At 38.8% G+C, this 72,089-nt stretch overlaps 3 protein-coding genes across 6 annotated transcripts; all 3 read right to left on the bottom strand.

The window, feature by feature from the left end:
- Positions 1-10,998: 10,998 nt before the first annotated feature.
- On the bottom strand, positions 10,999-21,674 carry znf296 (zinc finger protein 296). Its single transcript, XM_053499710.1, has 3 exons — positions 21,447-21,674; positions 18,226-18,543; positions 10,999-14,166 (listed from the first exon to the last, which is right to left on the bottom strand). Exons 1-3 carry the CDS (start codon positions 21,496-21,498, stop codon positions 12,623-12,625), a joined length of 1,914 nt encoding a protein of 637 aa, XP_053355685.1. The 5' UTR covers positions 21,499-21,674; the 3' UTR covers positions 10,999-12,622.
- A 1,000-nt stretch (positions 21,675-22,674) lies between these two features.
- On the bottom strand, positions 22,675-39,151 carry clasrp (CLK4-associating serine/arginine rich protein). Of its 4 annotated transcripts, none has more exons than XM_053500314.1 (22): positions 39,007-39,151; positions 36,994-37,133; positions 36,358-36,455; positions 35,700-35,801; positions 35,541-35,620; positions 35,372-35,456; positions 35,133-35,272; positions 32,132-32,228; positions 31,794-31,872; positions 31,588-31,661; positions 31,452-31,493; positions 31,169-31,351; positions 30,135-30,425; positions 27,484-27,663; positions 27,265-27,304; positions 26,375-26,446; positions 25,403-25,463; positions 24,445-24,503; positions 24,309-24,355; positions 23,573-23,661; positions 23,413-23,437; positions 22,675-23,308 (listed from the first exon to the last, which is right to left on the bottom strand). In XM_053500314.1, the coding sequence occupies exons 2-22, from the start codon at positions 37,090-37,092 to the stop codon at positions 23,266-23,268; spliced, it is 1,986 nt and encodes a 661-aa protein (XP_053356289.1). In that variant the 5' UTR covers positions 37,093-37,133; positions 39,007-39,151; the 3' UTR covers positions 22,675-23,265. The 4 variants fall into 4 exon arrangements, 3 of the variants coding, with proteins under 3 accessions (XP_053356289.1, XP_053356288.1, XP_053356290.1); XM_053500313.1 differs by having other exon boundaries at positions 36,994-37,136; XM_053500315.1 differs by lacking the exon at positions 26,375-26,446 and having other exon boundaries at positions 36,994-37,136.
- Positions 39,152-43,950: 4,799 nt separating this feature from the next.
- Positions 43,951-58,030, bottom strand: siae (sialic acid acetylesterase). The gene is made up of 10 exons (XM_053501181.1): positions 57,902-58,030; positions 55,229-55,390; positions 54,941-55,095; positions 54,705-54,843; positions 51,742-51,925; positions 50,862-50,959; positions 50,652-50,785; positions 47,189-47,340; positions 45,048-45,234; positions 43,951-44,925 (listed from the first exon to the last, which is right to left on the bottom strand). Exons 1-10 carry the CDS (start codon positions 57,957-57,959, stop codon positions 44,680-44,682), a joined length of 1,515 nt encoding a protein of 504 aa, XP_053357156.1. The 5' UTR covers positions 57,960-58,030; the 3' UTR covers positions 43,951-44,679.
- Positions 58,031-72,089: the final 14,059 nt, after the last annotated feature.

Genomic DNA, 72,089 nt, shown 5'->3' on the forward strand with positions numbered 1-72,089 from the left:
GTGTCAGATACTTAGGGGACACTGATGGGTCTGCAAGATCGACCACAATTAATTGGATTTAATTAATTGGATTGATTGACGAGAGTTTGACCTGGCAGCTTGAGTCTTCAAGGACAAACGTGTGTAATTGGGAGACAGATCTAATGCCGCGTAATTGTCCCAACTGAACTCTATTATTGCTCTCTCTATTACCCCTGTATGGCCTTTTGAATTAAGGGATTACTCAGGGAATTGTGCAGCATGACGACAAAGGTCGTTGAACCGCCCCTGACACTCCTTCAGGACTCCACTACTCCAATGACCTCATGACCTTTAGGCTGGGGCCACTAAACCAGCATCAATTAGCATCTGCAGGTTCCCAGGCCAGGAAAGGGTGAATGGAGGTCAGATACTAAATGCAGACTTACTGGTCTTGTTTGTTTGACCATCACAACACATTCTCATCATGTTTGTCTAATGTGATTTCACTGTCGCTCAGAAAGGAATGATTAAACGTCTTCACAAATCTAACGATTATAATGTAAATAAGGTCAGACGACTAAAATTGCTATTCCTAGTCTATTTCACACATTCTCTAAGGACTTGCGTAGTATTGTTTGCCATTGAAAACTGCACAGTTTAGACTTTCACTGCGTAGTTTAGACTTTAACTTGAGCTTTTATGGTTCATTCAGGTTATCAGTCACAATCTAGAGCCATTCAACAAGCTCACCTGCAGGAACTGGTATTTTTTTCTTAAAGCAATAACCAATTCTTTTGTAGCAGTTATATCATTATTTACTCAATTTCTCTACACAAAATGCAGCTGTTGAGATACACGGACCAGATATGAAAATATTGTTCAGTATGAATAGATCTAAACAGATACAGATACAAATCAAAAGCTTGCATCGGTTTAAGATAGGGACTCAGATCCTACTGTATCAGATACAATAACAACAACAACAACAACAACAACAACAACCCCCTTAAACTCACAGGTGCCAGTGGGCATCCAGATATGAACCATGAATGACTGTAGGCCATATTTACACTGATCAGCCATAACATTAAAAACATCAATACTACCTAGGTTTTGGGTTCCCCTTTGACCCCTCTGGTTTGCTGTGGAATCTGGCACCAGAACATTGGCAGTAGATCCTTTGGGTGCTATGGATTGACTTGTTTGTCTGGTGAATCTCATGAGTGCTTGATCGGATTGGGATCTGGAGATTTTGGATGCTGGGTTGGCTGTCTTCAGTTCTTTGCCTGCTTTGCCCCGTATGCGGCAGGCTGTGGTGCACTGGGTGTTCTGGTGCCTTTCTATCAAGTCCACCATTTACTTTATTACCTAAAATTTCTCTCCAGCATTAACTTTTCTGTGGGATCGGACCAGACAGGCTAGCCTTTGTTCCGTGCAGGCATGAGCGAGCCCTGATGGCTCATAATCCTTGTTGATGTATAGACAGTAATCAACATTGTTAAGTTTACCTGGTGGTGGTGCTACTGTTACATAGATTCATCCTTAGTAACTGCCGGGTCAGGGTTATAGTGGATTAAATTAGATTACTGGCTTAATTTGAAAATTGTATTCAATTCCAATTAATGTATATACCACTTATAAAGGTGGACATTGGCGCAAAGCTTTAGAGCTCAGCTTCGGAGGAATTAGATGTAATGTAAGGTCATCTATAAACGTACTACTAATATGTTACTAGGCAACAAGAGTGATGTAGCTGAGATTAAGGAACTGATGCCACCAGACTTCACGTACCATGTGTTGTCACGTGTTACACCTGCAGCAGTTGAGAAATAATGAAAGCATGTTTCACCGAATTTTTTTTTCTTAATAAATTCCAGTAATAACTATTACATCATGAATAATGTGAGTGATACCAGTGATGTCTTCGCCGTAAAAAAAATCACTGAGGTTTACCAGGGTTTCGGTATGATACTACACCAGTTTGACTGTTGTGTTTTATGTTAATTTTAGCTGGTACTGTATATGTTTAAGAACATTACTACTATGGTTTTATTATTATGTTTCATGAACTTATTATTAGATTGAACTATTACAATATTGCTGCGGTATCACAGGTTACAGTAACTGGTTGTTCTAAACATAACATGGGGTTCACGGTTCTGCCAAGCTGCGTATGTTAACTTATAACTCTTAGGCAGTCTTATGACACTATCATAGTTACTATACTTTGTGCTTAAACTGTATGCACTGTGGCCAAATGGTGATGTAATCCTGATTACACCTATATGGGATCCTTTCACAAAATGTTGGAAAGAAGTTCAAAGCAAATAATTCTATCTAAGGTCTTTTGTGTTCTGCAGGATTATCACTTCCCTACGCCGGAACCCAAACATGTTCCAGCATGACAATGCCCTTATGCACAAAGTGAGCTTCATGATGACATGGCGTACTAACACACAGTCAAGACAGTCAGACGGATCAATGGATAGATGGACAGACAAACAGACCGACAGGCAGATCACCCCAAATCAGTGCCTGATTTAAATAATGGTTTTGTATCTGAATACACTCAGCTATAAAAATCTAGGAAGAAAGGAGATTGTTGGACTATGGTCAGGTGTCCACATACTTTTGGTCATACACTATAGTATTTGCATAATATTTTAGTACTAAAATAAGCACATAAAGTTTATAAAACTACAATTCAATATATAGAAGCATCCACTTTATATAACAACAAAGGTAAGATATACAACTCTGACTTGGTTCAAAAAACTTTTCAGTGGGAGCAGACCCAATGCCCAGCGGTAAGCTGTTTCATAGCCTCGGGGCAGTGACCTCAAAGGTACGGTCGCTTTACAGGCTTCAGACCAAATCTCGCAGACCTGTGAGCAGAATGCAGACTGAGTAATTCAGTGATATAGGGAGGTACAAGCTCCTGGTGGGTTTTTACTAACAAACGAAAATAATCTGATTTGTCAGCTTTTTGTCCGTTTTAATCCATTTAAACCATTTATATAGTGCTTTAAACAATGACAATTGTTGCCAAGCAGCTTTACAGAACCAAAAGAAAATGAGGGAAGTGAGTATGAAAATATGCATACAGCAAAATGATCAGATTGCTGATGTCCCTGATGCTTTCTTAGTGATGCCTTTGCTTTGTACCGTTAATCTGTCTAGTGGTAACTGTTTTTATACTAAAGATAAAATATTAACCTGTATACAAAGATGACATATGAGTTATCAAGACGAGATGAGTTTAATGTGCTGTGTTTAATGTTTCTGAACAAATCATGTTTAATTCCATAATCATTTATTCATCTGCTTAACAATAGCACCAACAACAATTAAACACTTTTTAAATAAAGCTCTATCTATCTATCTATCTATCTATCTATCTATCTATCTATCTATCTATCTATCTAATGCTAATTGTGATATATTTTGATATCATTTATTTAATTAGTTATTCAGTGCTAATTGTAATATATTCGGATATTATCTATTGATATTTATTCATTTAATGCTAATTATACCATTTTATCTGTTTATTGCTAATTATGATGTACGATTGATTGATTAATTTGTTTGTTTTATTAATTGCTAGTTGCAATATGACATTATCTATTTATTTATTTATTTAATTACATGCGCTTAACTGTGATATATTTATTTAATTAGTGAATTGATTTAAGAATACGTATGATATGCTTTATTAAATAATGAATTTATTTTATGTTAATTATGAAATACAATATGAAATTATTTATAAAATATCTATAGAACCTCAACGGGTTTTCCACAGAGACAAACGAAGAACCGTAAGATTTCTAGATCTATCCCTATGATGTAACATCTTATAATAAATAATACTTTTATCATGAAACTTTGATCCAAGTAGTAATAAAAAATGAATATATAGAAAAACTACTGCTATGCCAATATGACATCTGAAAGAACTTTAATGCCAGTGTAACCAGTTGTGTTGTCCCACATGAGCGAGGCCCCTGCTAAAAAGGCTGTTTCCTTCCTGCAACGTGGAGAGCTATAACTCACCAGTGCCGGTTAGTGCTATAGGGCAGGTCATGGCATGTGGGCATAGCTGCGGTCTGCGTGCTTTATTGAGACAAGGCCAGTTGAACCAGTCTGTCCATCCATTGCTGGGAACCTGGAGTGAATTATGTGCAAGGGTGTTTGCACGTGCGTGTGTGTGCCTGTGTGTGTGTGATGATAGATTTGGAAGCCACCTTATGCTGTGTGAACATATTTTGTTGTTTTTGTCACTTCCCCTCTGCAGGTTTATGGCTGTACAGGAGTGACACTAAAGGTGTACACGTTTTATTTAGACAGTTTGTGTTGGCTTGGCTGTTTGCCATGGCTTAAGTCTTTTTTTTAGTCGTGGCAACCTCGCAAAACGTGCAGCAATAGATCTGGCAGCACAAATAGCCAATGAAATGAGTTTAGATGATGAGAAGTCGGTGTGGATCTAAAAGCAGGGTGCGTGTCCTGGACTTCATGAATATAAAAAAAATATATCAAAACAATAATCACAAATTTCACAAATGATTATGCCGTTGTTTAAAGGTATAGCTCCGTTTCCAAATGCATGTTGCGTTACGAGGTCCACATGGAGATCTCCATGAAGCAGCGGGGCGTTTGACCACACCATGTGCAGCCCCCTAGGAATGCAAGCATCTTGTTGTGCAAGCCACAACAGGTTTAACCCACATCGCCCTGTCATCTGTGGTAAGAATGAATCATTGTATAAACCCAGATCTGCCTTCATCTCTACACCTCAGTGGCATGGTTGTCTATGTGTAGTCCGGCATTAAGCAGCTGGACCGTTGTGTTTCGCTCCCGTGGGGAGAGAGGGGGGTAATTTCAGTCCTTAGATTTCTCTCTGTGGTCTCGGTAAAGAACCAGGGTGGGATTTCAGGGTTTAAGATGAAGGATAGAAAAAGCATTAGAGAATCTTTCTGTGGTTTAGCCCTTTTAACATGTCCTCTCTTCGGCGTTCCCTCTTCCCTTTCTGTTGTCTCGCTTCATCCGTAGCCTCTGTCGCAGGACAACAAGGAGGGATGACAAAACCAACAATGGACGTCCGTGCGTCTTTAGGAAATGCAATTAGGAATGTTTAATTTCTCTTTTTTTTTCAGTCTGATGTACGCACATAAACCTTGGCGTGAATTTCAGCCTGCGTTAAAGATCATCCGTCATTGTTGTTTAGCCACATGGAAGTGCTGTGCGTGCAGATCTGAGCACAAGCGTTTTGGTAATTTAATAATTTCCAGCTCTTAATTGCACACAAATACTGATCTGATGGAACCCGATGTCACTGTGTGCGTCGTTTGTTATCGAAATGGCTCAAGCGAGTTGAGCTCAGCAGGAGGTCAGCGAGGTTTAATTATAGTATGAATTATAATCAGCATTACGATTCTTTTATCTAGTGCACTGACCATATCGAATACTTTATAGGTGTAGTACTTCTAGGCCATCTGTTATGTACAGTTCGTCAGCCTGGGTTGACATGACGATGGCATGGCGTTTTGTGGAACCCTGGTACGAGTAAACCCACTGGTAACATTTTAACATAGTGGCTGTAGGATTTATACACTTGCCTGTCAATTTATTAGGTACACCTGTTCAATTGCTTGTTAATGCAAATATTTAATCAGCTAATCACTTGGCAGCAACTCAGTGCATGTAGAAATGGTCAAGGCGAACTGCTGAAGCTCAGAATGGGAAAGATAGATGTTTTAAGTGACTTTGAACGTGGCATTGCTGTTGGTGCCAGACGATCAGGAAATGCAAATCTATTAAGATTTTCATGCACATCTCTAGGGTTTATAGGGAATGTCCGTAAAAGAGAAAAGATCCAGTGAGAGATAGTACTCTGGGTGAAAATGGCTTGATGAAGCCTGAGGTCAGAAGAGTATGGCCAGACTGGTTTGAGCTGATAGAAAGCTCACAGTTATTCAAATTACATCTTGTTACAACCATCCAACCTTGAAGCAAGCAGATGGGCTACAGCAGCGGAAGACCACACCGGGTGGCTTACCAAAACTGGACAATATAAGATTAGAAAAAACATTGCCTGTTCTGTTGAGTCTCGCATGGATGCATCCTGCCTCCTATCAATGGTTCAGCTTGATGGTGGTGACGTACAGTATAGTATTGGTGTTCATCTCTTAATGACCACAGAATAACACACCGTGTCACAAAACTCAAATCATCGCAAACTGGTTTCTTGAACATGACAATACGTTTACTGTACTGAAACAGCCTCCACAGTCAGCAGACCTCAATCCAATAAAGTACCTTTGCAGTGTGGTGGAACGAGAGATTCAGATCACGGATGTGCAGCCAACAAATCTGCAGCAACTGCATGATGTTATCATGGTAATACGGACCAAAATATCTTCAGAATGTTATCAGCACCTCGTTGAATCCTCGCCATGAAGAATTGAGGCGGTTCTGAAGGCCAAAGTGGGTGTAACCCAGTAGTAGCAAGGTGTACCTAATGAAGTGGCCAGGGAGTGTATATTATAGTTAGTATAGTTTTCGAAATCAACATTTTAAAATGCGTGGTTCTAACTGTCTGAGATGAACACATTTATATGTAAGTAAATATTCTCAGCCATCCTATTTGGTCATGAATGTTGAAGTCTGTTGTGCGTTACTACCTGACTGAGCAGGGCATGTTGTTGACCTTTAGTCTTGTTTTTAGCTAACTGATAAGAAAGGACCGGACCGGATAAAAAAAAAAGTAAAAATATCTACAATAATATAAATATTTCCTATTATATACTATAATAAAATTAACATATTAATTTTAATATCTAATATCACAATTAGATATTTATTTTAATATTGTTAAACATATTTTTGTGGACATGAAATTAATGTTATGTTTGTTTTAATTGGCAAATTTAAGTATTTATTTTTTAGAAAGAAGCTGAATTATTTGCCAGTTATAAGATTAAGAACTTTGAAAACTGTTTTGTAAAAATAAATAAATAAATAAATAATTATGATTTCATGTTACGTTTCTGGTAATCTTGTAATAAACACTGAAAAAAATGTTTTTGACTGAATACAACATATTTACACTTGATAAAATGCCATTTTTTTGGAATGTGTGTTTTTTTTTCAAGCACTATGTAAAATAAAAATTGTACAGTCTATCACTATTACAGTAGATATTGAACTTCATGACCAGTCTATTTCCCAACCTCAACTCCTTCTTAACAGAATGCATGCACTTAAGGAAGTGAAACTTCCTTTATAACAAACACAGTGACCAGAATTTCAGGGGACGTTATATCCTATAAAAACAAAACATTGCTTTTAAATTCATGTGCGTATATAATCATATATTTTCCCGAAGAAAATAATGAACATGTCTTGAAATAAAAATGTATTTTGACATTTAGTGTTTAAGGAAATTAAGCTTTTGTGCGAAGACTTGGACTGTTTTTTGGTTCAGAAAACTAGACGGAAGAACAGTGGCTTATTCAAACATAACTGCCTTCCAGACATTCTCTTGACAGGCAGACGACAACAATGTGTGTGTGAGTGTGACCTGTACACCTGCGGAGGCCTCACCCGCTGGATCAAACAAAAGGCCCGTGGACTGTGCAGTCACTCGCAGACATGTTGCTCAAAGTCCACACACACACACACACACCTGTAGGTAAGTCAGGGAAGCTCAGGGTTTAAAGGTGTGGCCTTCAGATTAGACGAAATGAGACGAGTGCTGGCCGGTCTCAATGCAGCCCGGTCTTGCCGCCTCGGTGACGGTGTGGAGATGTGGCCCAGCTGAGACAAAGGGCACCTGGTAAGGTTTGGAAGCCCCACCAGGGGCAATCTCCATTCTCACATTCTCACATTACATTATGTAATTAGGTCTGTGTGGTCACCAACTGGTGTTGTATGAACTGCTGTGCAGCTTTCAATGAACTGTCTATGAGTGTGTGTGGCTCTGTCTGTGTGTGCACATGGGGCTGGAGGGTGTTGATGGGGAAGCAGAAGTGGTGCAGGTCCCAGGATGCTCACCTGTAATTCTCCCTCCCCTAAAGAGAGCCGGTGAATGGAATTTGGCTAAACTGGAGAGGTATAAATGATACGGTTTGGTGCTTGCCCGCACCCCTCCACCCCCCACCACCACCACCTCCCCTTTCTGTAGTTCATCTGACGCAGTGATAATTGGGCATCGGGGTGAGAGCTACATATGGTCCCTGCTACTCAGCCTCCCCCAGTCCATGCTGAAAGCTCATTAAAAAGCCTGCTTGTTAATGAGCTATAGGGATCATAGAGCACCACTATCATTATATAGAGAATGGGGTGGGGTGGGGTGGTGTGTAGTGTAGTGTGTGTATGTTGGGTGTGGGTGTGTGTGTGGGGGGGATTGGTCTGAAGATGCTGTGGTGGTGGTTTTGTCCCATTACAAAGGAGATGGCCATTATCGTAACTCGCACCAGCAGGATGTCCAGAAGTCCGCTCTCACAATCCTGGGATTCTGGTTTAGTCCCACCATAGTAACCTCCCAGCATGTCCTGTAAATGAATTAACACCCATTTCACTCAGGCATTGCATCTCATTCTATTCTCTGAACACGGTAAAATTCAATTAGATTGTTTTCATTTTATAAATACTAATGCATGCCGATCTCTTTATTTTCCGCCAAATGGCCGTATATACAGTACTGTACGCCCAGTATATAGTTCACTTGGCGCACCGTTCGCTGGAAAGGAGCCAGCACGAAAAGACCATTTTTATCATTCCCGGCAGACATGTTAGTGCATCTGGAGCTGGTAGGAGTGTATCTAGTGCAGGAGCACTTTTGGGATTCAAAGTCACTCTTGAGGTGAAGAATGGACCACCAACCAAAAACAACAGTGGGCTTGCGATCGCAAATTGACACTAATGAAGTCCTAGAAGTACCATTAATACACTTTGCACGGTTTGTCTAATAAAGCAGCCAGTAAGAACCAGGAGGTCACCCTGCTGGAACTCCAGAGGTTACTTGAGATTAGGTTATGTTATAACAAACCGAGCTAGCAAATGAGTTAATACAGACTAAAGGGAAGGAACAAGTGCATTAATGGTGTCCTTGGATAAAACGTTATTTAATAAAAGTTCTGTGATTCCAGGCGAGTTTGAGCTCTTTGTTTGAATGCAAAATGGTCCATGAACTGATTCTACCGCAGGGGAAAATAATCAGAACCTCAGAACTTAGGCCCAAACTTTTTCAAGTTAACCTTTGCAGAAGTGGCTTCATGAAGTGTCTTCATCCCTGAGTGGTCTAGACCGAGCTTGGACTTAACCCAGTTGCATATTCCCGGAAATACGTGAAAGATGTCAGGTGTGCGCCAGTCCATTTCAGAGAGAACTCCGATGAAGGTGGATACACTTTGCATGTATGTACAGCACTTTGCTTGCACAGCTGACGAATGACTTTTGTCTGAAACATCTTGTTTCTCTGGAAACATTGTGACCTACAGTGAACCTTCATTACTACACTATACTACGGACTGACAGGCTTGGCTTTGGCTCTGGAGCTTATGACTTTATTCATATTTATAAGTACGAAGTTAAAGGTCACATTTCATGCTCCTTTGTAAACGAGTGAGCCTTAACGTAAGTCTTAGAGGTCTCCAAAATGGCTCTGTTAACGTTCCAGCTGAAACATCTGGCATGCTTGATTTTCGTTCGATCTGACTTCTTTTTCAGTGTCTACAGCATCAAATAAACTGCCACTGAATGCCACACTAAGGAAGGGCATTTAAATAAATAAGAGCATTAATTTATTATGACATCCTTGATATTCAGTGATATATATATGAAGTTAAAACATAACTAAGATCTGAAGAAGGCCAGGGTGGCCATTAGTGGTTAGCTGCTAACCGAGAGTGGCTAACCTAACCGTTTTCAAGAGCTAAAAATTATTAGGTTAGCCTTTAGTGGTTAGTCACTAACTGTTAACCGCTTACCAAACCCTTCTTGAACACTAAAGAACATGTGCCGGAGGAATAATGATTGTGCAGAGCACAGTTATGACAGTAAACACCACCTTTATTTCTTTATATAATCTCCTGCTACACTATTTCACTATGGAGGTAGAAAGTTTTATCACTATGCTGGGGCCTGCTTCATTTCTGAAACGCTGGCCTCCCAGGAACTCCTTTAATGGCCCCGACATATAGAAATAGCTTTGAGCAAGGTCAGTACTGTATAGAAGATGTGGCAGTAATTCCCAGCCGAGTTCCTGTAGCGTGCAAGTGGCGTTCATGAATTACTCAGGCAGATATCCAAGATTTGGAAATGTCAATTTTTAAGGATCAGGCTCACCACTCTTTGAACTTTCACGGGAACTTCTGCAATGGCCTCTGAGCCACCTCGGCCGGGATCGTCATTCACGGACGTACGGCCTCCTTTAAAACATTTGCACCATTCAAATGTTTTACTGCAGCTAAGAGTCTCATCACCATACTCTGCTTGACGTCCTCTGTGAATGTCAATCACCTTCATTCGTGAAAAATTTCATCATCATTTCAAAGTCTTGCTTCAACCGGTGCCCTCATAGAAATCTGCTATCGTCGATTCAAACTGCAATGCGTTACTGCTGTTCTGAGAAGTACAAGGTAAGCATCTCTAATAAAACGGCCAATGAGTGCATTAGAGTTAAGCAGACCGACCATAAAACCTTGTATAGAATTATAACAGATTTAAAAGGTTGGTGCTGTTTTAGCTAACAAATCAATGTTTTTTTTTTTTTTCATTATTGTGTGAAACCATGCTTATTGGAACACACACGCAAATACAGGTGAAGGCGTTCTGAATGACCTTTGAGTCCGAGCACAATTCAAAGGAAGTAAGCTGGAAGAAGAGCAGCTCTCCAGTCTAAACACGGATGAATTCTTGATGTGTTCTCAAACAAGTAGTGGCAGGTTCCATTCCATTGCAGACACACTCACACACTCTCTCTCTCGCTCACCCTCACACACATGCACACACACACAGACGGACACCTTTGACTTTGCATCTTTGCAGTCTTTTAATATTCACCTGAACAGGCACAAAATAACAGAATTATGGCTGCTTTACAGCAAAGGCATGTGCTTCCCATGGAATGCTAGAGGAAAATATTATACTTACATAACAGATATAACTGAAATCGATACAGGTGAAGCAAAAGAACAAAACCAATTAGGGAGGGTGAAGCTCTCTACAGTATGTACAGTGTTTCATTCCCTGAAGTGGTGGACACTGTTGTGCCCAACAGCCTTTCACATTTGTCTATATTCAAATAGTCAGAACTGTATTTTTTTTTTATTAAAAGAAAACAGTCAAACATTTCCCTGATAGATTACAGACATCAATATTCATAGAAAATAAACCAATAAACATTTTCTGCATACATACAATAAGACATGTTTTAACCCATAGGTATATTTACACACATACACACACATGCACACACAAGTGCTCACACGGCAGGTTCTCCAGGCAACAGGTCAGTGCTGTTCCCCACCCAATCATTCCTCTGAATCGCGAGGCTTTTCATTTGTACACTCGCACAACATGCAGCACCCAAAGGAAAAAAAACAAAACAAAAAAAAAAAACAAAGACGGCTCAATATTTCACAGCATGCAGTTATACAAACGTAACCTGTAAACAGAAAACGAATCTGTAAACAGCAATACAGAAAAAACAAAAAACAAAAAAATCAGAAAAGCATACACACACACCCGTTTCTTTTTCATTCGAAAATTAAGCCTTATGCATAGAACAGCAGCTAGAGGTTTCCAGACGAATCGGTTGCGATGCACACAATGTTTAAGCGCTGACTTCAAATACACTTCCAAAAATCCCCAAGACATTGCCATGCGTGTTCGAGATTAGAAACACAGAAATCTGTGTTTTGATTGTTGATGCTCATTGCCACATTCCCAAACTGTGCTGATTATATCATACTGTATCCCAAAATGTTAAGGTCCAGCATTCAGGACACAGATTAAGACTGTTTCCAAGTTTAAAAGGATTTTCAGTTGAAACCAACAGCAACAACAAAACAACAAATAATAATAATAAAAAAAAATCCCCATTGCCAGCATAATTCTATTCAAAAATGTTAGGGAAAGAGAGCATTATAAAAATCTCCCTTTCCGTGTAAATTTGACTTTACAAGCGACTAAAATTGAGCGTGTAATTTTTTGAAACAAACAGAGATCTTTACAAATAACCAACCAATAATATAACATAAACCAGTAAAAGAATCCTGTTTCTTGATCTTCCTTGGTCGTTGATGCTCTAGGCTGATTCACCCGTCCTTTTCTGAAGGTGAAAGTCATTATGCTGTCCTTTACTGTCCTGGACTGACTGGACAATCACAAGTCAAACCACTCACCGCAAGATCGTGAGTGCAAAACTAGATTTCAAATATCATGCCGAGTCCTAAATCCTAACAGGAATGTCTATATGTAGGCACTTGATTGTAATCTGATCAACTACATATGCCAGAACATGGGTCCTGTTCACCAAAAGATGGTTCTGGTGCCTCAATTATTGAGGCTGATGTTGACCAGGGGCCGAGAATCTGATTAACGCGTCTGTTGTGCTGGCTGTGGTTAATATAATCCCTGAAGGACTCATCGCAGTTTAGGCAGTGCTTGGAGCACGACTCGACTCCACTCGGCTGGCATCTTCGGGAGTGGGTGAGGGAGTACCATCGTTGGAGACGATCATCTCAGATTCCTCTTCTTTAAGCGCTTTGGACATCTCCACATCGTCTGCGGAATGCTCGATGGTGGGATCCTCTTCCATTTTAATGCCGAGCTTGGTGTATCCAAGTGGAGGGCTAAGAGAGGGTGCGTTTTGGGTGTAGGCTCCGACTGTAGCATGGCTAATACCATGGGTCTTCTTCAGATGCTTCTCCAGTGTAGCATAGACCGTGAAGGGCACAGAGCAAAGCTGGCACTGGAAGGGTGCACGGGTGCCACGGGCGCCATGGGTCTTCATGTGGCGGGTAAGCTTGCTACTCTGTGCGCAGGCGTAATTGCACAAACCACAACGGTACGGCCGTTCGCCTGTGTGGCTCCTCCGATGCACAGTCAGGTTGCTACTATTGCGGAATCGCTTGCCGCAATATTCACACGCCTCTTCTTTCTTCTTGCGGCCAGCAGACTGGCGTCTCTCATTTTCATGCTGCCAATCCTTCACCACATCCAAACTTTCTACCTCTGCCTCCACCTCGCCCTCTCTCTCGATGTCCCTCTCCGGCCTCTTCGGGGTACAGTTGCCGCTGGCAATCCCGCTCTCTCCAGTCTCTCCGCTGTCCAACGAGCCCTCTGAAGGGCTGCCATAGGGTGAAGGATGCTGCGGTTCCACCTGCGCCTCTTCTTCTACCTCTGATGGATGTTGGTAGTACCTCTGTGAACTGCGGTTGGGTCCCCCTGTCTGGGATGCCAACAGGATCAAACCTGTACCTGCAGGCTCACTTTCATGATGCCCACCGTCTCCGTATCCCTGCTGGGAAAATCTACTTTGGACTTTCCCATCCTCATTTGTATGTGCACTGACAAAATTTGGCATCCTCAATGAGCATTCTGACAATTTTAAAGAGCTTTCTGGAACTTTGCGGTGGCTCCTCATGTGTCGAGCTAGCTCTCCACTTTGGGCAAAGGATAGCTGGCACATGGCACAGTGGTAAGGCTTTTCAGTGGCGTGTGTGCGCCGATGAGCAGACAGGCTGCGCAAGGACTGGAAATTCTGACAACAGATCTCACAGGAGAAGGCGCCTACCAATGGCGGAGTAGAGTGGGGAAAAGGAGAAGCAGCAGGGGGAGATGGAGATGGTGAGGGCACGACTCCTCCGTTCCCAACACTCACCTCCGCCAACCGCTGGAGACACAGTGAGAAGTTCAGGTTTTGGAGATCCCGTCCTCCTGACAAGGGGGCATGGGTTTGGGGCTGATTGGAGCGGGGCAAACGTTTCATGCCAGAGGAAGTGGTCACGAAGGCGGAGGCCAGTGTGGCACCCAGGTGGCGTGGATCCATCATGGCCGCTGGCTTAGGCTTTCTGGGATAATTGTCCTCGACTTGGTAGAGACTCAGGGAGTGTGCATGCTGGGCATGTTGGAGGAGAGCCCATGCACTAGACAACACACACTCACACACCAGGCAGGTAAAACTGGATGGCTCATCTGCAACAGAAATCACATGGGGATTATTTGGTTAGAATTGCTCTGAAGGTCATCGTACACATCAAAAAGTGTGTCCGATTGTTCAGGGAGTACATTAGTGGCACGTTGGTCAAAGAGTGTAATCGTTACTGCTGAGGGTTTGCCACATTCTTTTAAGAGACCAAGATTTAAAAATCTTGAGAAGTTAGCATTAAACATTGTATCATAAAATCCAAATTTCATCATGCAAATGTATGCCTTTAAACACAGCTTGACCAAAAGAGACTGTGTAGTGTACATGGGGTTGTGAGCTAATTATTTTTCAAAAACTTATATTAATCCCTCCTTGATTTCTTGATAAAAGTAAGCAAGTAAAAATTGCATTTCTTTTTGCTTCTTGCATATCATGCCTTATTTATTTATTTATTTATTTATTTAAATGCAGCCACCGTGTCAGTTACTGCACCTTAAACGATTGTGTTTTTGGAGCGTATTATGTTTACCTACCACAAGTTCTAAGAACTTTAATTATCAAAAGCAAAAATTCAAATTTACACTGCGACACTGGCATACAGGTAAAATTAAATAAAATGAAAATGCAAAACAGGGGCCACCAGAACAGGCATGGCTAGTCCAGTAAGAAAATGACATCCCTCTCTGCCTAAGGTCATGTGCGAGAATGTATTGTGATCAAGCGAGACAGTTTGCAGCATGAAAATGAAAGGACGTCAGAAGAAGCCGCCCATAACTCACGGAACGTAATGTCATTTCGTTTGTGCAGGGCAGAAACAGGTTTAACGGCAAATGTGAAAACTAGGACACGCTCACAACCAGAGTCATAAGAAATGAAACGGTCTGCGTGTCACGCAAAGTCTTTATCTATGAAATGATGAAGGCGGACTAAAAGGTGAAAATAACATCAGCTGCTGTAGGTTGTAGAGCCACGAATGTACTTAGGCAAAACGTCAGTAACCTTGCCAGGGTCAAGGTTGCTAGGTGTGTCCACGGGAGAGTGTAGCGAGCGTGAAAGAATAAAGGACAAAGACCGATGCTGCCATTAAAGAGGTCGGAGGACGTTTTTTCGAATATATGGCGAGCTTTGTCTCGGGTTCTGAGAGCCACTCACCAATTAAGCAGCAAATTGCTAATTAGTGGAACGAGGCGAAACGAAGGCTTTATGCAAATGAACCCTGAGTCAGCCTGCTTGATGAATGGGGCCTCTCTGCATAAATCAAAATGGGAAACAGGATCCCAAAAATTGACAGGGAAAAAAATAAAAAGATGCTTTTATTTATTTATTTATTTTTTATTTTTTTGCCTGCCAAAAGGCTCAGGGCTGAATAGTATAAGCCTCTTTCATGTCTCCTCAAGTCAAAATCCTTCAGTATTTTATTGGGAGGGGGGTTCGAGGGGTGAGAAGATTAAAAAGTGTCTTTGCCTCTGCCCTCCGTCTAAGGCTCTAGGCCTGGAGAGGAGAGAGAGAGCTTAGAGGAGAAGACATGCCTTTGAGCCTTAGGGAAGGAGGTTAAAAGGAATGGTGGAGAGAAAAGTACAAAAATAAATATATATATAAGTTTGACTTTAAGAACAAAGAGAAAAAGCCCTACATGACATTAAGCAACCTCGAGAAAAAAAAAAAAAACAGCACTCTGACGAGTGCACCTTGAAACCCTCCGTGTGAGTCCCCTTCTGCCGCCAAATCTCTCCCTTGGGTGGGGGAGACAGGGGAGGTGTGCAGGGGGGCTTTTGTGTCGAGGTCCTGGAGTGAAACACAATACCCAACCCGTCTCTCTCTCTATATATATATATCTCTCTTTCGATTCCCCCTCCTTTTTTTTCCCCTCCCTCCCTCTCCTTCAATCTTTTTGTAAGGATTCCCATTTGGCCCAGAGTAGCACTTGCATATTAAGCAGAAGCAATAACTGCTAATTAAAAATGCAGATTGGCTGGGAGCTCTAACGAGCAGCAGGCGGAATCTTCTCTCCCTCGGGAATGGAGGAAGAAAAGAGAAGGGGGGAGAGAGAGAGAGAGAGAGAGAGAGAGAGAGAGAATAATGAAAGCGCGAGAATGAAGGAGAACGAAGAAGATAGGGTATCAATGTATTGTCTGAATGATGCATCACATGGCGCCGGTTACTATAACACGCACACACACACACACACGTGCGCGCGCAGGCACACACACAGACAAACAGGCCAAGGCGTGTGCTTAAATCACACGCATGCACTTGGCAGAGGGACATCTAACTGTTGTGGGGTAACTGAATTTTCACTGGATGAGTCAGTGTGAAAAAAACAAATTGCGCTACTGTGCCTCAGTCATCCGCTCGCTCACACACACACACACACACACACTTACCCTTGCACACTCAACACATCAGAACACCAAACAAACTCCTGAACTTATTCCTTCCTGCCTTGACACCTGTCCTTGACACATACGACTACACACGCGAAAGGAGAAGGACTGAACCCTGTGGAGCACAGAGACATGGACAGACAGAGACAGAGGCAGAGCCGTCTGTCCCTCGAGCTCGACACAAAGGAAGGAAGTGCTAACATGTGCGCCTCGGTGTGCATGTGTACGTGTGCTGTAGATAATGATCAGTCATAACCACCGAGTCCCTCGGCGAACACTTGTCACCTTTAATAAACTGCCATGGTAGCTTAGCTTAGGAGCTAAAGGCAAGAGCAGATCTCGATTCGGGTCGCTGGAGTCGAGGTGCAAGTGAAGTCACAGGAAGTCACAGTTCACTAGGCGGGCAAATAAGTAGCAACAGTTGCACCTGCTCTGCTAGTGACTAGTGACCCTACCAGATTACTGTAGAACACGACAAACCACATGCACGTAGTAGGATGACAACAACCTCGACACTCTGATTTCTTGTTCTTAGTAATCTTTGAGCAAAGCAGCTAAATGACTTGGGGATTTCCTGTCATGGTTCTAGTCGAAATGTTCATTACTGTCATTACAGTGGAAACCCTGCAAACAAAGCACTGTAGAAATGTTTAAAGTTTACACCAAGTTCCGAGTAACTCAGGAGTCTCTCGTGCTGGGAGGCACAAAACAAGTCGACCAACATCTGGGCTTACAGATGGATGAGGAACATGCAAATTCAGACCCGTCGGTTGGTCTAGGATTGAGATATTTTTATTACTTGGCTCGGTTAAGGGTGCCGAAAGAATTTTCATCGGAAAAATGATCTAATGGACATGATGTTCTTCTTCTTTACTTTGATGCAGTCGATCAGCCGGAACCTGTCTAGTGTCTAAGGTTTACTTTTGTAGTTTTGCTCAAGAGCTTTCATTCATTCATATTAACTGCTGGAACACAACCTGGCACCCATGCTAGCTATCACATGCTTACACACACACACACACACATTCATTCACACTGAGAGGTCAAGTGAGTGCGGGCAATCCACACCCCGGCGTGTTTCTGAGGACAATCGTGGAAAGCGGTTGGACGTGGAGAGGACATGTGAAACTCGACACAAATATTAACCAGTGTCCTACGCAGCTCCGCAGTAAGATCACCTTCGGGAATGGATACATTGGGGAAAAATTGCATCAGACAGACTGTCATTTCTTGCTATTTGCATGAGCCTTGCGAAGTGTAAAACTAAAGCAGTCCAATGTGGACACCAGACTTTTTTTGGTAAAATTGGAAAAAAAAAACAAGCAAATTGGATTTATTTTCTATTGAAAAGTAAAACGTGAGAGCTCAGTGTATATGTTTGTGTGTGTGTGTGTGGTCTACTCTGGGACTTGGGTACTGTTGCATGGCCTGGCTGTGCCCTGTTTACCTGGCCATTTCACCTGAGAGACCAAGCCAAGGAGATGCTCAGGTGTGCGCCTCTTGCCTCTTACCCCCCCGGGTGTGTACAAGCGTGCGTGTCTGTTTATGCAAGAGAGTGTGTAACCATACTGCCCATCCCTGCCATACAATTAGCATCAGTGTCTCTAACTCACAGAGGCCTCAGCGCTGCAGCAACAGCGACCTAATGAGACGGACTGGGGACATGTTCGTTAAACGGGAGGACAATAAAAAGATTGACATTAATTAACATCTAGAACTCACCTGCTCGATTATGCTCCGCCTTCACACCTGGATCTTCCTCCCAACGCCTTCCTGTTGTCCTCTTCAGCTCCACGTAGCCCGATTCCAGCTGCGCGCCCGGGCCACGTCGGAACGTGTGATTGGCTGGAGACTGAGGCGTGTGGTCCAGTGGGCCAGCCCTAGTGCTGCTGCATCCTCCCTGCTTGTGCTCGATGAAGTTGAGGATGTGAGCCAGGGGGAAGGCCTGACCGCACTGACCGCATGTCAGAAGATCGCTGCCTCCAGCTACGTGATCAGGAGAGCAGGGTGAGCTCGAAGTCACACTGGGCTCTGGGGCATCTACAAAGGAGATCACAAGCACACATGCATGTTAAGGGGAAGTTTTTTTTCCCCCCCTCAGCTTACACACCACCATACTGGTGACTCAACTTAATAGTATATATACTGTTGCTAATACTAGAATCCTAGACAGAAACCCAACCCCAGTTTTCCCCCTCAGCCATCAAACCTACCCCTTTTCCTTGACATGGTAATCGTGACAAATTGTCGTATCCGTTTTACATTGACAATACAGCCACACCAAGTCAAGATCAAGTCATCTCATATATGTATACTGTACATTTTCACAAGTGATTTTTGACACGGTTTCTCTTACATATGCTTTCTTGAGCAGAATGTCTATTGGCATCCTGTCAATCAAACAGGGCAGAGGGGAAAAGGGAAGTAGTACTAGGTGAAAGCACACCTTCATCGGTTACGTCTAGCTAACTGGATAGGTGATAGTGCAAAACTTTTTGAAGGCATGAGGTTTCACTATAATAAAGTGACGCTAAGGGTTAAATTTAAATTGAACGAGACAAACAAGAAATCGGTAGAGATAATTGAGACCAACGGAATTAGCACCGACCCACGATACTCTTGACAAATTGATATCATATAATTGTCTATCCATCAATTCTGTTGCTTATGAAGACGGAGAACTTATGAAGCGCCTGAACATGAAAGTGGTTTTCCTAAACACTTTCAAAACATGTATTTCTAGTAAAGGAAGTGTGGCTTCAATGCCCGTCATTCTAAGTAAAAAAAAAAAAAAAAAAAAGTTATCAAATCGAATGTCTTAATTAAGATGCCGCTGTTAGCCCAATAGTGACCAGACTTATTGAATCCAAATCAGAACAACTTCATACTGATCCAATACACATCGTGTATACAAACAACACAACTTTTTTTTGGACACTGGTTAAGTAACCTAATGATCATTTCCAATATGAATAAAGTACTCCAGAGTTAAGAAGCAGCTCTCACATCACGGTCACGCGTATACTCCTAAAGCTTCGAATGTCCTACCTCACTCACATTTCATTTAGCCCTTAACTTGCCTGTTTGTTTCAGGCTCTCTAGTGAAGTGTTACTTTCGCTTCTCTACAGGCCTGTGGAGCGTGCTTATCTGGCACCCTCAGTCGGACACTGTCTGGTCAGCAGATGCTGGCCACTTCCTGTGTCTCTGCCATTCGGCCTGCTTTCAGACAGGAAACACTCTCACTCAGCTACTGCACACAGCGACGACACTTGCCAACCGCTTCAACTCGTTGACACTTTACACACAACACACACTCGAGTCGTCTCTTGCATGTTCTCACGAGCTCTGTGTGTTTACTAAGGTGGCTTTCACACTACACAGGAGCACTGTTAATTTGTCACAAGAGCCAAAGTGTTACTTGAATTAAATAGGACCGACTGTGTGACACACTACTTAGAAACGGACCGATGACCAGGGACTGCGAGTTTTGTGTTCGCTGGTCGTCACTGCATTCTTAATTACTATTTTGGAAGCAGTTACAGAAGTTAGTGAGCAAAGAAATCACCACACTGACATACAAAACCACAGTTAACTGATTTACAGTGTGTTCTAAAACTATTGGCACCTCTGGTGAGGAAGGAGCAAGAGACCTAATTAAAACAAGGTTAATAAATAAACCTTAAATCTTTGCTTAAACATGCTTTGACCACTTTCAACGTGTTCTAAAAGTAACACTCTTCTCAGGAAGAACATCATCTCTGATCTCTGTGGTTGGATGCAAGGTGGTTCTTGCAGGTGCCATGTAGGCCAGGGTCCCGCCTGTAGGACCTCTGGACACGATGCCCCTGCCTGGTGCCCGCTGCAGGCAGAGACAACACTGAAGATGGGCAGGACCGCACTCGTGGTTACCCAGAAATGTCACCTTTCCTGTTTCTGTTGCTGCTGCTTTTGCGCACAAGGCGCGGCTGCACCGTCCTGCGGTCAGGTAAAGGCGCGCAAGGTTGCCAGATTGACATCGATTCCTCTCCGGGATGTCTTTTTTTTGTGCCGCAATAGATTGTGAAACATGTATATTAGATAATAGAAAAAAACTGAATTTTTTGCTGTTTTGAGGTTGCTTTTTAAAACCTTTGGAACGACTGAGAAAGCGTAAGATTGGTGACTCAGATTTGGCAACTTTGCACCTCTATTAGTTTGGGGTGAAGAGGAAATAGGATAGAACTAATAAATAACAATAGTTTTACACTTAAAAAAAAAATCAGTCTCTCTAAACACAACCACATGCGAATTCAAGTATATTTTGTAAAATTCATATTTGAGTCTAAAAAAAAAAAATATTGAAATGCACATGTATAAATAATAAAATGCATAAATAAAAATACATTGATTTGCATTGTGTGTGTGAGTGAGTGAGTGAGAGAGAGAGAGAGAGAAATAAAGGTCGAGAAGATGCAATAAGGAAGTAAAGTGGCTGGACAAAACTGACCAAGGTACAAAAATAATTTAAATGATCCACAATAATGATCAGAAATACCAGCCCTGCCTAGAGGATTAATAAGATTACACTAGATCAATTAAGTGATTAGCTTGATAACCTTCCCCATGCCAAGTTTCTGACACTTGTCATACTGTGTGTGTGTGTGTGTGTGTGTGTCACATATCCCAGGCTCAGACATCCCTCTCAGTTACAGCACAGGGAACATCCTGTAGGAATCAGACTGAATTCAGCTCGCCGACTATGTGACTTGTTTTCACTTGTGACGGCTGAGGAGGAAACCGCACAGTAGCCTGATGTAGGTTACAAAAATAGCATGTCAAGTGTGCCACACGGTGTGTTTACAGGCTTTTGCATCGTACACGTGTCTACCTCTGGTGCCGATTTAGGAGCGTGTAGGATGTGTGGAGTGCGGCTTGAGACGTGGCTCGAGTTTTCCAAGCTTACCTTGAATCACGCTCAGGTGTTGCGGTCGACTTCCAAGTTTGCGCCTGGACATGATCAGCGTTTTTGCGCAAAACTCCCCGGCTTTTTTTAAACACCTTTACGAAGTCCTGGATTATTAAACGGGACGGGTTCAAAACAAACACAGCACAAACAAACAAACAAACACACTCGGGTTTGAGATTTCTCTCCGCCGGCAGTGGTCACGGTCGCAGCCCTTCTGCCCGTCAGTGTTCAAGTTCAGGCAGCTAGTCGCCCAGAGAGGGAGGCGGGGCCACTAATTATCATACGACACGCCCAGCTGCGCTTCTCAAACCTTAACCACGCCCACTGCTCCTTGCTGCATCCTCTGAGCATATTATTTATCATCAAATTATAATCAGGTGCATTCGAATAACGGGACATGATTCACCTTTCTGGTCTGTCTTATACTTGTATAACAACTGCAGGTCATTATCATTAACCTTAATTTAACAGAGGCAGATTAACTAAATTTGACAAAAAGTTTTTATCCCCCTAAAATACTCAGACCCTCAGGGGTTTACACCTCCTCCCGCTTCCCCACACACACTTTCAAAGGCACTGGTGGTTTAGTCTATCTTGCACGTGGATGGGTTCATCATTCATATGCTGAAAGTTATACTCAAACTAGAATTAAGCCTTTTCATTTATTTTAATTCATTGCTCAGTTTTTAATTATTTTAACAACTTTTTGGCTGTACCAATCAAACATGTATTTGAGCTCGTTGTGTATCTTACATAAACAAAACTAATGGTTGTTTTGATGAACAGCAGCACTGCCTTACACCAATAAAATGCTTCTACTGGCTAAAGGATGTGGGTGAGGAGGAAGTGGGTTTATCGAGGTCGCCCAAAGACAGGTGTGTGTGTGTGCTGTTTTTACTGTCCGCCTGATTTCGAAACCAAACCAGTAACTTTTATTTGTTTAAATCTTACCACCACACAGTTCCACCTTAAAGCATAATCCATCCACTTAGATTCGGTGAAGCGTTAAAAAGGTCTAACTGCTGCCTAAGGAGATCATGGACCTCGGGTCACAGTTGAACATTGTTATGCGTGCTGAACTGCGCCATCTGGCGGCGAAATCAAAACATTAACGCTGTAGGCGGCAAGAGCAAGTAAACAAGTAAATTTTTGCATTAATAGAAAAGCATACCCGTTTTTAATGTCAGATTGAACAGTGAAGCAATGACAGGTGGTCAGGTAGATGTCATACTTTGGAAGCATTTTATTTGAGCATTTCTGTCTTGAGCAGTTTTGCATGGGTAAAACAGGGCTGATGGCAGATATTTACAGTGCAAGTTAATTTTTTCCCCACCACAGATTTAAAAGCTTCATAATTTTCAGACACATTCTGACATGAATATTTTAAATACAAAGGTGAATCAGAGTCTTTCATTTGCATTTTTTGTGCCTTTAAGACAATTCTCATTTCTGTCAGTCAGAGATGTAGAAAATGAGGACACAGTGGACTGAATTAATTCTATTTACAGTACAGTTAACCTCTGCAAAAGAAATTCACATTCATAAACAGACTTTTCCTGCATTAGGACAAGATTCTAAAGTTAAGGTATCTCTGTATGCTCTGAAACATAAGATGAAGGAAAAAAAAGTGTTTCTTTTTGTTGAAATCAGACATTCATTTATACCACAGGTTTATCTGACGGTTAAAAAGGACGAGCCAGTCACAAGTCAGATTACTCCTGACCAACATTTCAGTATTCTTTCCTAATATGTGCCTTAGTGTGCCTGTTCTCTTCCTCTTAAATCCCCTGTCCTCTCACAGTGATGGGTTTGGTGTTCAGTACCGATAGTACGGACTCCGTGATCTGGAACGGGACCTCCTGCAAGATTAAAAAATAAGTAGAAACTGGGTTTAGCACATAAAACTAAATAACCCCTAAGTGTTTAAGTATTATTTCAACTGTCAGGGTGCAATTTCACCTACCTTCTGTATGAGCTATAATCCCGACCTGAAAGGAGGAGGATAGGATTAGAATCGATTATGTTTTTCAGAAATTACAAAATTATCAAGACTCTGCCAGGATCGTTCAATATTTAGAAAATACTGTAACTTTACAGTTAGAGAGGTGTGTAAAAATACTCACTGTGTTTGGAATTGGGTGAAGGCGAGCGACTCTGACGGCCATACTGCCTTTCCCACTCATCCCTCTCTTTCTCTCGCCTCTCTCGTTCCCTGCGATGCACAGCGATCATCAGATTATGTTTACTACTTCGAGATGCAAAGAAAAGGCATCTACACATTATGTTCACTCCAGAAACCTGACAGGTGAACTTTTTCTATGTACAATTGTGTGATTTCAGTGACAGCATATTCAAATCCAAATTTGAAACTTGAATTATTCCTTAGACCAATCTTATGGGATGTGGTCTGCTGTTTCTTCAGTTCCTCCACTCCACTCTTGTTTCTACCTGCAATCAGTTTCCATGTAAAAAGGAAGAAAAACCTATAACCGTGGTTTCTCATCCTGTCATAAATGATGACGCATTACATACTATACAAGTAGGTATAAAGACGTTACGAAGGATGACAAACCTTAGAAGGAAGTAGCAGAGCCCTCTGGCTCATACATCCTGGCACATGTATGAAACTAATTGAGTTAGACTGCTTATCTAATCTGTGTATGAACCCAATGTGACGCCTAACAACAATTTTCACACTGATAAGTCAATTAATTAATTTATGCTTATTTAGCCATACATGCAATATATGACTAGTACTGTTTTATTTAAAAAACTTGATGATAGACAAAATAAAATTGGGTCTGAGTGGTTGACGCTTGTAGAAACACAGAATAAAACATTTTTAAAAAGGCATCTTACTTCATGCGAATTTTGCGTGCCATAGCTCTCAGCACTCCTTCTCGTTCCTTAGCAGAGACAGAAGTCATTAGTGCATGATTAAAAACAATTAGCCTCAAAATAATAAGATCAAAACAAATGAACGCAGGGCACTCACCTGCCGCTTGTGCTCCTGCTGCTGGATTTTGACCTGGGCTGCCTTCTTATCCGCCTTGGCTGCAGAGATACACAGAAATGTAAGAAAGCATAGTGTGTGCAATGTTAACTACTATGGAGTCTTTAGTATTAAAAATATGGTATGTGCTATGTGCACACACATACATGCCAAAGATATAAAATGGATGATAACTGTGTGACACAAGGACCTAATCAGCCAATAAAATTTACTACCCATTTTCAACATGTGCAAAACTCTTCCTCTAGTCTCCTTTTTATAGAATTCTATGACAGTGGACAACAACCTCTAAAACTACATAGGTATAGTCTAATTTATAAAATTTCAACCTCCTATTAACCCAAACATGGTGACTAGGTCAAAACACTATTCCCCAAGCTGGACGTTTTTATCTACAATGTCAAACAAGTATGGGAACCTGCATACTTAAAATCATCACCTACTGACCACAAACCACACTGAATGAGCTAAAGCATACATTTATGTGTGGTAACTGACACTGATGTCCAAAGCTGAGCAGAAAGTCTCTGTCTCGGTCTGTCCACATCAGCATCAGACTCAGGTTGGAGACTCAAAGCTTTTCGGGAACTATATGCCTGGAGCAGCTTTGTATAAAAAATCCTATTTGAAACGTTTTTATTAAAAATTTTTTTTGGCAACTCACCCATTGAAAACCTGTGCAAACATGTGAAACTGCTCACAGACAATAACCTGCGCTCAGTATCTAACTGGAGTCCGTAGTGGCAATGTTGTGGGTCACTGTGTCTCATCTGAAATATTTTTATATTAAAAATATAACACTACCTCAAGCTCCTATTCCCTCTAGGACCTATTGTTATTACTAAGTCAAATAAGAAAATATACACTGCGAAAATAGATGATATAAGCTTCTTTCCCTTGTTAGTAACATTAGCCTGTATGTGGAACTTGCAGAACTCACACTGCTTGTTGAGGGCCTTCTGCATGCGCAGCTTCAGCTTTTCTTGCGGGGTCATCTTGGGCTGTAAGGGACATGCTGTTATTAGAACATGATGCCATAGATGTCTTAAGAAACGCAAGGGGACTGACAGGGCTTACATTAGGGTACACATATCTAGACATTAGTCTCAATCTGTATGTGTATACACTGATCAGCCATAACATTAAAACAGTGACAGGTAAGGAGAATAACATTGATCGTCTCCTTAAATTGACACCTATGGGATATATCAGACAGCATGTGAACAGTCGGTTCTTGAAGTTGATGGGCTAGAGGCAGGAAAAATGGGCAAGTGTAAGGATCTAAAAGATGTTAACAAGCGTGACACAGCGATGGCTAAAAAGCTGAGTTTGGGCATGTCCAAAACGCCAGTTTTTCTGGGGGGGTTCTGGTATGCAGTGTTTAGTACCTACCAAAAGGATTTCAAGGAAGGACAACCGGAGAACTGGTGACAGAGTCATGGGTGTTAAAGGCTTATTAATCTATATGGGATGCATAGGCTACCTCGTTGGGCCAACCCTACAGAAGAGCTATTCAGTTTTTTTCCATGAAAAAGTTATTTCTGAATGAGAGGAAGGTGTCAGTGTAGAGGAAGGTGTCTGCTCTCTGTACATGGGGCTGTGTAGCCCCAGCCTGGTTAGGGTGCCCATGTTGACCACTGTCCACTGCTGGGAGCTCCTACAATAGGAGTAATGGAAGAAAGTGATGTGGTTTGATAGACCACATTTCCTTTTACATCATGTGAATGGCTGGGCATGTGTGGCTCACTTATCTTTGTAAAAGATGGCTCCAGGATGCATTAAAGGAAGAAGGCAGGCAACAAACAAAACAAAAAAAAAAAACAGTGCGATGCTCTGGACAACATTCTGCTGAAAAACTCAAAACTTTGTCCTGGAATTCATTGTGGATGTTACCTTGACAAATAACACCTACCAAAGGTTGTTGCAGACCAAGTATTCCCTGATGGCAGTGGCATCTTTCAGCAGGATAATCCACCCTGCCACACTGCAAAATCATTTAGGGATGGTTTTAAAAGATCAGAGCTGTTTTGGTGACATGAGAAGGATCTACAAAATATTAGGCTGGTGATTTTATTGTTATGACAGATCAGTGTATGTTTTGTTACTCAGATTTGGTACTGATAAGAGTAAAAAGGGGGAGTGTTTATACCACATGCTGTACTATTTTTTTTCTTTCTTTAGTCATTCATTCTTTAATGCTAGCGGTCAACAACGAAACATCTTTATCTTTTTTGTTGCCATCATGCAGTTTAACTGTAAGAGTGCAGAAACAAGGACAGTAAAAACGTGTGTATGCATGCACATAAGTAAACAGTGTTGCACTGCTTGTCCCAGCATGCCCCACTGTGGAGGCCGGAGGACCTGGGTTTTCCTGTACAGCAGCTCTTAAACTTAACTCTTTCTCTCTTCCCACATTTTACACAGAATGTGAACACAAAATATGCTCTTTTTATGTACTTGTATTAGGATTGATGTATTTGTTAGTCTCTCTCTCCCTCTCACACACACACATTATATATGATGATGATGATTAAGACAGGTTCAGAAATAGGTGCCCTTGAAAAGACCACTGTGTTCTGAGAACAGAGGGCACTCTGGTCGCCCGGTGCACTAGCAGAGCTGATCACCATGGAGACAGCTAATCTAATGACATTTCGAATGAGATCGGAAGCTCTCTAAGGAGCCAGGATTGAATGAGGTGGGTGGGCATCTTGGAACTGATTGACAACTGTATCAGCCTGTCAGGAGTGAGGGAGGCGTGGTCTTTAGCAACAAAATGAGCCATATCAAATTCTTACTGACTTTGGCAGCTCCCGTCTCTTTACCACCCGGAGTTTCAGGCCTGAAAATGAGAGACAGAGAGATTTTTTGAGAAGTAGTTTAAAAATAGTCCAAAAAGCATCAATCCCAAGAGAAACTTCTGTTGATCCAATATAAATAGAACAATTGAATATGCCACTGGTATCTACAATGACGTGATTTCAATATGGAGTGAAACGTACTACTACAGATTCGACTCACTTTCTCTGTTTGTCAGGTACAGCAGTGGCGGCGGCCTGGGCAGAGCGAGAGGAAGGGGAGGGGCTGCGACTGGCAGGAAGTGAGCGTGATGGGCTTCGGCTGCTGCTAGCACCTTTCCTGTACCCAGAACTCCGGCCGCCACGGCGACCACGGTCACCTGAGCGAGATCGAGACCGAGACCTACAAAGAGAAAGCAACTGTTTGATAAGGAACATCTTCTAAAGAAAATGTGCAGTGACATTATTTTGCTGACAAGTTTAAATGAGTATGTCAAGACTGCTTTCTGGGACATTGAGTAAAAAAACAGTTTCCTGTGGCGAACATGTCTAGTGCACAAACAGACATCAGAGATATATGATGCAGATTATTAGAAATAAGCTTATTTCCATAATTAAATACATAACACATTCATTTTATGTTTTTTGGTCACATTAGTCAGAACACCCATGTCTCTTACATTAAACAGATAGTGAACAATGGACAGTTAATAGGCAGGCTGCAAAAAAAATGCGACATAATTATACATGTAACTGTTGTTTTCCCATCATAAACCTCTATGATATATATACATATATTTAAAGTATATATAATATAGCATATATACTCAGCAAAAAAAGAAACGTCCTCTGACGTTCAACTGTTTTTACTTTCAGTAAACTTAATGTGTAAATATTTGTATGAACACTAAAAGAGTCAACACCATAAGACATAAACTAAAAATGTTTCACAATGTGTCCCTGAATGAAGGGAGGCTCAAAATCAACGGTACCAGTCAGTATCTGGTGTGGTTTTCAGCTGCTTGAAGTACTGCAGTGCATCTCCTCCTCATGGACTGCCTATTGCGGACAGTTTGAGCACTGATGGAGGGATTGTGTGTTCCTGGTGTGACTCGGGCAGTTGTTGTGGCCATCCTGTACCTGTCACACAGGTGTGATATTCGGATGTACCGATCCTGTGCAGGTGTTGTCTTCCACTGCGAGGATGATCAGCTGTCCTTCCTGTCTCCCTGTAGCGCTGTCTTAGGCGTCTCACAGTGCGGACATGGCAATTTATCGCCCTAGCCACATCAGCAGTCCTCATGCCTCCCTGCAGCATGCCTAATGCACGTTCACGCAGATGAGCAGGGACCCTGGGCATCTTTCTTTGGGTGTTTTTCACAGTCGGTAGACAAGTCTCTTTAGTGTCCTGCGTTTTTAGAACTGTGACCTTAAATGCCTACTTTCTGTAAGCTGTTAAGGTTTTAACGACCATTCCACAGGTGCATGTTAATTAATTGATTATGGTTAATAGAACATGCATGGAAAACATTGTTTAAACCATTTACAATGAAGATCTGTAAAGTTATTTGGATTTTTACATTATTGTTGAAATACACAGTCCTAAAAAAGGGACGTTTCTTTTTTTGCTGAGTATATATATATGCCTGCACACACACACACACACACACACACACACACACACACACACACAGTACCATTTAAAAGTTCGGACACGCATTTTCCTTTATTGTTTTTTCATTTATACTAATTACATACTAAAATAGTTTATATTGCCCAAAGTTGCCACATCTAGATTTGGTGACAGTTTGGTACACTCATCAGTCATGAGGTAGTCACTTGGAATGGTTTTCAGTTCTTAGGTATGCCTTTTCACCTCAGTTGTTTGTGACACTTCTTGCCATCTTAATGTGCTCTAGACTATCTGTTGTCTGCACAAAAGAAAGGTGAGTACAAAGTCAACTGCCCTATTAGTGCTAATTACAACTACTGCACAAATCCATAAAATGGCAAGAAAGACTCGGTTAAGGAAATAGAAAAGACAGTCTTTCATTACATAAAAAAATTAAGGTCAGACAATTTAAAAAATCTTAAGAACTTTGAATGTATCCCCATATGCATTTGCTAAAACCATCAAACGCTATGATGAAACTGGATCCGTTCCAGTTTGAGAGCTACAAACGGTTCCTGAATGTTTGGTTCCAAATGTGAGGCATAAAGGAGGAAGTATGATGCTGTGGAATGCTTTGCTGATGACACCGTTGATGACAATCAAAACTTGAGAGCAACCATAACTAGTACGGCTACCATATGTCTTCTGCAGCGACATGCCGTCGCATCTGAAACACACCTCTAGGTTATGTAAGTGCTATGTGTCCAAAACAGAGAGTGATGGAGTGCTGCATGGGGATGACCTGACCTGTAACCAATCTAAAACCAGTTGAAATGGTTTGGGAGGAATTGGATTAAAGAATGAAGGAAAAAGGAGCTAACAAGTACTATACACCCCTGAAACCTCCGTCAAGATGGTTGGAAAATCATTCTAGGTGACTACCTCGTTAGGCTGACCGAGAGAATTCCAAGTGTGTGCAAAGCCATTATTAAAGCAATAGGACTACTTGAAGAATCGAAAATAGAAAGCATATTCTGGGTTATTTAACAATTCCCAAATCAGTTGGTCAGGTCTAGGCTCAGCCACGTTGTGTGTGTATAAAAAAAAAAAGTCAGCTGATGACCTAAATGTACTGAGTGTCACATCAACTGTTTTTTTATCCCTGATGGCACAGGCATATTCCAGGACTCAAACTGTCAAAAAGTGGTTCTGGGAGCATGAGCAATAGATTATAAGTCTGTTTATCATCACACTCCTCTCACCTGGTTCGTCTGCGTGATGTGTAGTGCCTTCCTCTGTCTCTGTCCCTTTCTGCGGAACGAGAGCGGGTCCTCTCATAGCGTCTCCTGGAGCTGCTTCCTCGTCCTCCGTGTTGCCATGACCGAGAGTGTGAGCGGTGACGGGAGTGTGAGCGGGATCGGGAACGCCGCCCATCTCGATCACGTCCTCCACGTGTACGCCTACCACGCCGAGACCGTGAAGAAGAACGAGATGAGCGGCGTGAGGAAGAACGCGAGGAGGATGATGAACGGCTGGAGGAGGAACGTCTCCTTCTGGACAGACATAAAAACACCAACGTGCAAAATTATTATCGACTTCCATGTCAAGACAACTGGAAAACATACGTGTCAAAGAGATGTGCAACGTCAGCAGGAGTTTACTTTCCTTTTTAGTGTAGCTTTATAATCAGTCTAGAAAAATAAATACACACTATGGCCAAAATTATGTGGACATCTGACCAGTTTATTCCCCCTTTTTTTTTTTTATAATAATCTTCACTCATTCGGTAAAGCTTTTGAAAAGATTGTGGCATGTGGCTGTGGGGATTTTTGCTCATGCAGCCACACAAGTGCACTACATCGGGCACTGATGTTGGACAAAAGATGCCTGGGGTTGAGTCGGCATTACAGTTCATCCCAAATTAGTTCAGAGTGGTTTCTGATCGGGGTTGTGCAGGACACTAGAGTTCTTCCACTTAAACCTGGAAGAACAGGGGGACTGTCAGGCTGAAGCATGGGCAAGGCTGACGTGGGTTTAAGGATCAGATGGCCATATACTTTTGGCCATATAGTGTGCAACAGCCCTGAGCCTCAGAAACTGCTCTGCTTGTCTTTTGGCAATTTCCATACACAGTTAAACTGTGTCAAAACTTAACCTAAGCTTGTGACTTGACCGTAAAAAAGCGAACAAACAAACAAAAAAAACACTCAAATTATCAAAGTAAACACACACAAAAGCAACAGGAGAAAACATCCAACAAAAAGCCAGGGGAAAACAGAAAAGTGAAGTTACCGACCGGGAGCCCCTGCTATGACCTGCAGGGTTGGAGGGAGCATGGGTCGACTGGGCAGTAGGTGGGACTTGTGCAGCTGCAGTGCCTTCTTCATCACTACCCCCAAAGCTGGTGATGAATGTGATCTTATCATTGCCTGGGGAACGCGAGCGAGAGCGTGACTCTGAACTTGATTCAGATTGGGGCCTGTCGCAGGTGAGAGAGAGAAAGAAAATAGAAGAATAAAAGAACAGTTTTACAGCCAAGGCCCTGTGCTGTAGGTAAATCAACACATCCTCACACTCACCGCTTGTAGGGGTCATAGGTAGGACTGTCTCGTCTGGCGTAACTGCGAGCAAGCATGTAGTGTGAGTGAAGCTTGGTAAAGCGGGTGACGGCATTATAGATTTGCTGCTGGTGGTGCGATGCCTATACTGGCTTACCTTGGAGGACTAATCTGTCTGCCTTTCAGATACTTTTCTCTGAACTCTCGCCTCTGTCTGCGGGAGCGCCGGCCCTGATACACACACACACAAGTTTTAATATCATTTGAGCGACACACACAGGCTACCTGCCAAATACATCTACACACAAAATACCAAGCAGGCCTCCTAACTCACAGTGGCAGAATAACTTGTTTTGTTCTTACCGAGTACATAGCCTTCTCAGCCTCCAGCGCTTTGGCATGCTTTATGGCCTCCACTTCCTCCTTGTCCTTTCTCAACATCCTGCCACAAAAGCATGTCGGTTATTCGGCCTGCCACATGCACCATTTCTGTTATATCTCATCAATAACTCCCAACGACCCAATGTAGCAGTTAGATCAGTATTTCACAGCTCTAAGACATCATTGCACTGATCAATGGTTTTTCTAAAGTAATGATGTGCTTCAGGTGTGTTGGAACATGGAAAGTGGAATGTTCCAGTGTTGGTAAATAGGTCCCAAAAAAAAAAGGGATTTAAATAAAATGTTAACAACAAACAGACCAGACAAAGTCTCCTTCCGCCATGCCATAAGGAGTGGCCATCTTGTTCAGCTCCAACACCTGCTCTGGGTTCAGTTCGTCCACATCCACCTCAACATCTAGTAAATAAGATAATGAACACAACAACTCAGCATTCCTGAATACAATTCTCTGCTGCCAAGTATGTACTGAATGTTCAGCCAATAAAAACATTTAACCTAAAAATATACTAAACATGGCAAGAGGGCACCTACAAATCAACCCTTCTGAGCTAACTTACACATTTGGCATAGAAAACCAAGTATGCCAATTTGTATGGTTGTATGACTTTATGGAGCATGACGCGTCTGCCATCAGAGCCACACTTAATAAATTATAGTGCAGGCGAACATTCAAAATTGTAAACACTGTTCTAACCAAAGCAATGATAAACAAATTTCATGGGTGGCGGACACCAAATAAAAACACCACAATAAGGCAATGTACCTCTTAATCTATAGATGTAAAATGTAAAAAAAATAAAAATAAATGTGCAGGATGTGAAGTTGCAGGACAGAGATCAGAGATTAATATTACAGCAAACTGGGTATTTTTTCTAGGTGATGAATTTCCTGCACTTATTCATTTTTAACACTTGCAACATCCTGATTAGGTTCCCTGTGGTTGAGTGGGGATCAGAACTTTGTTTTAAAATCACATACGTATTTACAGTCAGCCCCTAAAATAATTTTGGAAGCGGTCAAAAAATGCCTATAAATGCCTATTTTTAATTTAAACCCTAAATATGCTGCCAAACATATCAGGACCTACTATAAGTGGTGCAAGAAAAACAAAACAAAACTGTGGAACAGGTGACAGGATCACGGAGGACCAAGGCTCATTGATGCACATGGGGATCAAAGGCCGGCCCATGTATAAACCGATTCAAAAGAAAAGCTCTCGTGTGCATTATAGTTTGTTGCATATGGGGCTTATCAAATCACTTATCAAATCACTTATTAAAACAAAATATTTCGCTGCTGAAAGCATGTTTGAAAAATTTACTGTAAGACTTAAGTGGTGCTCATCAGCGTAGGTGTGTAAGTAGGAATGAGTGCTAACTGGTTAGGTTATCTGTGCTGACCTGGGTATGGACCATGAGAAGTGCATACAATGTGTACGTGAGCACTAAAACTGGATCACGGAGCAATGGCTGAAGGTGGCCTGGTCGGAAACATCATGTTTTCCTTTAATATCATGTGGATGACCGGGGGGGTGGGCATCTCTTACCCGGGGAAGAGATGGCTCGGGATGCACTATGGGAAGAAGGCAAGCTGGCAAAGACAGTGTATTGTTTTATTCTGATATTCTATTGTTTAATACACTGTCTTTGCCAGCTTGCCTTCTTCCCATAGAATAAACCTTGCACTCTGCCATTCATGTGGAAGTTACTTTGACACCTACCACCTACTTAAAACAGTTCTGATGACCGAGTACAGTACATCCTTTCCTGAAGCAATATTCTCTGATGGCAGTAGCTACTTTTAACAGGATAATGCACCCTGCCACACTGCAAAAATGGTTCAAGAGTAATCCAAGGGAAACAATGAATTTGAGGCATGGACTTGGCCTTCAAATTCTTTAGTTCCCAGTCCAATCGAGATATAAACAAAAACAATGTAAAAAAAAAAAAACAAGTCTGATTCAAAAAGGCCCCACCTTGCAATTTACAGGACTTAAAGGAACTGCTATTAATGGCTTGAGGCCCGATACCACAGCATAACTTCAGATGTTTAGTAGAGCCAATGCCTCAACGGGTCTGGGGGAATGTATTTAGTATGAGGCGGGTATAAATGTTCAAAATGTACAAAGTACAAATGTCATCGCTGATTTGATGCATCTTTGCACCACATCCATGCTCTTTATACATACATATATATATATATATATAGTATAAAATAATAAAATATAATAGTTACTCTAAGGTCAGGAGTGGCTCGGTGGTTAAGGTGTTGGACTAGTGCAGTGGTTCTCAAACATTTTCTGTCATTCCCCACTTAAGGGGGTGGGTGAATTTTCATGCCCCACTTGTCAACAAAATGATAATGAAATCGGCCAAGTTTACTATTTATTGAAATATTAATTTCTAAAGATCAAATAACACCAAGTTCAAAACAGATAAAATGGGGTGACGTGACTGGGGTGTGTTGTCTCTAAGTGTCTTCCTACTTTGTCGGGTCTCATGCTGTCTGCTGCCAGCGGTTTAAGACACAAAACACACACAGGTCTCTCCTTTGCCCCACCATCCTCACCATGAATCCAAGCGCAACATAGGCTCATGTTTTCCTTTCGGCTGGCTTTTTGGTTGATTAGGCTAATAGTGCTGAATTGCCTGCTTTTTTGTGGTCCATGTAACCGCATGTATCCATTGACGTTATTATGCTCACTACAAACAGTACGCTTCTGACCCGGTTTGTGTCCGCTGAAGGATCAAAACGCAACTTTGTTGCCACAATGGAAACTATAAATGCCAGACTAGTATTGCCTGATAAAATATACATTTTTAACAAAAACACAGAAACATCAGCATACACATTGGAATAAATGAAATTACATATATAATACCGAATGTTTCCTTATATATTGTTCCTCTGCAATTAACATGCCGACGTTAAACCGTTATTGTTGCACTATGGTTCCACTTTTTCTCTGATGTTATTTTAATTTACTTGTATTAATGATCCATTTCTTTGCATGTGATTGTTTAGTTTCGAGTGTCCGATCTTTACTGTCAATAAAAAAAAGCATGAATTAGAATAGGTACTTTCCTATTATTTTCTACTAATTCCCTCCCGTTTATTGCGCCCTACCTGTCATGTCTGTATTCCCCACACTTTAAGAACCACGGGACTAGTGATTAAAAGGTCCCAACTTCAAACCCAAGCACCACCCTTGAGTGAAGCAACTCGGATGTAAAATGAATGTTTTTAGTGTTACGACCGATCATTGTGTCAGGGCAAAGAATTTTATTTTTCAAGACGCACCAATGTCGGGTATGACTTCATCCTCCTCAGACTCGCTGTTCTCCGAGTTGTCCTCATCTCCTTTATCTGACCGTGCATCAGCTTCTGTGACTGTACTGTCCTCATAGGTGTAACCAATTTGAGCTTTCTTTTCAGCCAGCCTTAGAGAAAAATTCAAAGAAAAAAACAAACAAATAAGGATAACATTACTATTTAAATACAAACTAAAGTCTCCCAGTCAGTCAGTTGTGCTGACTTACTTTTTCTTTTCATCCTCGTTTGGTTTCTGCAGGCCACCGTAGAGCTCATCCACATATATCTGATACAAACACTGCTCCTCAGAGACTACAAAAAGACAACACTGTTCTTACCAACACTGTTCTTGCACAACGGTTTTATATTCTTAAGCTCATCGAAAGTCTCACTCACTATTAGCAAAGTCGTTCTGCACTAGGCCTCGGTAACGTTCATAATTACACTTCCGGTCCTCACTTTCCTGCTCCGGAGTTCTGCAACCAAATCACTTATTAAAACAAAATATTTAGAATACTGAAAGCATGTTTAAAAACAATTCACTGTAAGACTTACGTGGTGCTTATCAGAGTAGGTGTGTAAGTAGGAATGTAGTCCAAGTGCGCCCTAACATCAAACCTGTCAATCATATTGTTGGTGTCCCCCTGCCAAGGCATCCTAAAATAAATAAATAAATAAATTCACAGTTATTATTCACAGTGGTTCTAATTAAAATTTTATATTAACAGTGTCTGCTCCAGAACTAACTATTCGTTGTGCGCAAAATTTTTTGATATTTTCGCTATTGATCTGGTTATTATTTAGTTACCAACATTATGTAATAAATTATGATTCACTAGCTAGCAAATTAAAAGAATTAATTCTGAAATGGACATTTTATAAATGATTTATAGGGAATGAATCACAGTTGTAATAAAGTCTGACCAGTTTGGTTTATTCAAATTTTCTACCCAACCTGCATGGTCTTGATGCTGAAAAGTTTGAAAGTCATCTGTACACACCAATTACCACTTAAGATAAACATGGTGCAAAATGCAATATAATGCAGAAAAACATTCTAACCTATATTTTTCCACGGGGCAATTTGTATAAGCACACAAATAGCACGGACACACATCTTTTTGTCATGGCTGCCTTGGGTTACTGATTTGCTATGAAGGAAAATGAGCGTAAGACAAAGTCCAAATGAGGATTGCAGGCCAGAGATACTCACATGTTGGCTGGACTCTCAGCAGCCAAAGCCACAGCCGGATCAAGGTGGATTTTATACGTACGTCCGTGAACCTGCAGGAACTGAGCTGGGTCCTTTTTCTGCAAAGGGAAAAATGTGACGGAGATACAAAATGTAAAACATGAATAAACAACAACCACGAACTTACTTTAACATTTCTTTGACCTAGCCCCTGTTGAGAACAAGAATTATGAGAAGCTAGCTCTTTAAAAAAAGTGCTTTAATAAAACAGCAGCATTAATGAAAAGTTTTTGTTATGGGCTTGAGTTTTTCAATTATTTGCTTTTTGATTTGGACTTTTTCCATATTTGGAATAATACTTTAGTATTAGTAAAAGGTAAAAAGGGAAAGCAGTTGGATATTCTAGTTTTTACTTTTACACATCGTACAGACCAAGGATCTTCAACGCCAGGTCCTGGAGGAAAAGTGTCCAGCATAGTTTGTAATTCACCAACACCTAAACAAACCCACTGCACATAGTAATTGGCAGATTAACTGAATTAGCTGTGTTTGAGCAGAAGAATCACCAAACTGTGTTTAAGTGGACTGGAGCTGAAGATCCCCGATACTGAAAATATGTTAGGGACCATAGTGAGTTAAAGCATGGTCTCTGCCTACAATTTTCTCATAGTATTCCCGCCGTCGTTCTCCACGGCGCTTGTAGTCCACCATCATACCGCGCAACTTGCGCTCATGTTTGCGGGCCTCCTGCCACATGACGGCTCCGCTGGGGGTCGATGCGTGGCGGGGCACGGCTGCTGCTGAGGCACAGAGAAAGAAAACACTTTATTCAATTCTCTGCCACCTATCTGTCTATCAATCTATTCATTCATAGCCATACATACACATGGTATCTGTTAAAGGTTTGGATTTACTTGTCTACATTTTCAAACACTCAATGCCTCACTCTATACCACTTTATCCTGTATACAGGGTCGCGGGGTGCCTGGAGCCTACCCTAGAAGGCTTATGGCACGAGACGGGTTACACCCTTAACGAAGCGTCAATTTATCGCAGAGTGCACACACGCTTATTCACACTACAAGTAATTTGGGGAAGGCAAATAACCTAATCTGCATGTCTTTGGACTGTGGAGGGAACCAGAGTACCCAGAGGAAACCCTCCATGCACACAGACCTGACATATACAAATAAATAGGATATAGTAGTGTATTTACACACACACAACATAGCCCCTTTCTATGGAGATCAGCATTAACCATCTCAGCAATTAGAGCTACAGTAGCTCTTATACTGGATCAGTCTACATAAACCAGCCTTCACTCCCCATGTGCATCAGTGAGCCTTGGCCACCCATGACTCTGTTGCCAGTTCACCGTTTTTAATTCTTTGCACCACTTTTAGTCGATTCCACTGCAGACGAGCAACAACAAACAAAAGCTTTGGTTTTTAGTTGCTCTGACCACCAACCATCACAATTTGGTCTTAGTCAAATACTTAATTTGGTCTCACTCAAATAGTTACGATTGCCTATTCTTTCTGTTTCCATCACATCAACCTTCAGGGTCAAATCATTCCCCTGCTGCCTCACATACCCATGTGGGTCGCGCGGTGACACTGGCATGAGACACTGTGACTGTAGGTATGTTAACAAGGGCCAAATTGTTACGGCTAGATGACTGGGTCAGAGCAATACCAAAACTTCAGCCCTGGTCTGCAGTGGTCAGGAGCTACCAAAAATGGTCCGAAAAAAGCAAACAGTGAACTGGTAACAGGGCTGCCCTGTGTGGTCCGATCCAATATTGCTAAAAAGGTTAACGCTGGTCTGCTAAGAAAGATGTCAGAACACACAAGTCATTACTATTTTAGTGGCAAAATGGGGTTTTAATAATTAATATTAAGCAGGTGGTCATAATGTTATGGCTGATACACACATGCATACAGTATACACAAAACATGGGAGGAAGAAACTCACTTTCACAATCACACTAAGGTTAAAGAAATGAATCAAATAATTATTAATCTGTTTAAGTTTTAAGTTTTGGTTTTAATCAGAGAAACCACACACACTATATAATCAATAACACAATATTGATATATAACCAGGCGTTTACTGTAACTCTATAAAGTGAGTTATCATGAAATAGTCAAAAGTAAAGCTCACACAAAATGTTTTTTGGCCAATTAGCTGAGCTAGTTGACTTCAGTATGCTGACTTATCTGTTGCTAAACAACCTACCTAACTCTAATGCAACTGGTAATCTAATTAAATGTTTCATTATAGTAAGTTGATGTACATAATCATTGAGCTAGCTAGTTAGCTGGTTAGCTAGAACGATGCGTTTCAATGGACTCAGGCTACTTAAATTAGCCAGACGTCTGATTAATTCGGGAGTCAATACCTTTATTTATAGCTCACTAACTAATTACTACACTATAATACGTATTATGATGGAACTGCTTGCAAAACAGATATGAAATCCGAATAAGAGCATACAAACGGAATAAGAGTGTGTTCAGAGCTAATCTTAGCTAATTTAACGGCACGGTAATGGCGTTGCTAAGACTGAGGAGCTAGCTAGCCAAAACATCCGCTTCTACCCAGGCGAGGTGCCAGTACTCTCGCTCAATACAACACTTGTTCTAGTGCGATGTGAGTGCGTTATGTTACCTGATTTTTGTGTTATTTATAGGCAAAAATGGTTTAGTATTTCCCCCTGCAAGTGTGCATACAGGGAGGCGCTGGAGCTTGTTAGCAACTTATGACGCCTCTTTGCCTGTGTCGTTTTCCACAGAGTTAGCTGTAGCTAACAGCCACAGTGCGCACCCCTCTAACACGCAGATGGTACATTCCACACTCATCTGTAGCTCGACGGTGCCTGTTGATTGTCTACATTTTGCGCACATTCCTCTGTTGCTTAAATAGTTATTAGATGTTAATTATAAAACTCTTAAATACATAAACATTTATTTACAGAAAAACGTAAATGTTAGGTTTTAGTTAATAAAGTGGTGAATTAACACCCCCATACCACCACGTGGAATGGAACATGCCAAGTGTAAAGGTCTACTTTAGAGTATTAATGGGTACAGTACTACTGTATGTCATGGGTAGAGCTTCTATTCTCATTAACTATACCTTCTCCAAAAAGTTCTCTTTAAAGCTTTTATTAATTACAAAGACTGTAAGAACTTTTCAGTTAAATGTGAAAACATTATATATACATTTCCCAGTTAGCCGGCTGGGGTCAGAGCACAGGGTCAGCCAGGATACAGCACCCCTGGAGTAGATGGGGTTAAGGGCCTTGCTCAAGGGCCCAACAGTGGCAATTTGGCAGTGCTGGGGCTTAAACCTTCAACTTTCCAATTAGTAATCCAGTAACCCACATCCTCAGCTATTGAAATGTGTACTGTATCTTTACCATCTCCCAAAGCTCTAACAAAAAAGCTATTAAAACTTATATTGTTTTATATTGTCATTTTTGCAGCCAATTAAAAGTAAATAAAAGTGTTTAAATTATTTTCTTTAGATTTTATTTTTATGCATGTAGTTTATATTTATCTTGCTCTGATATTTGTGTTAAGTAATATTTGTGTTGAGAGAGAGAGAGAGAGAGAGACAGACAGAGATACAGAGGCTTTCATTTATTCAGCTTTATTTTTCCAAGTAAGTAAAAAAAGTTAACTGTCCATCAAACCAATATGTGCATCTTCCTCAAACTGTTGCCAAAAAGTTGAAAGCACACAACCACCTAAAATCATATCTGTATGCTAAAGCATTAGGATCTTCCTACACCACAACAATGGGGCCCAGACATGTTCTAACATTAGAGTACCTTTGCGCAAAGGTTGGTGCAAGAACATTAAAAGGTCCTCACAGATCCCCGATCCCAACTCATTAAACACTAACTTCTTCTTTGGGCCTTCTCATCTGATATTACTGCCTGATCTTACTAATGCCTTGTTCTAATGAGTAGATCTTTACAGTCATACTTCAAAATCTAGACAAAAGCTTTCCAAAAATACTGGAGAATGTGACTGATTGATTGATTGCTTGACCACACTTATACCTTGTACATTAAACAAAAATAATAATGCTTTAAGTTAAACGATTACTGTCTTGTATGTTTATCTGTCTTAATGTATTTGTTCTACTACATGCATGTATCATTAGATAGGGACCACCATAGGACTACAAGGACCAGATATTATCTGTTTATTTTACCAGATATTATCTTTTAGAACATGTCAAAAGTAAAAAAAATAATATGGTAGTGTTAAACTCATTTAAGTGTATAAGAAACAGCTTCTTGTCTTTCTGTAGCAAGCTGTTATTTATACAACCTTCTCAGTTGTTTCTTAAAATGAGAACTGGCAACACTTCTATTATGAAATCAAAACGACATGCCTATAACTGTTTTTATCTGGGTGCAGACATACAGTAGAGATATAATTTGCATCTGATGGAGTATAATGGCTTAACTAAGAGTGCTGCTAGAGGAACATAAACACTCGGGTTACCACTCTGAACTTTATTTTCTCTACACTGTATCCAAGCCATTTGCCAACCATTTTTTGTCAAAAAATGACGCACATTATACGTTATATACATGTAGTTTTACATTTAAATTTTGAGGGGCATCTGTGATAGGTTTATTCTTATCACCTATGTAATAGTAACTATAATTAGTCTTTTTTTTTCTTTCTTAAAGTTAATATGATGCTTGTCGAATAACTGAGGAAATGCTACAGTAGGTGCATAACCCTTATCTGGAAAACTCTCTAGGGTGCTAATCTACCTTACCAGATCATTTGGAAAGATAAAAGTTGCAAGTCTTTATACTGTGGGAAAATGTGCAATGTGCGGAAATGTGCAAAGTCCATGCACACAGACCCAAGGGACTCAAACCCTCAACCCTGGAGGTGGAAGGCCACAGTGCTAACCACAACAGCACGATGCCACCACATGCAAATTAAAGATGCTTTTTATAGTAAGTCTGATGTAAATGAACAGCTTCTGACCAATCAGATGTAAGAAATTTAGTGTGGTATAATACAAGAATTAACTTAAATACATCAAAATATTTTAAAATAATTGTATTCAAGAACTGTTCATCGATTTCTTACTACAGAGCTTTCAGTGCTACTTTAACAATTTGCTTTTCTTACATTTTCAAATTAACTGAAGCTGCTTTGTATCTTCAGACATCATTTGCTGGCCATTCTCAGTTCAGGAAGGTGTCGGTTTTAATGCATCGTTGCTGTGAGATTTGCGTTATTTGTCAGAAGATTATGAACATCCTGTCCAAAATGAATGTCAGCAAAAGCATGAATGCCTTGTGGTCTGGGCTCACGAAAGCTGCAAGGTAAAATCAGTCAGGCTATCTGAGCAGTTTACTCAAAGCACAAAACAGAAAGACATACAAAATGACTTACCCGTAGGCAGGAGGGTCATTAGGGAGGCCAAAGTTTGAATGATAAAAGACCCAAAGGAGAACATGATTCTCTGCTCATGTCTAGTTCTACTTTTAAAGTCATGATGCAAAAGACTGCTAAGTTGAATTCATAAATGTATAACATTTTAAGCACTCTCTATCCTTAATCTGGTTTTATATACACTATATGTGTAATAAAACATAATCAGAACAAAAATTATTAAGTTTAATTCATTGTTAGGTTATTTTATTCTGATTAAAAAATTAAAGCATTCTCCAGTTTTTTTCCCCAGGATATTTGTACTGAAACTTATTCTGTTTTCATGCAGGACTGAACATGACCATGTGTAAGCTCCTGCTCTAGGGTGTATGTCAGTTTAATCTGCAGGGTGGGGTATGAATCACATGAGAACCTGTTGTACAGTCCCTACACGTCACTGTGGTCACTCAGGAAGACTTCCTAGGACACGATTCCCTTACCTCTGCTCAGTTTTTAGCTTCCCTGTCTAGGGAGTAAAGGTGTCTCGCTGGATATGTGTGAGCTCTGCCCAAACCAAATGCTCATGAGTAAAGGACTGAGTGTACAAGTAAAAAACAAACTATTTAAGGACACTGAGACAATCTCTTCAGCAAATATGAAAGCTTTAATCTTGTTTGTTCATTAGTGTGAAAAGCAAGCCAACATGATAGAGTTATTATTTGTAAACCATAACAAAAACATTAAATTAATTTTTAAAAGAATATGTATTTTGGCAGTAAACAATATTTATGCATTAATTTAAAAAACTGTTACAGAAATTGAAAATAATTCAAAGCAAATATGTAAAAAATGTAAACTGATCAAACACACTGATTATATATTTAAAGATTTCATATACAGAGTCAGCCAAAAAAAAATATATATATACACTTTAGGAAAAAATACGTATACGTATTTTAATACTTAATTTATTGATATACATTATGAGAATATTATTAATATTATAATAATATAATATACATCATACTATTTTGCTGAAGTGTGTATACATTTTTTGTCTGATCCTGTATGGGCTTATCTTGTCTGCTTTGACAATACTCCCCCCTGCTGGTTAATCATGGAATATCGGCAGATACATAAGGATTCATTCCTCATTTGGCTGTTTTGCTTATATAAACAGATCTTAGTAAACTAAATGCCGTACACATTTTTTTTCACAGCAGAGTGTATTAAATGCATTTAAGCAATATTATTATTTTATGAATTCAACAACTCTATTAAAAGCATATTAAAATGGCCTACATACCGGATACAGATTGTGACTGCATGACCTTGTTTTGGTATCTCATGGCTTCATTAAAGTGTTTTATAAGAATTAATATGGAATATATCCATATGGTTAAAGTACAGGGGTAGGTCAATGGTACAGATGTTGGACTACTAATTAGAAAATCAGGGGTTCAAACCCCAGCACCAATAAGCTGGCCCTTAAGCAAGGCCATCGGCCCTTGGGAGCCTGCCAAATGCCGTAAAAGTAAAATGTATTGGAATTATGTTAGGATGTGTCCAACTATTATGGACACCATTATTAAAACCTTGAAGGATAGTGGTGACCTATAAACTTCAATAAAAATGTGAAATTAAAGTGTGAATGGAGAAATAATGGTTATGTTTAAAGGTGAAAGTAGGAAAGGGACAAAACATCTGTGTAAAAAAAAGTTTCAATATGCTAGTGACCATAAATATTGGACTTTGGAGCAATGGAAAAAAAATTATATGGTCTGATGAGTTCAGATTGAGCTTATACCAGATCGAGCATATACAGTACCAGAGCAATGTGCGTGTCAGGGTAAGAAGGGAGGGGCATAAAGTGATGCACACATCATGCATAGCGCCCACTGTACAAGCCTCTGGATGCAGTGTTATAATCTGGGGTTACTTCAGTTGGTCAGGTCTAGGCTCAGCAACGTTATGTGGCACTAAAAATAATCCAGCTGTAAATAAAAAAAGTGATAATCTGGTCATTCAGTACATTCAGGTCGTCAGCTGACATCATTTTAGTGCCACATTACGTTGCTGAAACCTAGACCTAACCAACTGAAGTAACCCCAGATCATAACATTCTTCTTTTTCATTCTGCATTTTCTTTTGTCCTTTTTTTGTGTTTCAAGGTGGTAGTCTAAATGCTATAAAAAAATAAAAAAAAAACATCCCTGACACTTCCAACCTATGAAGACATAAACTGATTTCAAGATGGCGCCGGTGAGGTCGGCTGCCGTCACGACTGCTTTTCTTTGTTTTTGTTCTTTAATTTAGGTACAGCTAAGTCTTTTTATATTTTTCTTGTATTGTACATTTCTGTCTTCTATAGATATATTATTCTTATCCTAGCTACATTTATTTTCTATTCTATTTCTCTTTTATTCATATTTATTTCTTATAAATAATCTTTTATTTTTAAGGTCACGGGCGGTCATATAACTGTGCATATCGTACTGTGTATGATTGTGTAAATGACAAATAATTTTAATTTGATGAACATAATTTGATTTGCATCTGAATAAGAGTAATGTTTACAGCATAAATACTTTTGGACTGAGGTCATAGTCTCTGAAATCAGTCCACTATGTGCAACCATATCATCAATACCCAACACCAGCACCTAATAAAACCAGTATACCGCATCATTAGTAGAATTGTTTAGTATATCTTACTTTTTGCTTATTACCTGCTATTTATTGATTTTTTTCTTTCATTTTGTCATGTTAATTCTTACCTTAATGGTCAACTGATGCACTACTTGCAGAAAAAAACGCCTGCATTGAATTCTGTGTAACTGCCAACTTTTTTATAGCAATCATGCAGCATTATTTAATTTCAGCCATATACTGTACATACTGTACAGAGGGAATCTTCTCATCATTTGTCATCAGCTGTGTGTTGACCACCGGTTAATAGTAAACAGTGGTGCAGGTAAGACTCCGTCTGCACTGTAGACTGGACATGCTTCGAAACCACATGGCCAATCCCTCCATGCATAACGCAAGGCAGCTACGTTGTCAACTGGACACTTAGCTATTGATACCAGGATGTAGTCACTTCCCAGTTCCTTCATTGGAGCAGTAATCCATTGGGAACCTGATGTACATGGTTTCATCTGCTTAGAGCAACAGATCTGTAGTGAACACATTAAAGAACCAACCAAATTTGGGAAAATTACTTCATGCTGTTTTTTTTGTGTAAACCTGACACACAAACATAATAAACATTGCTTAGTTACACAATACCAAGCCATACCTCAAAAGCGTCACTGGAAAGCGTGGCTCTGATTTTTTGACTGTAAGTGATGATTATGGTAGTGTTCAAAATCTGGGCTTGGATGGGAAACGGACCCTGGAAGGACACACCTGTTTCCTCATAGGCTACAGCGCGTGCACCGAGCACCAGCCTGTACGCTACATCCTGTTTATCTCGTGGGTGAATACTACACACACACACACACACACACACACACACAGGTTGCTCCTAGAATTTTGCTGTTATTTTGCTTTTTATAGCTCACACATATTTCACATACACATACATAATCTCAAGGTATCAGAATTTTCCTGCATAAATGTCAGAATTGCACAAACACTATGAAAATAACATTTATCTTATATCATATATGTATGATACACAGTCTCAGTGTTTAAGTCCAGGCTAAAAACCTATTTATTTAGCCGAGCATTTTTATAAATAGATTAGCCTTAGGTAAAGGAGCAGATCTGGGGGACTCATGGACGTAGAGTATTATGGTGAACTGGTATGTTTGGATGCTGTCTTCCTCACTCTCATTGATCACTCAGGTTTGCTGACGGTGAGGTGATTGTTTGCTTTACATGTCAGGAAGCCCTCATGTTTGTGTTTCCTTCTGGCTCTCCCTTTTAGTTAAGCTGTCATAGTTAGTCCTGCCGGAGTCTCTGCTTGCACTCTACAGTTAATATACATTCACATTATACATTGTGTGACTGTAACCATACCTAACTGCCATCTCTCCTCTTCTTCTCTTTCCCCCCTCTTTCTTTTTCCTCTCTCCTCCTGTCCCCCCCTTTCACTCTTTCTCTCTCTCTCTGTCGAGCTACACATGTCGTTCCTGAGCTGCCAGTGATCCAGACTCCTTCTGCCCTCCGGACCTGTCTGACCCATCCTGGTGCCCCGCTTCTGGCTGAAGATCTCGTCACATGGATGCCCCGTGTGTCTCTCTGGGATGCGTCTGGTGTCTGGGAATGATTCTCTCTACCTAGAAAATGGTTCTGGCCTTGACTGGTGTTGGCAACTGTTTCTCTGGGGACTTGACAGTTCGATAGTTCATGACTGGAACTTCTTACAAGTCTACCTGGGTCTTCAATAACTACCTGGACTCCATATTAACATCAATTAACATCAGCTATTATAGCTGAACTGCCTCCCACCCTACACACTGTATAAATGCAGATCATTTACTGCTTTCTGTTTCACCCAAATGAGGATGGGTTCCCTGTTGAGTCTGGTTCCTCTCAAGGTTTCTTCCTATTACCATCTCAGGGAGTTTTTCCTTGCCACTGTCGCCCTCGGCTTGCTCACCAGGGACAAACTGACCATTTTGATTCATACAAATTCACATTTCATACAAACCTAAATAATTCTTTTGACTATGTAAAGCTGCTTTGCGGCAATGAAAATTGCTAAAAGCGCTATACAAATAAAATTGAATTGAATTGAATATTAAAATATGAAGATTTATTGAGATTACCTAAGATGGAAGGGAACCGACAACACTAACTTTGCTCTTGCACTTAAGTACATATTTAATGCATCTGTAATTTAAATTGAGTAGTTTTACTAAAGGATATGTTTGTCTCTACTTCACTGTACAGCAAATATCTGAACCTAACTACATTTTTGCATGCCATTTGTGTGTTGAAGCTGACTATTATGTGTAAATTGCATGATTTGCATTTGATACTTAAGTAAGTTTTAATGCGAGTACTTTTGTACTTTCCCTTAAGTAGATTAAGTAGATCAAGTAAGTTGAGGACTTCTACTTTTACCTAAGCAATATTTGTCGTAGGGAATATGGCCTTTTACTCAAGTACTTGATTTATATACTTTGCGCACCACTGGAGATGACACAATTGACAAGAGAATATGTCCAATTTGAGCAACCTAGTTTACTTAATTTAAAAAAAAGTTACGCCTACTTTAGCATTCTTTTTGGAACAATATAAATATAAAATTATATTATATACGGTACAGCATGTGTGTATAAAGACCCATAAATAGATAACATCATATAAATTGTAATTAATTTAAAGCATGAATTGAAACCTTTACAGCCAAGTGGTGTCTATATTTGTTTAAGACATTTGCCCTGTGTTTTGACCCTAATTACACACTCTCACACATAGACAAAGTACCTGCCCCAGGGTGAAGTCTTATCGGGCAAGTCCATAGCCACAGCCATGAACGTTTTCTTCATGCGCTCATTTGGAGCATAGCCATAGTCTGCTGTCTGGTGCCAGCGAATCTCTGGAAAACCGTCTTGGGTGACATTCCTATAGGTGCACAGCTGGGGGGAGCCAAATGCAACATCAGAAGTTTAAAAGTCTAAAAAATCTATACATTTTATTCATACTTTAAAAAAATTCCATTCTCATTCACATGATATTGCACGTTAAATTACTTTAACTTTCAAAGCTGCTGCCATTTTTCAGTCTTCCAAGTGGTAATTACAACTTCAATAAAGACCTGAGCAGTTATTACAGGTTGTAATTTACATATTTGACTGCCATAATGTGAATTTATTATACTGTCCAAATAATAAATTACATCATAAACAAATTAATCACACTGTTCTGAGTGTGTACATGTGGTTAATTGATTTATAATGTTATTCTCCAGCACAACTTAAATAAACGATCAAACTTTCAAGTGGGAGCAGGAGACCCTTTCCAACAACTTGTTTATCTTTGTTTCTTTTTCCTTTTTCCCTCTCCACCATTGACATGATTGACAATTGGCATTGGTGTTTCTAAAGGATATTGTTTGCAATTTGTTTAGATAAAATTTCGCAAAACTATCTCATGCTACTTTGTCTTCTTGGAAAGAAGGAGTTTTTTCTATCCACACTTCCCTAAAAGCCATACATCGTCAGGCCTGTAGCTACATAATGTAGTTCTTTGGGTTTTCTTTACAGTAAACAGTTTGTCTTTGGACTAAATTTGCTGGGACACTCACTGCTTCTGCTACTTTCTTCTCACTCTGGAATAGTGAATTTTGAATGTTTTGGAGATTGCCTTATAACCTTTTACAGATTGATGAGCAGCATCAGTTGCTTCTCTGACATCGTAGCAGTCGTCTTTTCTTCTCGACATTATGTTGACACGCACAACTGCTCAAGAGCATCAAATATCAATCTGCTTTTACAGAGGTAGTCATTCTTCTGTTTGCTTTTCTTAAGTTATTCTCTTAATGATTGCGGATGTAGAAAGGCTGAACTTATGTATTGTATTGTATCCTATGAGTGCTGAATAATAAAAATGGCTCCATGACTTTAAAATAGATTAAATATGATGTCTGCTACTTGGCATGTCGAAGCAAAAAACATCCATGTCTATCCCGCATTCAAAGTCTAAATGTAATATTGTTTAGCAAGCTCATGCACAGACACATTAAACTACTGTATCTAATGAGCCTGGAAATGTTGTCGGCATGACAATCATGACAACATCTATGTCTCAAACCACAAGCCCTAACTGTGCATTTAAAAATGCTCTATTTCTACTTACTAATCTTGAAATATCCAGATGACTGGGACGCAAAGAAAGGTCTTTTTCTGCCAAAAGTATTTATGTGAGTATTGCACCATTTCTGAGGAAGTGCATGAACTAAGTGCCGAGCGACCACAGGATATTAGTGGTGGCCATGTTGCAAATGCATAGTGTTAAGCAACTCAAAATCTGCCTTTATAGTGCAAACTCAGCATTTTTGTTGGTCTATAAAAAAGCATATTCAGCATTTTCTTTTTCTTGGTGAATTCAAACTTCTCTAATGATCCCAAACAAAATGAAGATAAATAAAACAATGGTTCTTTACAGTTATGTTAATTGCTTATTATGAACACATAATACCTCCAAGCTACTCACATCAAAATCTCACATCATATAATTTGAAGACATTACCATATACAGTGGAACCTCGGATTGTGAGTAACGTGGTTTGCGAGTGTTCCGCAAGGTGAGCAAAGATTTTAAATACATTTTGACTTGATAAATGAACATGTCTTGATTTACGAGTACCGAGTATCATGTATCACGCATGCACTTCTTGTTTTGACGCAGTGTCACATGATCACAACTGAGCCAAAGTTTTTTTTTTGTGGAATTGTGGGTAATCATCTCTCCTGCTGGGTCTTAGTGCGCTTCTCTTACTGGTATAATCAACATCTATGCGCGCGTGTACTGGTTACTATAACACTGTGACCACATGTATGCGCATAAAACATAGTTTATTTTGTATTTGTATGCGTGTGTGTACAGCACGCATGTACTGTTTATTATAACACGCGTGTGTGTGTGCGTGTAAGGCAAAAAAAAGTCTCATTAGAGAGGTTAAAGATCCATTTTCTTCCTCTCTTTATCAACCTGCACTTTGTCTCTGGGTAGCAGCGTCATTGGACGCTGCTCTGTCGTGATTCATTTCAAAGGTAAAGTGCAGGTTAATTAATTTATTTTATTAACTTTACAGCAGTGATTCTGTTAGCGTGCGCTCATGCAAGAGTTATTAGTGATGTTCCTTGCTTTTTCCCCCCGATAAAACAGTCTTTCCGTTAAGGTGTGTGTGTGAAACTTAAATAAGAGAGGAGGAAGTCTTACTGTGTAGGATGAGAAGAGGGAGAGGGGGTCTGATTCCTCCCCTCCTCTTACTTTAGCTTCACACACATATGCAAACACACACAGGCACACACACACAGCGCCTGCGCACACAAACGGACACCATTACCAGTATACTAATCCCCAGTCTGATCATCTATACCTGATTTTTTATGCTTGAGTTATTCATATGTCTCTGCGTGATTAACTAACAAACAATTCCCTCAAAACTGCTATGATACAAGGACTGGACTGAAAATGTGAGCCAAAAACTTGCCAAAAAATGAGGGATAACTCTTTCAGAAAGCCTCGAGATCTATTCCTCAAGACTTAATAAAAAATACAAGAAAGTTTGTTTTTCTGAAAGCAACATATGAAGATAGGAGCGGTGGCTCAGGACTTTGGCACAGTAATGGATATCTGAAAATGTACAGTATCGTTATTGTGTCGTATTGCAACAGGTGATTCCAAGCCTGCACTGTTTAGTCGATGTGGCCTAAAATATATGTTTGCGACAACTTCAACTCTGGTGATTTTCTGGATTAAAATCAAAGTGGGATATCCTGAGATTGTCACAAAACACTGAAAACCCTGCTTCCATTTCCAACAACCTATCTTTGTAAAACAGGGTGTCAAAAGTGACAACAACAAAGACTAATTTACACTGAAGATTGGCCAAAAGGAATACACCTTGGGTGCTATTGTCTCTCATCACTCATAGATGGGACAGTACAACTGATTTCCTTTTTTCCTTGTTGAAAATGATCCCTGATGTTAAGGAGACACAGAGGAAACACACAGTCATAATAAAAAGCTGGTGAGATGTAGAGTGACGTGAAGTAGAGATCCTGTTACAAACCCAAAGTTGATAGATCTCCTATAACAGCATGTGCCAAGGTTTTTGTTAATTAAAGGAAACATTGTCTGCTAAATATGTCAATTTCTACATTATAACAGCTATAAACTGCTGTAGTGGTTTAAAGAGTAAAACTATGATTTTGTGCATTACCTGTACAAATCCAAATGGAAAGTCTGGTGCAGTCTGGCCCTCTGAGCCTGCATGAAACGCCAACCTCCAGTCATCAATCATAGCTGGGAAAGTGCACGCGTACTTGTGCTGGTTGTGCTGTGCATTTGCTTCACCTAAAAAACAGCAAGGCAAAGCTGAGCCATGCCCCACCTTATTATATGATTTGTTTCTCTGCATGAGAATCAATACCTTGGTACCATATGGCTCCTTTGATGGTCATGTTGAGCAGAGGATGGATCATGGCATTCCATAACACTGTACCATTCCACTTTTTACCCCACTGATCACTTTACAAGAAGTTCACAGAGGTCAAAAGATACAATAGAAGATTAGACATTTAATACTGAAACATTACCATATTGACTGGTGTATTGAACTTGAATCTACCATTAATGAATTACTGTAGTCCTATAAATAATGTCTAACCTCAAAACAACATTTTTAAGGTAAATGGGAATTAACCCTACTATTAACACTACTCTAGTCAAAATTATCTATCATGACATAACATAAGATGACACTAAACCAAATATAAAACTTATTTTCAGACATTTTACTAGTTTATGTTTCCTATCTTGTTCTATTTGCAGATAATTTAGCAATTTTTAAAGTTGTAAACAGGTTCTAGACAGAAACAAATAAATCTTTTAATAAAACACAGAAAATGAACACAATTTTTAAAAATAAAAATAGGTTTAATCATTTAATACAGCCACATCCATACATTTTTAAACAACGATAGGTTTTTTTCCATTCTGGCCTCTGTGCATGTGCATCTTTATTCACACTTAAGGTGTGAATAAAGACTTTTAGCTCTTTAATTCAAGTGATTTAATAAAAGTGTGGCATATTGCTATTATAGATGCAATGTAATCATACATTTATAAAATTTCAATAAAATTCAAGTTTATTCGCTTGTAATATTTTGTTTTAACTAAAAACAAATCTCTTTTGTGATCGATCAGGATTTTAAGGGTTCATCTTAATCAAGTGCAACCTACTCATAAGTGTATAACGATAAACTTGTATTCATGACACACTCGGGAAAAGTGTATACTGGGGATCCTACCTGCTATCAGTTTCCTTCAGGCCACAGTTATGTAATGCTCTACGGGAGGACCAAGCCTCTACAGGGGTCCCACCCCAACACGACTCCACCAACCCGATTGGATATTTCAAGTTCTCGTAAAGGTAGCGGCCAAACAACCAGCACACGGCAGAGAAGTGGGTGAAATTCTCTCCTCCAAGGATCTCTACATTCACAGATACAATACAGAAAGCAAAACAAAAACGAATGATCTGTTGCTGAAAGAAATTCAGATACAGCTCATTAAATCTGAAAATGTGCAAGTACAGTATGAAAGAAAATAAATTGTACAATGAGTACAAAGTAACAACCAACGCACTTTTAACACATACGATGCGTATTACATGAAAGAATGTGAAATGACAAACCTTTTATATGGATCTGAATTTGTTAATCACTTTGGAAAATTAGATAAATTCTCAACATAGAGAGGTATATATTATTAAAAACCCATTAAATATTTAAGTTTAATTATTTAGATCTATTGAACAAATAATCAAAATGTATACTTCTATAAACTGGGGTTTCAAATTTTATAGATTTTTCTTAGAGTTTAAGTTTTTTTTAACAGTTGTAGTGACACAATCCTAACAAATCAGTGATGCAAGGCAAATTAATGAATAAATAAACAGTTTAAACAAACAGAACAGAAACAAACAAAAAACAAGGCTGTCAAAATCACTTCTTGATTATGTTTAGAAAATTACTACTCTGTCCTCATTCAAAATCGACGCAACTAAAAATACACTGTTCAATACTTCACATTACTGGAATAGCAAGTGGGCCCTCTTATGGTCTACAAGTTAAAATTTGTGTAAGTGAGAAAGGAATATGATGCAAAGCAAACATCATCAGTTAACACATTTTTAATCTGTTAAATTCTTAATTGTTCCCTATTTACAGGAAAATAATCAATCAATAACAGGGAAGTGTGATGCAGCGCGTTGATTATTTAGAAAAAAATGCATGTTTTTAAATCTCACCAAAAGCAATTTGCAAGTGCTAAACAATATTTAAGGGCAATGCCATGCACCATTTTATTGGGTTATAGTTTTACTGAATGCTGATTACTTGCTTATGTTCTGGCAGTCTCGCTTTTGCCCTTCTTATGAAGTTAAGGAGACAGTTAATGCACCTTGTCAAAAGCATGTCCTCCAAGCTATTTTTGTGGCAATTCGAATTTGTGTATATTATGCAAAAAAACAAAAAAAACCCCACTTAAGTCATTTTTAGACATTCAGATGGTTTCCCAATGTGTGTACAAAAACAAAAAATAAAACCTGTTTTGGTTCTTTTTCCATTTTTGTATTGGTTGGAGATTAAACAACCCAATTATATTTTCCCTCTACTGTGACCCCATATATAAAGATACCCCTTCCCCAGCTTGTTGCACAGCTCTGCTGTTCTCAGGTGAGGTGTGTCTAAACAGGTAGCTCATTTACCTAGACACTGAAATGGCACATTTGGAGGAGGAGTGAAATAAAAACGAATCTGAGGTATGAATAAATACATCATTTAAGGGGTATTTTATCTGGAGCATTAACACACATACTTAAGGGGAGCTCTGGTACCTTTGTTGAAGAAATAATGAAATTAAGTTACAGCTTCACCTCTGATCATTACAAAGTGCTCAGACTAGTGGCTAAAATTTGTGATTAGTGATTAAGATTTGCCTTAGGTAAAAAAGCAGATCTGGGGGGCTCATGGACGTAGAGTATTATGGTGAACTGGTATGTTTAGATGCGGTCTTCCCCACTCTCTCTGATCACTCAGGTTTGTTGACGGTGAAGTGATTGGTCGCTTTACATCTCAGGAACCCCTGTTTCCTTCTGGCTCTCCCTTTTAGTTATGCTGTCATAGTTGGTCCTGCCAAAGTCCCTGCTTACACTCTGCACTAAATATACATTTACTTTATACATTGTAACAGTGACCATACCTAACTGCCATTTCTCTTTCTCTTCTGCTCTCTCCTATTTTCTCCCTCTTTCTCTTCCTTTCTGCTCCTGTCCTGGTGTCTCCCTTTTGGTTGGAGATCTTGTCGCATGGATGCGCCGTGTGGTCTACCTGGGATGTGTGTGGTGACTGGGGACAGTTCCACTTTTCCACGAAGACGATCCTGGCCTCGGCTGATGTTGACAGCTGTTCTCTGAGGACTTGTGATTGCAGTCACGCAATAGTTCAGGACTGAAGTGTTCTATAGTCTACCTGAGCCTCCAATAACAAACTACACAGTTTTACACAGTATGAATGCAGATCAATGCCTGATATCTGGTTTACTCAGATGAGGATGGGTCCCTGTTGAGTCTCGTTCCTCTCAAAGTTTTTTCCTACTGCCATCTCAGGGAGTTTTTCCTTGCCAGTTGCTCATCAGGGACAATCTGACCATTTTGATTAATACACATTCACATTTCAGACTTTTAGACAAATATTTTGATTGTGTAAAGTTGCTTTGCGACAATGTCAACTGTTAAAAGCGTTGTACAAATAAAATTCAATTTGAAATTTGCATAAAAATGCTAAATAAACATCTAGCCACAAAATAATTATATCAACCATTATATACTTAAAAAAAATACTGCGTAGACGCTTACTATAGACATGATCATCATGTATTAGACAAAGCATATTAATATAGAAATAAGATTTGCTTAGCAGCTGGAGCTACTGTTAGAGCTACTGAAACAGAAAATAAATCAACAGCTTCCAACCAATCAGATTTGAAAATTCAACAGAACTCCACAACAATTCTCCTTTATATTGTACATTTAAGTCAGCCAACAGCTACTTTCAGGATGAGGGTGTCAAAACCTATATAGATCTCTTAGGCTATATAAAGAGTAGCACACACAAAGAAAAAAAAAAAGAAACCTAGGCATTTATTTTAGTTGTAGTTTCTTGGCAGGACCACAAAAATCTCTTTGTTTTTAAAAATTCTTTAGTTTTACCTGGAGTTGGACGGGACCATGGAACCTCCACACGTGCAAGATCATTTAACTCAACATTGCTTATCTCCAGTGCAGCCTGGAAGACCCTCACGTTAGGGAACAGAGTGGCCATCTTCAGCTCGTCTGACGCATTGTATACCTGTAAGCAGACCAGAAACACAGTTATAACAGTATTCTCAGACAGCAATCTGCATTAAATGATGATATTCATGGTTTAGAAAAAAAGGAGAAGTCACCTGACCGAGTGTAAAGGCCATGTTGCTCTGGCCTCCACATAACCAAACATCTCCAAACAGCACATCTGTGAGAACAATCTTGCTTTCTTTCTGAACAGCAGTCAGGTTATATGGACCTCCGGCCAGGACCGGATCAAGGATCACCTTCCAAATCCCTACATAAGTATTTCATATGATTCTTGTTACCCATTTTGTCCTGATATATAATATCCATGTTTCATACTGTTGCATATTACTTAATTTCTTCGAGCAGGACATTTCTGGTTTAATATTCATATTACTACTCACCATCAAGAACAGGAACAGATTTTACTTGCTTGTTTTGTGGCCCTACTAAAAAGATCTGAACCGCTGCTCCAGTTGTGCCATATCCCCACACCAGAGCTTTCTCTGGAGCTCTCTGCAGCACCATGTGCTCTCCATAATATGATGCAAAGCGAAATTCAGCACCTGAAAACATAGACATGCAGAGATTCCCTTCAAACAAGTAGGAACAAGAGATACAGCTTGAGTGCGGTTTCTATGCACTATGTTGCCCTCTCCATGTCTGTAGCGGTTGTTTATGTGTTCTCCAGATTCATGTCCACTCATAAAACAAAGAAGATGGATCCACCACAAGTGTGAACAGGATAAAACAGTTAGAGGTGAATAGATGGTTAGATGGATAGACTGATGAATGGATGAACTGTTGAATCAAATTTGACATTACATTTATAGTGTATGTCACTTATCAGTTTCCCTGTCAGTCCAGCATTCCTAAATGCACCTTTTACTCACTGACTCACTTTTGACTTTTCACTTGACTTTTTTTAATACAGGGTCATACAGTGTGACCTAATAAATCAAAGCCATGGGATTTAAAAAATGTGATTTTCTGTATTTATCTTAGTGTTGTGTGTTGAGCATTGTGATTAAGAGTTTAGGTGGACTGCAGAACATTTTTCCAAGTTTCATTTACAAAAACATTTGCAAAGAGAAAAAAAAGTGAATGGCATTGTCGACAATGCTATCGACCCCTAACTGTTAAATTGGGCCATAGCGTTTTAGATGAAGGAATGGCTGGTCAGTTAAGAGTAACAAATGCAGTCAGAAGAGGTCGGGTAATTAATTTTAACAGTCTTTAGCTTAATAAAAAGCAGGAATTCCACAGAAAATTAAGAAACATTAAAGCTGAAAGCTTAAAACAAGCATCCATGTTCTTCTACACAAAACCCCCCCCCTGAATTTTATACAGGATAATAATTTTAAATAAATAAGTAAATAAAAGGAACACACCACAATTTTTAAGTATTCATGAGTATACAGATATTATTAGCCTTTACATTAACAAACTGGTAAAGTTAATCAAGTTAATCAGAGAGAAAGCCTACAAAAGTAAAATATTAATATTTTATTCCAGCTAAAAACTGGTCATAAATAAAGCATTAATACTGTACATTTTAAAAGTAATTACTCTTCAAATTCTATAAAATTTTATTTGGTAGAATAAAGAGACCAGTAGACTGGTAGATTGCTAGATTGCTCTATGCCCACAATTAAGATGAATTAATTTTCTATAGAATTTTTTTATTCTATAGTAATTGCTTTGTGAATATAATAAAGTTTTGTCAGTAACTGGCAAAGCTATTTTAATGGTAAATGATAAAAATTATAAATTGATGATAAATTATTTAAAAACTATCTCTTTGTTATACTGTATGTAAATTATATTGGGAGATCCATATACTGTGTGAGATATCTCCATGAGATATAAAATGTCCATTTATTTTTCTCGAAATAAACCATCTACACTTAATATTATTATTATTATTATTATTGATATTATTGTAAAATACATTACATTGATTTTCATAAATAATAATAATAATAACAATAAAATAGTAATAATAAAAGACAAATACTTTTATTTATTATTATTATTATTATAAAAATACATGGTTTAATTTTCTAAAAAAAAATATATAATAATAATAATAATAAGATAGTAATAACACAAGCAATATACTTATATATATTAAATATATTTATTGTTATTATCATTATTATAAAAATACATGGTATTTTTAAAGTTATTCACCTATGGTCATGACCGAAAGAACAAGATCGCGAATACAAGCGGCTGAAATGTTTTTTTTCAGAAGGGTAGCTGGCTTTTCACTTAGAGATAAGATGAGAAGCTCAGTCATCCATGAGAAACTCAGAGTAGAGCCGCTACTTCTTTACGTGGAAAGGAGTCAGTTGAGGTGGTTCGGGCATCTAGTAAGGATGTCACCAGGACGCCTCCCTAGGGAGGTGTTCTTGGCATGTCCAGCTGGTAGGAGACCACGGGGCAGACCAAGGACTAGATGGAGAGATTATATCTCCACACTGGCCTGGGAACACTGGGCTCGGGATTCCCCAGTCAGAGTTAGCTAAGGTTACTGGGGAAAGGGAAGTTTTGGGTTCTCTGATGGAACTGCTACCCCCACGACCCAACTTTGGATAAGCGGTTGAAGATGGATGGATTATAAAAATGCATGGTTTGAGTAAAAAAAAATAATAATAATAATAAAAAAAAAATAATAATAATACAAGACATGCTTTTATTTATTATTTTTATTAGAATATATGGCTTGATTATTTAAAATAATAATCAAATTATTATTATTATTAATAATAATAATAATAATTTTGTATTATTATAAATTAAATATTCATACGTTTTTAAAATAAAGTGCACATGGTTCACAGGTGCCACTTTTTTTTTCACATAAAGTACTTTAAAGAAGTTGAACCTGTATAATCACAGATAGTTTGTTTCTGTGTGCCAGTTCAGTTTCTTATTATTCAGGAAGAATAATATTTCAGGCAGAGCGGCAGGTGGATTAATATTAAACACGGAAAGTTTAGTACAGTTATAATTAAATCATGTTTGTTTATTGGTGCTGCTACTCAATATCTCAATGTTTTTTAATACCTTACCTACTGATAATTCACCAAAGAAGCTTAAAATCACAAGGAAATTAATCCAAACCTGCATCGTGTACAAAATCTAAAAACCAGGATGTTACCGACGGAAGCACGAGGGGTTCACGTGACATTCCGGTAGGCGGAGCGTAGACTAAACCCGGAAGTGCGTCTGTGTTTCAGTCTGCATACACAAACGTGCACACTAAACATTCATATGTGATAAAGCCTATCTAAATTCATTCCAAAACAAAATGTAAACTATAATGAATTTATTTGTTTGCTTTCTTACCTACTAAATACAGAAAGTACAGTGGATATACTGTCTGATGTGCATAAAATACTGTTGGGGTGAACTTGAAAGGTCATCGTCTCAGTCACACAGCTGAAAAGTTTCTGTTAGGTTTAAAAAGAAAAAGAAGCACATTAGGATGAATTAAAAAAAAAGAATAATTATTGCTTGTTGTGTCTGCCAAATTTGCACATGATATTTAGGCTTTTGACAAGACATCCTGCATCGAAATAACCCGTCATTAACATGTCAGTCATAGAGAAACCTGGAGACAGACAGATGATAGGAAATACATTTTTGCAGACATGAGGTGTTTAAATGTATACAGTATTCGTCTCGATACAGACTATAGGAAGTAAATAGTCAGGAAGCACAATCAGAAGGCTGTTTTATGGGCATAGTAATCGTCTCATCATATTATAAGAGCTTACAGTTTCGTACTAACACATGTTCTTTAGTAAATTGAAATAATTTAAGGTAAGGAGTAATAGTAAGGAATAAAGAAAGGAATAAAAAAAAAGTATGTGCTATTATAGAAAAACTACCAATTCTGCAGCTTCCTCTTCAAAAGTAATGAGTGTTATTTTTAAATAAAACAATTTCTTAAGGGGTTTTACTCCTCTTATACCACAGAAATGAAACTGATTACAGATTTTAGTTAATTAAAGAATCACATTGTACTTTTAACCACTTATAGTTGCATTTACATGTCATTCAATTTGCAATGTAAATACGTTATCACTTATGTCATAAGACTGTAAACACATACATCATACATAATGTATATACATCATGTACATCATACATAATGTATATTGAATATATTTTTGCCTTGTTGTTCTAGAATATAAAAAAATGTCTTTGGGCCAATTAAGTATTGTATAAAGCCAGTATATGATGCATAAAAAAATATTTTTAAAAATAAAATTTATAAACATACATTTTTATTTTGGATATGCACATTTAAATTCACTGGGATTTATAAAAAAGCTGGCAAGATTCATACCCCATACTGGTGACTCTAAGCCATTATGCAGCCATAAGTAAAAGGGTTTATAAATATAAATATAATATAATTATATTGTTTTAGCAAGATCACATGGTGTATATGAAATAAATATTTAATTGATGGCATTAAATCTATTAATTAATGGGTTTATCCAATACATTGACTCAAATTTAGATTCACCACAAGAGGGTGTCTTGTGTCTTTTACAGGCAGAAACCTTTCAAATCACAAGACTAAAATAGCAATATACGTACATATCAGAATATATTTTCTTTGTACTAGTTTATGTAGTACAGTATATCAAATACCAGGATTATGACTTTATGTTTGGAGGGCTTATCACCCCTGTTTGTTTCTTTCCTTATGGAGGGCTTTGTTAAAGTTGTATATGCAAAGTCTCATGTTTGTTGCATATACAGTTTTTAAACATTTAATCTCAGGCTTTAAGGTGCTTAAAGATACAATTAAAAAAATGGTTGTTTATGTAACATGTAACATCAGCAGCAAACTTATTTCCCTCCTTGTCTGTTCCAACCACTCTGCATTCAGCATCATCATCATCAGTATACTCATCACTGTCCTGATCATCTGTTATCATCTGCACCTGTTTTTCACTGGTTCATGCCTTTACTTGATGGGTTTTCGAATGCTTGAATGATTCATACAGTAGGTCAGTGTGTGGCTTAACAAACATTTATTTGTCTAAACCTGCTCAGGTACAGGAACTGGACTGAAAATGATAGACAAAAACGTACTTTGGGAAGCAGGGAGAACTATATCTTAGGACTACATTAAAAATAGTATGGCTTAAAGCAAAATATAAAAAATTGATCAATATATTTTTACAGTTCTGTGGTTCAAAATAATTAAAAAAGGAATTGCAGTTGTTTTATTTATTCATCTTCTGTGGAATCCATTCAATGGATGCAGTGTTCTTCACAGTTTCTCACACACAGCTTATACCTAGGTGCTATTTATCAACATAATTTCAGAATAATTAATGTTAGCTGGTACAGTATAAATATGCAAGCTGAGCTAAGCCTCTCTATTCTTCAAAGATGAAAAGGCATTAATATAAGACATTAATATAAAGTTTTATTTTTGGCCTTTCACAATGGATTTTTTATTTGTTGTTAATTTTTTTTTTACTGTTTGAGATCACCACAAAAGTGTCAGCATCAGTCTTTGGAAAATTCACTGAATGGTATGAAGAAGCTCCATGCTGTTTTTTATTTTTATTTTTCTAACTAGAATATACTGTAACATAATGCAGCCTATAGGGTCGTGGGGACCTGGAGCCCATCCCAGGAGACTTAGGGCATGAGGCAGGGTACACTCTGGACAGGGCCAAGAAACTTGGAACACCTATTAGCCAAATCTGCATGTCTTTGGACTGTGGGAGGAACCTAGAGTACCAAGAGGAAACCTACCATGCAAACTCCATGCATAATGAGGTGGAAAATCAAATGTTAAATCAAATAAAGCATTTGCATTTAGGAAGTAACCAGACCTAATAAATTAAAGCCATGGGATTTAAAAAATGTTCATCAGAGTTGTGATTAAGGAACGCCAATTAGCCTAACCTCATATCTTTGGATGTGGGAGGAAACCGGAGTACCCGGAGGAAACCTCATCCACCACCTAATTAGACGGGAAAGACTGAACTCACACTGTCCAGTCAAAGTAGACATCATATAAAAGAACAGATGACATAAGCTTTTATTTACCATTTCTCAAGTTTAAATGCAACGGGTAAAACCTTTTTTTCCTTCATGTTTGGTATTTGGAAGAAACAGGACAAGAACTAATTATGTAATTGAAAAAAAAACAACAACTACACAGATACCTATCTGCCTTTACATCTGTATGTGTAATAGTTTCACACACATATCATTGTATTATGCCATTGAAACCTTGCAAAATAATGTGATCCTTAATCCAAATAATTATACTCTCTATCTAGTGATAAATAATACATTTTAGCCTCCCAGTTAATATCATGATCAGCTGTCAGTGGGAATATTTGCTAAATGCACATTGTTGAAACACTGAAATGAGAGACGAGAGAAACAGTCTAAATGTGATAGATATATTGATTCATTTATCTCTTAGGAAGTGTTTAAGCTTCATTTAGACAAGCATCCACTAAAATAGTGTTCATAAATAACAATTTCAGCAAAAGATTCATGCACTGTGTAGAGCACAAGAGCCACATTATCCATAAAGGCACAACACTGAAAACATAAAAAATGATTATTGGGCTCACTTAACATCATAAATTATGAAGTTTAATGTAACTGCATTTGTCTTCAACATGGCCGTGAAAATCTGTCTTTTTAAGTCAGGATTAGAGCAGCCTGTCTTTATGCTTCTACACAATCATATTTATAGATGCACTGTATAAAGCTGAATTACTCATAGTTACTGTAACAGTGATATAATTGACTCACCTGGCACAATGAGCAGGGCCACTATCATCTCACTCTTTAGCCTTTCTGATTGAGTGAGTTTGATGAGTTTAAGGATGGAGTTTTCTGAGAGCACAAGCTCTGTGAGAAAGTATGCCTCCCTCGATGACGTTGTCTGCGGTGTCTGCAGAATGTGTAATAAGAGTTCTTAATCTATTCTCACTTATATACTGTAAATTCAGTTCCAATAATCTAACATAGCTGACACAGCTCATAAAGGAATTAAAGCGGTTTGTACTGTAAATAGCATAATTAGGTTTGCTCAGAGAGAAATCCTTAATTGCAGGGCTTTTGGAAAGTTGGACAGGAGCACCAACTGTAGTATCAGTGTCTGCCAAATTGTCTTGAAACTTAGGAATGCATAATTAGCCAACTTGGTGCAATACAGCAGACTACTTTCTGCACACAAATTAGACTGCAGGTGGGAAGTGGTTCTGTCAGGTATATGTATAGGTGGACGGCCCAGTAGGGGACATATTATGTGACACCTTGGAAAAAAGTGCAACATTATCTGGATAATTCACTTCTTCTTTTAAAAGTATGTATTTAGCTGTTATTTTCTTAGGCCATATAATGCATTGAGCACAAGCTGTGACATGGTAGTAAAAAAAAAAAAATTCAGTACAAGGGCTGTACCAAAAGTAATGCAAAAGTGAGCATAACTTTTAAAATAACCAACTTATAGGCCATTCAAATTGTTGGTAGATTAACTCCTCCTCTATACAAAGGTACTACTAGTCTCCATCAAAAGCAATGCCTTTGTGCCTTTGTTGAGCCCAAGTCTTTTGTAAATCAGCTTTGTCACACTGTGTGGTTTCTCTTTAAAACTGGTTTCTTGTCCTTTAAACTTCAACCATTTGTGCACATTGTTCTTGTCAATGATGTTTAATCTTTGTTAAACATTCTGTAGCATACATAGGTGGGTAGAGTAGCCAAAAATTGTACTCAAGTAAGAGTAGCTGTACTTCAAAATAATATTACTCAAGTAGAAGTAAAAAGCAGACATCCAAAATATTACTCAAATGAGAGTAAAAAAAAATATTTGTTGAAAAGATTACTCAAGTACTGAGTAACTGTTTCATCATAATATCTAATTTTTTTTTTTTTTTTTAGAAATTATGTAAGCAGCCAGACAAAATGATAAAATAAATGTACAAATTATGTCATTTTCAAATAATATAATAAATCAAATAAGTAAAATAAAATAAATGAATACAAATAATTATCTTTACAAAATACCAAATTAAGAAACAAGATCACAGATTTCCTAATCTGACTTTTTTTCACCACATACTGTAAAGCTTTTGAAACAAATACCTACTGTAGGTAACATATGTATGTTTGAACAGTGTCAACTATTTCCAGTGTAAGATATCCTGTATATTCAGTTGCCCCACAAATGGCTCAGAAGATAGAAAACAACATTAGAACATTAGAGGTCTCATGTTACCATAAACTGTATCCAGCAGAACAAGTGTAAGACATTTTTAAGACACACACATTTTTTAGCCTCTAGCTTAGTTGTTAATTATATATTTTAACATTGAAACATTAAATAAAACAGCTAAACTAACCGCAACATGTTTCCTCAGAATAGAAGTCGAATTTTTTATATGCTGAAATGTAAAAGTAAAAAGTATGGTGCAGTAAAACTACTCATAAAAGGATTTTTTTAAGTTACCTAAGTAAATGTACTGTAGCAGAATAAATGTGACTCATTACTACTCATCTCTGGTTGCACATTGGGAGACCATCAACTGCAACAAATGAGGGCACAAATGCATCCCTTGTGATGGAGACTATATTGAGTGGTACCGCTGTATAGAGGCAGGAAGTTTTTCTGTCAGTCATAGTATTCATGATTGCTATTCATACTTTAATATAATATTAAATTGAATAATTTATAGCGTCATTAGACTAGGAAACTATTATTTATTTATGATTGTTTATTAATAATAATAATAATAATAATAATAATAATAATAAAATATATAATTACAGTGGCTTGGAACAAAAATCATACATGATTCCAAACATTTTTTACAAATAAATAACTGAAAAGTGGGGTGTGCATAATTATTCAGCCCCCTGAGTACATACTTTGTAGAACCACCTTTTGCTGCAATTACAGCTGCCAGTCTTTTAGGGTATGTCTCTACCAGCTTTGCACATCTAGAGACTGAAATCCTTGCCCATTCTTCTTTGCAAAACAGCTCCAGCTTAGATTAGATGGACAGCGTTTGTGAACAGCAGTTTTTAGATCTTGCCACAGATTCTTGATTGGATTTGGATCTGGACTTTGACTGGGCCATTCTAACACATGGATATGTTTTGTTTTAAACCATTCCATTGTTGCCCTGGCTTTATGTTTAGTGTCGTTGTCCTGCTGGAAGGTAAACCTCCGCCCCAGTCTCAAGTCTTTTGCAGACTCCAAGAGGTTTAATTCCAAGATTGCCCTGTATTTGGCTCCATCCATCTTCCCATCAGCTCTGACCAGCTTCCCTGTCCCTGCTGAAGAGAAGCACCTCCAGAGCATGATGCTGCCACCACCATATTTAACAGTGGGGATGGTGTGTTCAGAGTGATGTGCAGTGTTAGTTTTCCGCCACACATAGCGTTTTGCATTTTGGCCAAAAAGTTCCATTTTGGTCTCATCTGACCAGAGCACCTTCTTCCATATGTTTGCTGTGTCCCCCACATGGCTTGTGGCAAACTGCAAACGGGACTTCTTATGGTTTTCTGTTAACAATGGCTTTCTTCTTGCCACTCTTCCATAAGATTCCAGATTCCCCCACCTGAGCTGTAGATCTCTGCAGCTTGTCCAGAGTCACCATGGGCCTCTTGGCTACATTTCTGAACAGATTTTCTTGTTCGGCCTGTGAGTTTAGGTGGACGGCCTTGTCTTGGTAGGTTTACAGTTGTGCCATACTCCTTCCATTTCTGAATGATCGCTTGAACAGTGGTCCGTGGGATGTTCAGGGTTTTGGAAATCTTAGCCTAAGCCTGCTTTAAATTTCTCAATAACTTTATCCCTGACCTGTCTGGTGTGTCCTTTGGACTTCATGGTGTTGTTACTCCCAATATTCTTGTAGACAACCTCTGAGGCCGTCACAGAGCAGCTGTATTTGTACTGACATTAGATTACACACAGGTGCACTCTATTTAGTCATTAGCACTCATCAGGCAATGTCTATGGGCAACTGACTGCACTCAGACCAAAGGGGGCTAAAAAATTACGCACACCCCACTTTGCAGTTATTTATTTGTAAAAAATGTTTGGAATCATGTATGATTTTCGTTCCACTTCCCACCACTTTGTATTGGTCTTGTATTGGACTATGTTTCTGGCTGTAATGTGAAAAAATGTGGAAAAGTTCAAGGGGGCTGAATACTTTTGCAAACCACTGTATATTAATGAGATTCTCATATTGATGTCACAGGAGTGGTAAGCCGTAGCCCTTAAAGCTCAGACCATTTATTCCGTGAAACTAGGTGAAACTAAAACAAAGCAAGATATTTAAAGCTGTGATTTGTCATAACTGAGATGATTATGGCTTACAGCTCATGAAAAACTCAAATTCAATAATAGGATCATTTTGTTAAATTTTTGCAACTTCATTCACAAATTCTGTTAGTGGTAAAATTTACCCGTTGTAAAAGCAATGATACCTTTTGTTCTACTGTACCTGACTTATCTGAAAAACCAAATACAGTCTGAAGTTAGAAGCCTCACTGTTAACAAACACTGGCAAGGCTTCTAAAAGCATATACTACAGTATACTGTATGTTTTTTTTTATCGTCATTGACCTACTGTATGAGTTTTTGGCATGTACCTGTGCCGCTTGCGTTTTAGGGGTTAAAGCCAGATCAAAGTTTGCAAGGATGTATTTTCATGTTTTAAGGAAAAACAATCTGAACAAAATCTTTTTCATTTCTGCAAACATAGGCTATGGCAAAAAAAAAAAAAAAAAGCAAAAAGATAAGAAAAGATTTATACAAGGTACAGAAGCATTTCTGTTGTATGATATATTACATAGATTGGGCAAGGGAAAGGGGGGATATTGAGTTGATAGTGGCAGTAGCAGACGATAAAAAAAGGTATTTCAAGTACTGCAGATCAGTAGTATGTGAACACCAGAGTGACCCAGTTTCCTACATACAGATTGAGAAAAAAAATACTATAATCTCTCATTGTTAAACCTTGCCCCATATCCACAATATACCCACAACCAGCTCACAGTGTAACTAATGTGTCGATTTAGCTACAGGCTCCGGTCTTTATTTCAAATACAAAGAAAATTACTGCAATGCACTTATAATAATTATATTTCGCTTACAGCCCATCTGGGTTGGGAAAGCAGACATTTCTGTCCTCCAAGATCTCTTCACAACTTATTTCCTTTGGTGTGGTATTGAATTGGTCTAATTATATCTTGACAAGAGCTGAAGGAGACAATCGATCCCTTAAGCAACAGCATTTTAAAGCCGATAGAGTTGGTGGAAGAAGCAAATTGTTGTAAAAGACTAATCAAAGATAGAGTGAGGAAAATTTGTGGGATCAATATGATACTTAATAGTAAGTGAGAAAGAAAGAGAGAGATAGTGTGAGTGAGTGAGTGAGTGAGTGAGAGATAGATACATACAGTAGAGAGAGAGAGCAAAGGGTTTTAAATAGTCAGTGGACTTATTACTGCATAATTTGTTTATTAAAGAAGCTAGAGAGCACTTTTGCTTTTTAACTGAAGAAAAATGCTGCACCTGGGACCTTCACCGAGAAAGGTAATTGTTCACCGAATTCTAACTGATGTTTAAAAATTGACCATTTAAAGACTACTGAACCATAAATCTTTCTAGGCAACGAAATTTATAAGCATGTGCAATAGAGCACAGCCACCCAGCCTCAGCAGACTCTGTACATTCGGAAAGTGATAGCACTGGTAAATTAAAGTAGCTTATAATGCAAATTAAAATCATTAGCAAGGTATTTCTCACTCCGGAGATCATTGAACAATTAAACTCTTTCAGCGGTTGAATTTATATGCGATGAAATGGAATTATACAGCTGTATAATATATAAAGGAACATTTTTAATTAGTGCAAGTAATTCAAGCCTTTGGCATAAGTCTAGGTAGTTGATTGGTTGAGGTGTGCAAATAGCTAGGGAATAAAGAAGTCTTTTTACTATCTAATAAAAACACATTCAGCACGGTAAGTGTTTAAAGAAATCAACTGGAAAAGCAAATCTTTGTTTCGATCTTGGATTTGGTAATAGCATAAAAATTTAATAGCTGGAAGAGGGATCTCAAAATGTTAAGGCAGATAGGGCACAATAGCAATATAGTTTGGCTTTCACTCCTGTCAGAATCTAAAGCTACACTAGGTGCTCGCCTACCCAGACTGGACATTTGAAGACTGCATTAGTGTAGAGGTGATCCTAATAAAACTGTGATTAGGCTGCTTTAAGTAAAAAAACAACAAAAAACAAACCAAAAAAACAAAACAAACAGGGATTTATTGGTGTCCAGGGGTCCGTTCTTCGTACGTCGCTTGACACATCCGAGATGAATTGACACATCTAAGATGAGATCATCGTGCTAATTACGATCCGGCTAATTCGGTTCTTCGAGCTCACCTGTTGTTGATGATTAGTATAGCTGGACTGAGTTGTCTAGGATTATTGCGCGCTCGTGCGTTGGTTTAAAAGGCGATTTGCATCGACAGTAGAAACACTGATCACAAGCCCTTTGATTGGTTGACGAAATGGAAAAAGAGCGGCTCAACTTTTTTTTGTAACACCTGTTATATGCTGAAATGCCCCTCTGCCATGGATTGCCCCCCCTACATAATCGCTATCAAATATTATATTAGAACATAAATTCATAGGTTAATGGTTTACAAATTACAAATTACATGAGACAATAAAATAAAATAAGCAATATGAAAATAAATATGTCGTATATGAAAAAATAAAAATATTATGTATACTTTTATATTGTTTATTTTATAATAAAATTAGTTTTCGTCCAATTCATCATTATAAAAGATTAATTTTTAACATATATAAATATTTATTAGCATATTTTTATGACAAACCCCTGAAAAATAAATGTTACAAAAAAAACATTATACAAGAATTTGTATTAATGGTCTCGACGGCTGTCTCATGCCTAGGGTTTATTATAATAGTAATATCATATTTGATAATACTAAACCTATGAATTTATGTTCATATATAATATTTGATAGCGATTGTGTGTGTGTGTGTGTGTGTGTGTGAGTGGGGGGGAGTCCATGGCAGGGGGCATATACTTTTCTTTTTCCACGTGAGTCAGTCATGCTCTTTAACCAATCAGATGTGACCTCGCCATTTCAACCAATCATAACCCGCCAGGAGCGCAGGCTAAATCCTGTTTACATAAAATAAACCTGCTCCCGAGCAGGTTCAAGCTTACGGATATGTTGCTATGACAACAAATGCTAGAAGCGCTTCGAAGAACGAAACAATCCAAGATCAGGACAAATCCACAACAATCAAATCCAGCTAACTGAGTTAGCGACGTACGAAGAACGGACCCCAGAGGTGGAAGGTAACTTGTAACTATATTTACATGGTGCTGGTCTTAAATATAGGTTTTACATATCTGTACTTTACTTGTGTAGTTTGGTGGATTTACTTTTACTTCACTACAGTACATCCTGCAACAGATATTTGTACTTTCTATTTCACTACATTTGTGTAATGGCGTTGCATTACATAACCATAGTGGTTTGTATTATTTAAAGTGGTAATTTTGCCACCTGTTGACTATTAGTTGTAATTGTTTGATTTGCCTTCCCTCCATCGAACACTCAATCAGGTAGCAGGTGCACTCAAAAAAATAACTTGTTGAATGAACGTAATTAAATTATGGAAAGAATTTCCACCTGATTTAATGGCTTTCTTTCAACATTAAGCAATTTTGTTGGCCCAACTTAATGTTCTTAGGTTCAGTCAAATTAATTTTATTAGGTTCATTTAACTTATTTACTACAGCTGCGTCCAACATAATTTAATACTGTTAACATAAATGAATAGCGTTGGTACAACACATTTTTCAGTTGTAAATTAAGTTGATCCAACTCAAGTAAATTTAAATTTCAAGCCCTGATCAACAGAATTCTGTGAAGGAAGGAAGCAGAAGACAAACAGGATAAAACAGAGATTTTTATTTTACACCAGCAGCAACTTACAAATGAAGTCTCAATTTGAAAAGATGTACAAAACATAAAACACCACAAATAAGTATTAATCATAGAAAAACAATTAAACACCAACAGAAAGTTTTGTACTTTATAACTGTCCGTTATGACTTTTAAATATGACCGTTAGAGACGGTTGGTCACTGAGGAAACTCCTGAAGTCAGATGCAGACAGGACACTTTCACTCACAAACTCCTGTGAAAAAATACAGAGATAGATTCAATTAAAATTCATGATACTTAATTTATCAAATGAACAATATTTATACTTTGTTCGTCTCGCTTCACAACTCATGAGAACAGACCGAAACCAGAACTGAACCGCAGATTAAGCACGCGCATATAACCCTCGATATTTTAAGTGTGATTAAAAATACAAGAAATAGCTTAAACCAAAATAACGTGACTAAACATCGCTAAACAGAAGGTGACATTTATGTTCAGTATTTCGTTTCTATTTAGAAAGATGGGAATTAATTCCTGCTTACCTTTTCCACACGCCCGCCAAACGTTTGTCTTCTCAACACGCTGTGTTCTCTTCTCGCGATGTCTTCTCGCAAGATTTCCGGTTTTGCTATTTTCGGTTTTCATAGTGACAAGATCTCTTTGGTTTATCTCAACATGATTAAATCCAATACATGTTAAGTTGTTGAATTTCATGTAAATACAACATAATTTATTCATGTTCATCTTGGAAACATGAAATTATTATGTACAAAACACATATTACATTTTAGTACATGTAACAGGTAGCCATGTTCATTTTTTTGAGTGTGTATTCTGTTAAATCAGAAGAGGGGATGGTATAAGACAGTGACAAACACAGCATGTTACAGCCTAGAAGCCGAAAAAGAAAAAGAGATGTTAAAACTAAAATTGAAAGAGAATTGTGATGCTTAAATAAACAAAGTTTTCTTACTGATGTTTTTTTCTCTTTAAAATCCTAGAAAAAAAAAGTTACCTGGTGCAAATGCAAAATGCATTTATATTCCCTCTGTGCCTTGACTAGCATACTTTCTTTTGTAATTGAATTTTGAGTAATTTGCTTGCCTATTAAGTTAATACTTGAAAATCTTCAAATGTATTTTTTAACTTTTAAAGTGCCACCCCAATATAGATAGCCCTAAGATAACTTTTTGTTGCATAGCTGTGCTTTTTGGTGAAGTGGTATAAACACATCTAAAGCAAAAAAAAAAAATAAAAAAATAATATATATATATATATATATATATATATATATATATATATATATATATATATATATATATTAAAAGCAAAAGTTTTAAAACAGGCTTTAACAGGGATCAAATTAAATTAACAGCATTTGATGTTGTTTAGATTTAATTCGTGCCAGCGGTGCTAATGTTGATTAGTAAAAAATATTATTTTTATCACAATCTTATCAGTCACTATCATGAATAATATTTTAGAGCATCATGTTTTTTTGGCCTTTCATGCTTTGTAGTCTCCTTCCCAATAAAGGCTAACTTTGCATACAATTACTTTTTTTCCCCTATCATAATATACCATATATACTATGCATAGAAGTATAATTCTATATGAAAGCATAAATAAGTATAGTATATAGTTTGTGCATAAATAGTTAAAACAAACAATTAAAAATGAACCATGTGTTATGATTACAGTACGTTTGATAACATCTTATTCTGTGGATGTCTTTACACTCCTATTCTACCTCTTATAAAAAAGGTAGCTTATTACACAAACCATTATAATATTGGCAAAAAAAAAATCCATCTGCTGTCTCTTAATAGCAACAAATAATATCGTCGTTCAACTTCGCGCTTTGCCATACATGCTAAGTGAAAGCAGCAGTGATGAGATTTAGCGATATAAGCTGCAAATATCCTTTCCGCTTGCGGCTAATTTTGCATTGCTTCACTGCAAATGTGTTTGTGAAATCAGGCACAGACAGATTTATGGGAGACAGCTGAGCCTGGACTCACGCTCTAATAACACAAAGGCTCTCTAATCCATCATAGGCAACATTCTGCAAATGAGAACCTCCTTATAGTCATAGAAAAACATACAGCATGGTTACTAGCATGGCAAAGGCTGATAAACCATACAGCGCACGTGTCCAGGATGCATGAGAGTGTGTTTAGATCAGTTAGATGTACCTGCTTGTGACAAATGACTCTGGCTAGTGAGTCACTTGGAAACATAAATAATTTGATGTACTGTAGCAGTACAGGTTTAGAGTCTTGTCATAATTGCAATCTGTTTAGGTCAAAATGTGTCGATTTATATAAAAAAACTACAGTATGTATCTATTTCTAATGAGCAGCCATAACATATAACACAGCCCAGTACTGTGTAGGTTCCTCTTGTGCTGGGCAGCTCTGTCCCTATGGGGCCTGACTCTGCAAGACATCGAGGTGTGTGCTGGATCGAGGGATCTGACTTGTTTGTCTGAGATTGGGGGAATTCAGAGGTCTGGCTGGTGGCTTGCTAAGCCTCGTATAAATGGCAGGCTGCAATGCACTTATGTTTTCTGGTGCCTTTTTTATTATCTTTTACTTTGCCAGTTTATGCTGCATTGGCTTTTCTGTGCAATCAGACTGAACAGGCTGGCATTTTTTCCATGGGACCTTGGGTACCACAATCCTGTCACCAGTTTACTGGTATATAATCAATTAATGATCAGTTTTAATGTGTTGATACTGTATTATGTGCTGTTAATGTCGCCACTGTCATGGCTGTTTAGTGTACAGTATGTATGTGGTTTAAGACATTCAGTAATAGCATAAAAATCTTTATAGCTGCAAGAGGGATCTCAAAATGTTGAGGCAGATGGGGCACAATAGCAAAATGGTTTGGCTTCCACTCCTGTCAGAATCGGAAACTACACAAGGTGCTAGCCCACCCATACTGGACATTTGAAGATTGCATAAGTGTAAAGGTGATCCTTATAAACCTGTGATTAGGCTGGTTTAAGTAAAAAAAATAACATGCTGAACACCCAGGAAGGTAACTATGTTTACTTACTTGTAACTATATTTACATGATACTGTTCTTAAATACAGGTTTCACATATTTGTACTTTACTTGTGTAGTTTGATGTATACCTTTTACTTTTACTCCACTACATCCTGCAACAAATATTTGTGAGTGAATATAGTCAACCTTTACATAGTGCTGAGCAAATTTCTCCAATAATTCTGTGAATTCGA

Source organism: Clarias gariepinus, chromosome 7, assembly GCF_024256425.1.
Source record: "Clarias gariepinus isolate MV-2021 ecotype Netherlands chromosome 7, CGAR_prim_01v2, whole genome shotgun sequence".
NCBI lineage: Eukaryota > Metazoa > Chordata > Actinopteri > Siluriformes > Clariidae > Clarias > Clarias gariepinus.

Excerpts from the sequence above, each read along its gene's own strand:
- znf296 (XM_053499710.1), bottom strand. The coding sequence starts at position 21,498 with ATGTCCAGGCGCAAACTTGGAAGTCGACCGCAACACCTGAGCGTGATT. Across the intron at positions 18,544-21,446 it reads ACACCTGAGCGTGATTCAAG|ATGCCCCAGAGCCCAGTGTG; the intron begins GTAAGCTTGGAA and ends TCTCCTTTGTAG. Across the intron at positions 14,167-18,225 it reads GGCGGAGCATAATCGAGCAG|ATGAGCCATCCAGTTTTACC; the intron begins GTGAGTTCTAGA and ends TTTCTGTTGCAG.
- clasrp (XM_053500314.1), bottom strand. The coding sequence starts at position 37,092 with ATGTGGCAGGAGGCCCGCAAACATGAGCGCAAGTTGCGCGGTATGATG. Across the intron at positions 31,494-31,587 it reads AGACAGATTAGTCCTCCAAG|TTACGCCAGACGAGACAGTC; the intron begins GTAAGCCAGTAT and ends GCTTGCTCGCAG. Across the intron at positions 27,305-27,483 it reads GTACCTGACAAACAGAGAAA|GCCTGAAACTCCGGGTGGTA; the intron begins GTGAGTCGAATC and ends TCTCATTTTCAG.
- siae (XM_053501181.1), bottom strand. The coding sequence starts at position 57,959 with ATGCAGGTTTGGATTAATTTCCTTGTGATTTTAAGCTTCTTTGGTGAA. Across the intron at positions 54,844-54,940 it reads TGGCCTTTACACTCGGTCAG|GTATACAATGCGTCAGACGA; the intron begins GTGACTTCTCCT and ends GTCTGCTTACAG. Across the intron at positions 45,235-47,188 it reads AAGACTTCACCCTGGGGCAG|TATTCACCCACGAGATAAAC; the intron begins GTACTTTGTCTA and ends GTGTGTGTGTAG.